A 72,089-nucleotide genomic window follows, 5' to 3' on the forward strand; every position below is an offset into this window, starting at 1 on the left:
ATTTCAAACACTAGTTTTAACATGACGATCTGTACGATCAATTTTGTAATCACAAAACTCTTCTTCATAAATATCTCTACCTTAAATGTAAAAACAGAGCAAATAAGTCTATTACAGGGCAATGAAACATTCCTATACTTTGATCTATAATTACTAAATGGATTTCTAGTACGAGCATTCATCTTGGTTTCCATCAAATTAAGCAGAATTAAACATGCATTTAGTATAAATCTTATTGAAAAATGGTATACTTACAGATATGAGGGTAATTTAAATTGCATTGCGTACCAGAAAAAATCATCAAAGAAAATACAAACTGTTTTACGTCTTCAATTTCATGTATCATTTAATATATGAATATATATAAGATAAGCATTTTTTTCAGCCAATTACATAGCTGTAATGACTTGTTAGTATGTTCATTTAATATTCAACTCAAAAAAGGAATATTTTAAAAGGCAATGCCACACCGAAGCAAAGCAATACAGGGGGCAACTATGCTAATGGCACTCACTCATGTTCCTTGTTAAATGCACTTATATGTATGACGATATGAAGTGTTGGGCATGACCCGAAAGTTCATTAAAATCGAGAATCTTAAAATGATTTAAAATCTCTTACTTGTTGTTATTTGTAAGTATCTAATCTATTGTGCTCATTCCGTTTTTAATGCAGAACCTAAATCTGCCAAATTTGTCTCCATTATTCCTACCATTGACTATCAATAAGCCTGTACATACAGCTATACAATCATATTTTGATGCAATTTCGATATCAGAGAGGAGAATAATGATTAAATAAGAATTTCCAGTTGCATTGCCGGGTAGACTCCTTTTGGTCCAAAACATGAGCGAGTCCCTTTTACACATTTTACAATGGACCATTCTGTTAGAAAAATTAAAATAGTACACAAGTCCAATGTGCTCATCCAGGATTTGAAAAGGGAAGGCACATTTGCTGCGCATTGAATGAGCCTTAATCTTAATGGGGGTACTTGCAAGGGTCAATGTTCAATTGATATTGATACATATATCTGAAAATTATATAAATAAATCATATTCATCAAAGAGGGCTCTGTAAAACAAAATGGCACCTTGGGTCACAGTAAAAGACAGCAGGGAGTCGGAAAAGGGCAGGCCCGTCTGCTATTAAGGCCTAGCTAGAACACTGAATGAGCTATACATTTGTTCAAATAGTTTGATATTGTTATGTCCTTTGTGATACCACAGTATATCTTCCAGAATATATTCAGCAACTTCATTGGGCCTATTGTTTAGGACTTTGTTAAAAGTTTACAACGTTGCTAACAGTTTCGTTTTAAACTTTATGATGTGAACTATTTTAAGATCAAACATGTGCATCTGAATCAGGAGTCTTGTACCTTTGTAGGAAAACTGCAAAAACAAAGGTGTTCATTGTAGTTCAATTGTAATAAAGATTTGAAAGTAAACAAGCATGACGTTAATATCGTCGTTTTCTTTAAAAAAAGTTCTAAACAATCGGCCAAATATTGATGCCAACTGAAATTATAGTAAGGGTTTTACTTGTAGCAACACAATATTTTATCTACATGGTTTGCTGGCAAATTAAATAAACGCTTTACTTTTTACTGGTGTGAATTTTGGCACCATTCAACAACTTTTTACGTTTATTCAAAGAACTCGTTTCATATAAACGTAACTATAATGGGACTATGTCAAAGAAAAAAAGCCTGCAATTTCCAAAATAAACGAAGCAAATATTACGAGTAAAAATCTTAATATGAACGTATATGTGCCTCGTTTTCGTAATTAACACCCTCCTTTTATACGGCCTTAAACCTTTATCAAAATGTATTTCTTCTCCAGGGACAGAGCAGGAAGAAATCACACATTCCACCAGTAAACTGGTACGTCAACTACGGGCATGACAGTAATAGGCGAAAGAGCAATCCACTCTTTGCAGACAACGCGTCAGGCAAAGGTGAACAAGAGTCACAGAGGCGAAGAAGCTGTGCTAAAATTATTGAGGAACACAGAGCTACTGACACTGAGTTAGAAGTAACGAGCAATGGCGTGAACAGGGTGTCATCTCCCAACGGTGAAAACACTGAATCCAAAGGTTACAGTGCCCATAGGCGACTGAGTGAGATATACATCGATATTGAGCCAAATAAGAGTTTTTCGTCAGCCTCAAGTCCATCTCTTTCAGAAAACAGACTTAAGACACAATTGTGATCGTTTTTTGAGTGTCTGTTTGTTTTGACAGTTCCTCTTCCGTGATAAATTATATTGGTGCAGAACTAAAACAAATCGTTTGTAAAACGTAGTGCAAACATGAATGATGAAGATGATGCATGCTTACTTGTATCAATGCTGTGATGTCATTACGTCACATCTACAAAGTTATCGTAGCAGATAGCACTGTAAACATAGCTCTGAAACTCTATGTTAGTTTGACATGTGCATCAATTCATTCAACTGTGATATATAGTGTTCCCGTTTCGTTTCATAGAGTATTTAAGTGTGTTTTAGATAATCATGCTGTTGATAGGATTGATTTGTGCGCTTATATTGTTTTGGGGGTACTTTAAGTGCTATACTATGTATTTTACAAGGTATTTTTATAGAGAAAATTACGTTCATTTTGCATGAACTAGTTAAGGTTATGACGTCATTGTTGATTTTATTCCTGTAGTTTGATTTTTCAAGCTTTATCAACTCAAGATTATTAAATTATGTTTTGCGGTACTAGCATGTATACTTTGTACGCGTACACAAAACATAATTATGTGCATGCAGCTTAAGACCTAGGTGGTCGACAAAGACAGTTATAAAATGTTCATCTTATTATCCGGTTCAGTAAAAACATGTTATTGAATGTAGGCTAGCAAATATATGCTGCTCCCAAATCATTATTTGTATTTCTTTTTTAATCAACAGATATTTCATTTTCAAAGTGTATAAACTCCTTTAAAATTTATAAAGGTTTACCTTACTTTGCCTTTATACTAAGTGCATTATGAACGTATGTATGTTGACTGCTATGACATGTTCATAGACATGTTCTCAATTCATCTCAAATGTTATGTTTCATGTTAGAATCTACAAAAAAATAAAAGGCAAATAAATTTCGAAGTGTATGTCATTGTGTGTTGCCAATGGTATAGGCTTAGGCTTCGAATGATAGATAAACCGTCGCAAGGGAAACAAACCCAAGGCGTCTAAAAATAGACATCACTACTGGCTCAACCAAGGAACGAGAGCGCGATTCTTTACGCTGCAGCTTCGGCCAAAATCGAGCATAAAGAAATTAGTATAAACTAAAGAAGGTCCCTTAATTCGTCAGTCAAGTAGAAAGTAGTTTGGGTATTTCACAATTGGTTGCTTGTGTCTGATGTTCCGTTCAATGAAGAAAATGGAAAAAAGAAACAGATTAAAAAAGCAATTTGATATCATAAAACACATCACCCACTTTATCTCAGATGTGATCCTATGCGAATTATGTTTGTATCAACTTTGACCAGGCCTTAGTATTTCTCAAGCTTCAGGTTTACGAGACATTTCAGAAAATTGATTGACAGGCTGCATCGCTCACAAAAGGCAGCACTTTTGAGGACTATGTCTTTGTTATGATTTGTCTCGGTTATCAAACTAATCACCATTGAACATAACATCGAACATCCCTCATAAGAATGAACTTCTTTAATGAATTTCAAATGGCAATGCGATAAAAACTTACACAAGAAAAACGTAATGTTCGCATCTTGATCGCTCCTCGTAAGTGCAATGTTTTGTGTTAACGGAGAAAAACAAAGGTTACATTGTCCTTTCATCATGGAATCGTACTTCGGAGAGAACATTGAAAACCCACGGATGACGAGTACGTAATATGTAAAAGAACTGCATTGCATTTCAAGATACTAAAAGCATGTGATGGTTATGAAGAGATCATCATGTACTATTACTACATTAATTTATTTGCGGTGAGAATTAACACAAAAGATGAAACACTGATATGAAAGTTGCGGTTAACTTCAAACTATGCTGAGAATCATTTGTCTACTTAATGTTTGCATTTATATCAATTGATTAATTATGTGGTAAAGAAGAATTATTTCTTTCGTCATTTCCTTGTTAGAGGGCCATTTTATCAGCAGCCAATTGTATACAGCTGGTTAAATCTTTGGTTTAGTAAAAATTGGCCGAAATATTTATTAATTGGTCAATATGTATCCAACAAGTATTGTTGACTAATAAAATTACTTTTATGAGTAAACTAGCCGAAAAACATGTGTACAACTTTTATACAATTAAGCGCTGAACTTTAACTTACAAAATATTAGGGTACACAGTTGATTAAATTTTTAATTTAATAGGAAGTTCAAGTGTATTTTCACGCAACATATGATTTATAGGAGATATATAGTTTAAAACACAGCACTGTTATAACCAAATGATAAATATAGGACATGAATTAATGTATTTACATTGTGATAACTATAATAAAATATATTAACAGAATGAGAAACTAGAAACAACTCCTAATCTTGTTATAAAAATCAATAACAACAAGAAAATTAACTACAAATAGTTACTTTCATATTCATAATAACAGGATTTACACACGGGACAGTTCCAAACAAAATAAAGACGCAGGATACGCAGAGATAAAGGCGCAAAATATAGTTTGATTCGAAAAACACATTTTTTATTATTTTAATGCATTATCTTGTTAAACTCAATTGACTTAAATGGTATAAACAAAAAGAAGCATATGATTTAGGTAAAGATAAAAAATAAAGCCTGAATAAACGTTTTTCATAATTGATAGCTTCGTGGTCACAAATTCTTCATTTAAAATATAGTCATAATATCGCTTACATCTCTTTTATCTGTACCTAATCATACGCATATTTATTTATTTTTTGGATCGTAAGTCAACTGAGTTAAACACGATAAAGCATTAAAAATGTTTCGCATCTATATCGCGCGCCTTTAAGTAAGATGTGCTGTAACTTTGATGTTTGTTAAAACCACATTAGAATAAAACGTTGGATTAATGTCAAATGAATTAAACGCGAAATTGAATTAAAATTAAAAACAAAACAATTGCTCAACCTATATTGTGCGCCTTTATGGAAGATGTGCTGAAACTTTAATGTTTGCTTTAATCGAATTCGGATATGACGTTGAATTATTAAGATGAATCCTAGGTGAATGTTCAAGGTTTTCATGTTTCGGGATGATAATCGGATAAACAAGGTTGAAATTCAAAGATAAAAGAAGAAACGCTGAAGTCAAGGTTGCAGTTTTCTTAAAGCATTGCTGAAAAATATTCGTCTATTTACTGTAAGCATCATATACTTATTGATTTTATTCGGAAACACACATTCCAGTGCCATTTCCTTGTAAGAAGGGCATTTTTCATTTGTCTTTAACCAACACGATACTATGTTACAATACATCAGAACTAAGTAGAAATGTACATGCCGCGACATATTGGCACAACCTAATTGTGTGACAAACGAAGCAATATTCTGTCAATCATATTAATTCAAGTGTTATGCACCAGTCAATTGTAACCACACACCCCCAGGTCCGGGGGTATACAGGGGATAGCCGGGGAAATGGGGCGTGTTTTTACCTTTCAGGTGGCCCCGCAGTGCCGGGTGAATGCGGTGGTTTTGTCTTCGCGCAAAATATAGCGGGGAATTTGCCTTACCTAGGCTCCCTTGGGTGCGGGGACATTTGGCGGGGATTTGACCATCAGTTCGTCCCCGTAGGGCGGAGATTTTACCCGGGGTTGGTTGGACCGAAAGTCAAAGTCCCCGCTATTCCCCGGACCTGGGGGGGGGGGGGGGTGCGTGGTTACAATTGACTGGTGCATTACAACACTGGCCCCCATGTCTACCCACAATAACATTGGTTTATCAGACATAGCGCAGATATTAATTTATACAAGCGTATCTCAAACAAACATATATTTTAACGCTAATCCAATTATGGATACTAGTCGTTTCATTCATAATGAATAAAACGTGACAGCAATGAAAAAAAATACAGACAGACGCAGATATGATCGATAGTCCTTAAAATGATTGTACCTGATTTCGGTGTCTGCATTTTTGTGTGGGCCAATGACAATCCAGGATTTTTCAAATTTTCTATTCTTTGATATTGCGTAGATCGGTCGAATGCACCAACAAATAGTTTCATAGAGTATTTGTGAGTCAGACTATTTTACCATCATGGCTTACTCGTTAAACAAGTGTCAGTTATAAAAGGTAGCAACTACTGGGTTTTGCACTTTCGTTCGGACCAATGGCAATCGAGAACTATTTAATTTTCTGTTCTTTAATTTTCCGTAGATCGATTCTGACGAAGTGCTGCAAATAAAGCGTGCGGCCAAAGAACACCTGCTCTAATTTCTTCAGGACGCCAAAATAGAGCTCTTACATATGCATAATGCTGGACCTGCGTTTCGTTTTTGGTTACGTTTATTAAAATCCGTTTGTTTATCTGATTGATTGTTTCTAGCAAAGTTAATATCTATCTAAATCAATCCTGACAAACGCACCAAAAAGAGTCCCATAGGGTATATTTCAGTAAGTCTATTTTCACACCATTGCTTACCTGTTTAACTAGCATCAGTAGTAGGCACCATAAACTAGCTGTTTAACTAGCGTCAGTAGTAGGCACCATTGCTTACTTGTTTAACTAGCGTCAGTAGTAGGCACCATAAACTAGCTGTTTGCTTTTTTGTGCGGGCCAATGGCAATCAAGTATTTCTCAATTTTTCTGCTCTTAAATTTAACGTAGATCGATTCTGACGAATGCTGTAAATTAGGCATGCGGCCGAATTACACCTGCTCTATTTTCTGTAGATAGCCATAATTGATCTTTTACAAATCAATAGTGCTCGTCCTGCGTTACGTTTTTCATTACGTACATTAAAATCCGTTTGATTATCTGATTGATTGTTTATTTCCGAGTCAATAGATAATGTGTATTTGTTTATATTCAACCAGTTAACATATAAAGAAACGGTTTAAACTACGCAAACTATTTTGTAAACACCTATAAGTACATCGAAAGTGATTAATCCATTTAAAATTGAGAGCTTGCAATTGGAAACAATTCCCTTACACAAAAATATGAAACGACCGATAGCTTCGTTTTAACAAAAATGGTTCAGGTTTAATGTTGAATGAAAACAACAGGCAATTAATCTCACCAATACAATAAAAACTATAGTGACAAGCGTTGTTCAATTATTGATCGGAACCAAATTTTATTGAAAGGTCATCGCGACATTGAACTTTGACCTACTGATCACTAAATCTATAGGGGTCATCTACTAGTCATGGCCAATTGGCTAAGCAAATATGATGTTCCTGGAATAAAAGGATCTTCAGTTATTGAGCAGAAACTCAGGAAACTGATTTTTTCACCTTTAGGTCATCACTACTTGACCGTTGACCAATTGATCTCAAATCAATAGGAGTCATCCAGTCATGACCAACTGACAAACCACGTATGAAGTTTTTGGAGGTCTTAAGTCATTGAGCGGAAACCATTTTCAGCTCAAAATCACCACAAACGAACGTTTACGCCTAAAGGTCAACGTGACATTAACATTTGACCTACTGAATTCGAAATGAAAACGGGTCATCTAATAGTCGAGACCAACTCGAATACCAAGTATGAAGGTCTTGGACTTGAAGGAACGGACGGATGGACTGACGAACAGGGCATGGCGGGGAAATAAATAGTTGGCTTTCTGTTCCTGTATTTTAGTCTCGTTATCGTTGAAAGAGTCCTTCGATGTCTGAGGGTGTTCTTTGGTTACTTAATAAAAAAGTATACCGTTAAACGTTTGCACTCTGATTAATTCACAGGGAAACATTTTATTTCCGTGGCCGTTTATATCTAACGAGTTGTTTTAATTTCGGTTCACTTTTTGTTTTCTTGCGTGTTTCTGGTTTTACAGTTTATTCGTGTCACTTTCAACGCGACCAAAACAGGTTTAAAGATGTTTTCATTTTCCCTCTGACCCTATAGATTTAATTGTTTTTGCTTAGAAATGTATTCTTGAAGAACTTGTGCATTCTATTTGGACGTTATCAGTGCACTACAGTTTACCGGAACATAAAGACTATAAGGTTGACTATAACATCGTTTTACATTGAAAAATTGCATTTGAACCTGTTGTTGTACTCGTTGACCTCCAAATGTTGCAATAACCATTGAGCGTACATGCATGTTTGACATTCTGTTGTGATGCATGTGTGGATTGTCTGTATTGTTTTGTATACTGTGTTTCTATTGCTTAGTTTCGGGTGAGCTTTGACCGTTTGCCTTTATACAAGGTCATCATTAAATGATTGGCTACTGAACTTGTCCCCCATTATATTCACTCTCGCTTTATTAACCTAAGTCCTGTGCATGACGCACAGTTCCAATTTGTAGGCACTTTTGTCAAGATGATACAAGATGAGGCACACCAACTCGCGAAGAACGCCACCGCCGACGACGTCTAATATACTTGTAATCAGTAAATAATTCCAACTAGATGAAGACAAATTTGCGCAATTCACCAATAGGATTTATCAGTTGACGGGTTTGCGCAACTATTCTTGTGTTGTGACATAGCAAATGTTTCACATTTTTGTAAGACGAACAACTCGCAAAAAAAGTATGTACCATAATGTTTAAATAATATTTTGACTTCAACCCTGAATGTAAACTTACACATAACTGACTTAGACCTACGTCGTCGACAAATTATATAATATTAAAATCAAATCAGTTCGCACATAAAAGTGCACAACCGAATATTTCTAGCTTAACAACGTTAATGAAGGACATGGATGATAAACAGAATACTTGTTCCAATGACACGCATGATCAAAATGAAATTTGTCATATGTCTATAGTTTGTTCAACTATTGGCCCAAAACCACCTGGCAACAGGAATATTTTATTGACTTTGGTATTGGATTGAATGATTGATTGATTGATCACTTACAAGCAATAATCTTTATTTAAAGCCGGGTATATATTGAAATAAAACATTTTAAAAAGGTTTAAAATGGCATGTAGACCAATATTTCAGAGGACATTTATTCGAGTTTTCATAAGCGACTTCAGGATTCAACTGCAGGGCCCTCACGTATACATGTACCAGGGGCGTAGCCAGGCTTTACTGAATGTTACGCACGAATGTGGGAGGGTATGGGAAGAGGGGTTTATCGCTGTAGCCGTAGGAGGTTCGGGGGGGGGGGGTCTCCAGGGAAAACATGGAAAATGGAACTAACATGTTGAGCACTGATGTGTATTTGGAGGGATTTATAGGTTCGAGGCCGCCGACTGTAGTTACCAAGTGATTTATTTAGGCTAAGTAAGCTATCTAGCGCAGAGAAACAATGCTTTCTTTAGCTGATCTTCCTTTTATTCTGATGTCAATATTTAGCTTAGCCTTCGACTTTGATGCCATTTTTGGCCATGTATCGGCTTCGGCAAAGAAGGGTTAAAAGGTCCTATATTACGATTGTACGAAATTGTTGTTAACGTAAGCATTTTGAAAAAAAGTGATTTTTAAAAATCTTTAATTTTGAGACCAAATAATGTTAAATGACTGAACGAGTCAAATTCCAGTGGTACTGTGATGGTAAACCAGCCACAAATGCAATATTTTTGCAGATCACTGGTGAATTAAGCAATGCTGTTAATGATCATGAACTTTATAGTGAAGTTCACTTACCTATGGTACTAAAATCAATAAAATAGGTTGATAAACGGGTCTGTCATTGCGAAGCAGAATTTTAAAGCAAATGGCAAATTTACAACTAGGGGAGGTAACTCAGATATTTAAATGTGGTTGTTAGCTTAGCTACTTAAAGTTAAACAACATCTATTCATTTAGATAAATAAATTATTTTTTTCTATACGATAATCTATGTAAACAAACTACTATTGAATAGTAGTTTAATACTTGATAGATAATTATATTTTGAAATTCTAAGTTATTGCGTTATAAGTCAGTTGTATAAATACAAAATAACTTGTAAATGACCGACATTCCGTGGACTTTTGAAATTGGTTTCTTGCATGCATATATAGCTCAGTTTCATAATTCTGCAATGGTTTAAATCTTAATCAATCAGGAAACACATTTGTTGCATAATTATCTTTTAATAGCTTTTTTATAATCTACACAATCACATATAGAGAACCGAACAATTATTGCCATCATAAAGAAATGATTTCATGATATTCTTTAAACGATTTGGAGCCCAGTGTAAAAGAAATTTCAAATCCCATCTGAAAATCATTAAACGTTGATTATTCAAGTTTAAGAACTAAGGTTGTAAGAAATCAATTAATGAAATTGGGTGCATTAACTTCTTTTAATAAATCGCAGAAAAATGTGTCAACATGTTTCATGAACTATTGATGAACTATTAAAATAAATAATGAACCTGTTCACAAACAGTGAAGGGCAGTTCATAATTGTGAATTCACCATTATTTCATTACTACATTTTCAAAAGAGAGTGCTCGCAGATTAGGACCAACAGTTCTGTTTATCCCGTTCATGTCAGTGTTGTATTGTAATATAAATTGTAACTATACTGCGCAAATCATTATTTAATCATTAATTCCTAAATCTTGAAAGAACTATGATTTGTTTCAACTTAAGTACTTATGCAAAGAACTTAAGTAATACTTTAAATCATTCAAAAACTGTCCCGAAGTCTTGAACCCAGATTTCAAATTAAAGACTTGGGAGGTTAGTTCTATTACACTTTTTCAAGTTCTAGAACTGATTATCATATCTTTGGATGTTACTGCATTGAAAGTTCTGGTAAAATCTGCTTTGCGCCTTTTGTAAAAGTACGTATCTATGAAATTCAATGGTCGCTGCAAAAGATGACCCCAACATGTTTTGGGCCAAGTCAAATGTCAAGGTTAAGATGACATTTTAGAATAAAAATGTTGGATTTCCGACAGGCGACACGTCCGAAATTTAGAGCCTTTGTTTTATGTTGTTTTGCTAATGGCACCTCAATTAAAATGATAGTAGGGCATATTTTCCATGTTTGTTGAATAGTTTTAAATTTATTTTACTTTTAGCAAAAAATATTCATTATATATTCCAAGGCGGTACCTAAAATCCTTGATTAACATACCTAGTTTGTTTTATATAGTATGTATGCACTGTGCTATTTGTGGAGTTTTGTGCTGTTATTTTCTTGTTTGTGATTTTTTGTTTTCGTGTTCTATGTCTTTGGCGTTTACCCTGTGCCATTTAACCGGGTTTATGTTTAAACTTTTGGCTACTGAGTTTATTTCTGTAGTTTTTCACACAAGTATTCGTATTCACAGGGACATGCAACTATTATAATACAAACGAGTTTTAAAAACCAGAACGATTTTCATACGGGATGCACGTCAATTTTGTTATTACAGAACAATTCTTGGTTTATTTTTCTACTCCAGATGTAAGACAGTGCAAAAAATCTACCAAAAAAGAAACAACTAAACATTTCGATACTTTGATCGCAAATTTGTAAATGGGATTTATAAGTAGTGCATTTTACTTGGTTTCCATTAAATTAAGCAAGTTAATCATGCATTTGATACAAATACTGTTGAAAAGATATATACTTACAGATATGCGGGTAATTTAAATTGCATTGCGTACAAGATAAATTGATCAAAGAATATACAAACTATATTGCGTCTCTATTTTCATGTATCATTCAACAGATGAATATATGTGTAAAAATTGTGACAAGCAATTTTTCACCCAATTGCTGTGAAGTAATGACTTTTCAAATCCGTATATTCAGTTTTACTTAACATTCAATTTAGCTGAAAAAAAGCTTTTAGAAGTCATTGCCCCACCAAAGCAAAGGCGAACGTAAGGTTCGGCATTCATTAATTATGTTAAACATGTGAACCTATTATGCAATGGAAAGAACTATAAACAAATTTAAAATTGTGGACCAAATGCCACTGAAGATAATTAGATGTAAATGTATGGCAATAGTTTGATATTTTATGCCTTAATCGATTCCAAATGATCTCTTCTTTATATTGGTCATCGACATTATTGATATCAATTTAACTCATTGCCAAGATAATGGTTTGCCACAAGACTATATAAAGACTTAAGTTTTCATAGTGTTAGTTTTGGTACCCATACACTAGTTTAAGCCCACATTGAACTGGTTTCCTGATCCACTGACAGTTCTAAAAAGGTAACCCAAACAAGTGTTGATAAATATATTTAATTACATAACCTTATAGGTTGATGCGAAATATTTTGTGTATGTACATACTAACACCTTTGGTGGTCTACAATAAATTGTTTAAACTATACACTCACTGGCTAACCATTGTTTATTTCTACCGCTTCACCTGATTAAAATCAATTACGGCTGACACGTGATTTACTGAAATAAATGTATGGAAATCTGGAGAAATACTGCCTTCTTATTGGACAAATATATATTGTTGACCGCTAAGTATCTGGGTAGCATTAAACATTGTGCCTTTAAACAGGGTTATCGTGTTTATGTGCATAAAACAAGACAAAGAATTAACTTAAAGTTTTCAAAAATTTGTTCCTGATGGTATGACCTAATGGGTAAAGGCAGAAAAACAGGAATGCATTCAACAATGGGTATAACATTGCTTAATATGAACGTCGCATTGCTCATTTTCGGAACGAACGCCTTTTTAAAGCCACCTTCCACATTTATCAGACTGTTATTCTTTTTTGGGGTCAAAGCAGAAAGAAATCACAGATGCCATCAGTAAACTGGTATGTCAACTGTTGGAAAGACAGAAATAGACGAAAGAGTCAATACGTCAAACCAAGCTGAACAAAAGTCACAGAGACGAAGAAGCTTTGCTTAAAGTTACACTCTTAATGATAAACCTTTAACTTCTTACAGTGTATTTAAGAACAGAAAGCGCAAAAATATTAAATGATTGGTGAATGCTAAAATATTTACTGTGGTCTGCTATAGTCTCATAAGGTAGAAATATCGTGTTTTATTCTCATTTCTTTCAAATTAAACTCGTTATCCTTCATAAGAACCTTTGTTTTCGACATTTATTTATCCTTTTTGGAACATTAAAACAATATTATTAAATGTGAAATATCGTATGTGGGAGTAAGAGGCATCTTTGAATTATGGAGATGGAGGAATACAGAGCTACATATACTGAGTCGACTGAGTGAGATATTAAAAATTTACGGGGTTAGTAGGTGATCCCATATTGAATATACGGGACAAAGGAAACCATATCCGATGAGAGTGAGTGTAAATGTAAGGATTCATTTGTGTTTTTTGTAGTGTTATGGACAAATGTCTCCTTTTGTTCAATAACTTGTGAATTTTGTCTAATATCGTTTCTAAACGAAACGAATGTAAAATCTTCAAACAATAACATAATAATAAATTTAGATATAACAATAGCATTATAACAAATATAGACCACCAATCGGGTTCTTTGTTGCGTGGACGGTAAAACTGAAAACATGTTAAAAGTGCAATGTGTAAGCCTATTTAACATCAGAAAACACATTAATTAAAGCCTATTAATGCTCAAAATCAATATTCTCAAATCAGGATAACGAGACTTTTTCGGAAAATTGATTGACAGGCTGAAGAAAAATTTAATACTCATATAACGTAATACTTTAGGGTGGGGGGGGGGGCATTTTAATATAGTTTCTCGGTTATTCAACTATTTACCAACGAACATTGCATTTCGAACATCCCTCGTAACAATGCATCACTGAAATGAATTTCAAATGGCAATGCGATAAAAAGAAACACAAGACTTAATAGTGGTCGTCAGTATTTGTTAGTTTGAATTATACGGCATTACGTCAATGAAACATTTAAGAAACCAAGATTTATGAGTAGGTTATATGTAAACAATCTCCATTGCATTTAAAGATACTACCAAAACCAATATTAGAGATTATTCGGTACTGTACTACAATATTTATTTGCAGTAAGTTCGCAAATTAAAGACCAAAGTTACGGTTAACTTCAAAATATACTGAAAAAACAACATCTGTCTATTTAATGTGAACGTTTATACTTTGTTGATTTATCATGTGGAAAAGAAGAAACTTGTTTGTCATTTCTTCGTTTAAGGGGCAATTGTCAGATCTTTAACCAAAACAAAAATAGGGAACATAGTTTATTTAATTCTCACCAATGCAATAGTTCAAGTACACGGCCTCTAAACGCCAGCTCCACCACTTTACGGTGGTGCAAAGAAAAAGAGCTGTCGACACTTCCGTGGTGGAGCTGTGCCCTTTGTTTACATGAACAAACTTGAGATGATTTATATTTTATTTGATAATTTCATTTAACGGACATATTTCGAAAATCGGAGAATGTGGTACCGTGTAAGAACACTTCTACTGTAGGCTGGTTACTATTTCGTTTCAATATTGTGCAAACTGTGGTGTCAGGAGCTTTTCTCCCGAATCGGACTTGTGCATATTTTGAGATCTGATTGCATAGCAAGTACATTTCGGTGCTTACACACCCCGTAAGACAATCTCACGCATGCAAACATAACTGTTATGTGTAGTACCTATGCCGGAACACAACAAAACTGATAAGCACTTCTTAAAAAGGAAAAATTCACATATTCATAAAAGTGGTGGCGCTGTTGCCCTAGTGGTGGCGCTATCGAGTATGTTTTGCGCTTGAAGTAATATAAAAAGTTAACGCTTTAGGAATGAATACAACAGTTGCTATGTCTATCATTCATTGAACATTATGCTGGTTATGCATACTACTTGCGGAAACAAAACGCTACGCGAACTACCTTAACCTTACTGAAAACTATTTCGAAAACAAACGGCCAGGTGCTGTTAATTTTACCATATCTAGAAAGTTGATTAAACCGTCATAGTTCGGCTATGTCCGTGTTTAATCGGAAATTAACAATTGTATATATTGTCACATGACTTAATTGAGCCAATTGGGTATCGATATTTTTCACGTGACACAACGATTCAGCATCCTCCTCCATCTTTTTGCGGGGAAAGAAAACGCAAAAAATCACTCTGGTAAGAGATGTTTTAGGACATTTTCACCAAGGGCAAACTTTGTTTTCTCCATACAATGGCATGCAATGTACCGCTATGGCTCTGGTTGCATTATTGGCTTTTTTTAATTACGAACACAACCACATGACCTCTTTAACGGTTGTCGATGTAGACTGTATACTGAATGAGGGAAATGCTTTGTATTCTACCATAGTCGAAAGTATAAACGAGGCTCAATATGTATCGCATAATGATTTGACAACATCCGTTAGGTTTAGAAATGATTTATTTTGTCCGCAATTTATGCTTGATGTCTACTATGGTAAACGGTGATAATTACGTCCATTTGGGTCAATCCCCATTCAGCCGCGTCTTTGATGCCTAACATCAACATTCGTCTTGTTATATTCAGGGTAAACAGAGTATATTCCTTCTGACGAGGGTCAGTCATAAAACTCGTATGCAATAGAAAAGTGACAACGAGTGTTTTCTTTTGATATATTTCACGTTCAGGTGACCATGACCAGTAACTATTTCTAACACATTAAAATAAACAAATTACATGTAGTGGAAAGGAAGTAATTAAGATAAATAATTGACAATAATTTACTTATTTATTTTTCTATTGAGAGACTCAACATCTGTTATCTTGTGTTAACCTCTGATCAAATAAATTTCAATGAGTTAAAATAATCGATTCCAAACAATAAATAAATAAATCTGTTCAAAATCAAACTGAAGGAATGTAAAACCAATTTGAAAACAAAAAATAAATCAACTCTTAATGATGATTGAGTTGCTGGTTGAAGCGATTGAGCGATATTTAGCTGCATAAGGACAAATAATTCGTATCAATTTATATGCTTTTTTGGCAATTTGCACGTTGGACCTCCTGTGTTTAACACAGACTCAAATTCGGCCAATCCTAATATCAGCTGATTGCTTAATAATTGTTAAAGATGCACTATTACTCCCAAAAAACACATTTAATACCTAAAAAGATGAACAAATGTCGAAAACAATGTTTCTTATAAAGGATACCGAGTTTAATTTAAAAGAAATGTGCAAAAAACACGGTATTTCCACCTTATGAGACCATAGTAAATCGCATTAAATCTTTAAGCATTCACCAATCATTTAATATTTTGCGCTTTCAGCTATTGAATAAACAGTTATAATATTGGTAATGGTAATTAATATTTTCCATAAGTGCATTATTTAGTAAGTAGTTGAGGGAGTATCACTCAAAATGTATGTTTGTGTTACATGTATATGTATTGATTTTGAATAAGAGTGCCCACATACGCTTATATAAAAGAATAGCAGATAATTGTAACGTCGAATGCTATTGGTTAAATGGCGTTGCGCTAATCAAATCGGAGCGCAATATTGAAACTTGAAATGACGCCATAGCCCCTTGCTATGAATGTCCAGTTTTGTCTACACATGAACCAACTAGAGACTAGTTTGAAGTTATTGGGCCAATCGTGCAAAACTTTATTAAGATTATTCACGTTGTCAACGTTAAAGTTGTAAATTATCAAATCGTTTCATGCATACACATGTGATGTACAGTATTCGTTACAAGATTCAGGCAATGTTGCATCTGTACTTATTAATATGAATATATTTGAGCTCATCATCAAATAGTTCATTTTTAAATTAAGCAAATGTGTCGTTAATTGCGTTGTGTACTTTAACATAGTTCTGAACATTCGGCTAATTGTTTATGTTTTATTTACTTAAGCATTAAATCCGCAGAAGCTGGCGAAATTGTTTAGTTAAAGGAATAAATGAATCATCTTTCGTAGTGTTGGAGATATGACTTTATAGTAGCCAGCACGCATGCGCAAACCGCTAAGAAACCCACTAAATAAAACTAATAACTGACCTATTGGAACGTTAACAGTCGTCTTCGTAGAAACCTTTCTAAATATTTAAATCAGAATCCATCTAGCACTATCATTGGTGGATACATGGGCGTTCACGCTAAATTACATATAAGCGAAAACCCTATAAACCATATTAACCACATACATACAAACAGTTCAATGATAACAAATAGTAACCACACAAAAAAAGCGCATACATGTCAATTATGTGTTTATCAATGTTTTGCAATTACATCCTATAACCATGGGCGGAGCTTCTGCTACTTTGCACGTCCACGATCCAGTATATTCATGAAGGTACTTAAATTATAGGGCTAAAATTACGATACGTTAGACTTTCTGTGATTCAAGAAACATTTATTTATTAATATTTTCAACGGTTTTAAATCTGCACAGTTTAAAATGAATTTAAACACCAGTTTTAATTTGAATATCATCACGATCAATTTTGTATCAACAAAAAAATTGTTTATTTATTCTTCTACTCAAGATGTAAAAACAGTGGAAACAATGAAATATTTCATACTTTGATCTCTTATTTCTAATTGGATTTCTAGATTCAACTTAGTTTCCATCAAATAGAAGAGTAAAATGTGCATGTAATACTAATCTTATTGAACAGTTTATCATTATAATAATGAGAGTAATTTAAGTTGTAGCGCGTGCTACATGAATTGATCAAAGAATAAACAAACTGTATGACGTCTCTAATTTCATGTCTCATTTAATTCTTCTATGTGTAAAAAATGTGATTAGCATTTTCTTCACCCAATTGCTTTGAAGCAATGACTTGCAAGTATTTTCAAAATCCGATTATTCAGTTTCACTTAACATTCAATTTAGCTGAAAATACGCTTTTGTAAGTCAATGCCACACAGAAGCAAAGACGGACGTGCGTAAGGATCGACACTCATCGATTATGTAAAACATGTGAACCTTTTATACAAGGGAACGTACTGTCAAACATTTAAAATTTAGTACCAAATGCCATTCCAGATAATGAGCTGTAAATGTATGGCAAAAGTTTGATATTTTTATGCCTTAAGCAATTCCAAATGATCACTCTTCGAGAGTAGTTTCAGCGTCGCCATCGACATTATTGATATTAATTGAAATCATAGACAGGCTTTAAAGCTGCACTCTCACAGATTGAACGTTTTGACAACTTTTTTATTTTTTTGTTTTGGAACGAGACAATTTTTGTGAGAATCCATGAAAACCAGTTATAAAAGACTGCTGACAAAAATTTAGATCGCAGATTTTAATATTAAAGTTAAAAAATGATGTTTTATGCACTTTTGTTAAACCGTTAGTAACGGTTTAAGCCATAAAACATTTATTTTCGAATGGAAATATGAAAATCTACGATGTGATTTTTTGTCAGCAACCTTATATCATTGGTTTACAGATATTTACGCAAAAATTTGCTCTTTCCAAGACAAAAAATAAAAAAAGTAGTAAAAATGGTATATCTGTGAGAGTGCAGCTTTAAATTGTAACAAAAATACTTTAACTAAATGGTTTGCCACAAGACTTGTTTTACTTTGCACTAGTGTTAGTTTTGATACCCATAAACTAATTCGTACGTGTTGTACCAAGGTGATCAAGGGTCACAGGGACAAAGAAACGTTTCTAAAGTAACCAAGGACGACAGAGCTACAGATACTGATTCGGAAGTAGCAAACAGTGGCCTGAACAGGGTGTCACACCCCAAGGGTGAAAACTCTAAATCCAAAAATGACGGTGTCTTAAGGCGAATGAGTGATCCATAAATTGATATTGAACAAACAAACAAAGAGTTGTTCGTAAGTTCAAGTACATCTCTTTCAGTTACTAGACTTCATCGTATAGTATAAATGCACTGTGTTGTTTGTGGAGTTCTGTGCTGTTGTTCCATGTTTCTTGTTTGTGCTTTTGTGTACTTGTGTTCTATGTCTTTGGCGTTTACCCTGTGACATTAAACGGGGTCCGTGTTTAAGCGTTTGGCTATTGACCTTGTTTCTGTAGTTTTTCATATAAATATTCAGACAGAATTGTGATTGTTGTTTTGTGTGTGTTTGTTTTGACAATGTCTACCCCGTGATTTATGATATTGGTACAGACCTTAAACAAATCGTTGTGAAAAAGTAGCCCACATTATTAATGAATGAGATGGATGTTGACTTGTATCAATGCGTTGACGTTATAAAGTTGGATCTACAAACTTCATTTCGCCATTTCTTTGTTCAATGGGCATTTTGTCAACAGCCAACGGTATACAATTGGTATTAAACTTTAGTTAGTTAAAAGCTGGCCAAAATATTTATTGATTGGTCAATATTTATCCAAAACTTACTGTTCACCAATCACATCGCTTATATGACCAAACTAGCCGAAAATTAACATGTGGATAACTTTTTCAGTTTTACACAATTGGCTGCTGACCTTACAGAGGCGTAGCCAGGCTTTACCGAATGTTACGCACGAAAGGGGGAGTGTGTGGGATGGGAATATCCCTATAGCCGATTGGGAGTTCGAGGGGCCTCCCAAGAGTAAAGTATGGAAAATGGAACTAACATGTTGAGCTCTGAGGTCTATTTGGGATTTATAGGTTCGAGGCCGCCGACTTTTTTGCTACAAAGTTATTGATTTCGACTCAGAAAGCTCTTTAGCACAGAGAAGCTACGTTTCTTTTGGCTGATCTTCCTTATATTCAGATATCAATATATACCTTAGCCCTCGACATTGATGCCATTTTGACCAGATTTTTTTTGGTCATTTTTCAAATTCATGTTACGCACATGCGTAAGTGCGTAACGCTGGCTACGCCCCTACCTTATACCTTTAAATAATAGATGTTGGAGAATCTATTTAGAAAAATCCTAGGTAAATGTTTTCGCGTTTCGGGGTGATAATCTGATAAACAAGAACATTTCAAAAATAAAAGAAGAAATATTGGTATAAAAGTTGCAGTTTACTTAAAACTATGCTAAAAAATGATTGTCTGTTTACTGTAAGCATTTTATACGTATTGATTAATAAGGAAACGCATATCCCTGCGTTTTCCCCGTACGAATGGGTTTTGTCATTTGTGTTTAACCAACACAATAATATGTAACAATACATCCGGATTAAGTATAAATACTTATCTTACCATATCTGAAAGACTATTGTTTAGTCAAAAGACGGATAATGAAAATATATCCTCCTGTGGTTGCAGATTTAAATGCAAATTAAAATCCGTTTGATTTTCTGATTGATCCTTTCCCATTTCATATCGATTGCTTATTTGTTTATGGTGTCTTTAACCAGTAAACATAAAGAAACGATTTGAACTACGTAAACTGTTTTGTAAAACCACCTATAATTGCACGGAAATAAGGTTTAATCAATATTTTTTTAAGGATTTGCCATTCGCAACTATTATTCGCAAATATAAGAACATAAAACAGCCGATAGCTTTGTTGTAACGAAAATAGTTGTGGTCCAAAAGTTAAATGGAAATATCTGGCAAATAAATCTTTAGGACTGAAATGGGGAAATGAGTTTAGGGACAAATGCATTATACCTATTTTGGAAAAATACTAACAAATAATCTGATTTAAAAAAAAAAAAAAAAAACGCTACATAGAAAAACGTCTATATTTTTCTTGCAAAAATGAAATTGTCATGTTCCCTATGGATGTATTTATTTCATGTTTCTGGTACACGCACAAAAAATCACGCTCCAATACACATCACTGGTGTCATGTGTCGATCAGCGCACGTTTTGCACGTGCTACTTATGCAACTAAACCATGCGGTTTTGATCGCTAAAATAACACATGTTTACCCGGACAAAGATTTACAAAACGATTTTTAGACAAAAGTTGCGCTTCTGTCATTAATTTACGATGCTTATGAAAACCGTGTTAGGATTTTGACAATACTATAATGTTGACGTTCACAAAAATCCATCGTTGGACGTTTTAACGTGTCTCGTTCGACAATTTTCTGCTTAATACAGCGGATAAATGAAACAGGGAGTGTGTAAGACAGGCCAAGATCAGGTGCACCATGTGTGGCATCAGCACGTCAGTACAATATCATACGTACACGTTATCGCCGCGATACGCATTCAACGTCGAATCTTATCACAGGCTGTAGAGGAAGGATAATCAACCGCCAAACTGTGAGGAATCGGTTTCTAGAGTGGGACAACGCTGCATGAAACCTATCGTGATATGATTCTGGCGTGGTTTCATCGTCAAGTTTGACGTCAGTGGGCGGTCGAGAATCGTGCTCGCCAATGGCGGTTCGTGATATTTAGAGATGAATCACGATTTAATATAGCCAATGCTGACAATTAAAAGACTGCGTGTATACAGACGTGAAAACAAAGCCGCATCGTGAACGCAACGCACGTAACTGCATATTGCAATATAACCATTTCGGTGGCGGCAATCAATAGATATTAAATTTCACCTTACACCATTATGATTTATTTGTGAATTCTGCATAATTTGATTACCACGTGATTGTTGATTAATATAATATCTATATAAGTACATTTTATGTGTTTTGTTATTAAATACAGCTTAATAAAACCATTGTAGCGTGTGTTTTTTTTATTTGCATCATTTTAAAATAACAAATTTGAAACTTCAAGCAGCTCGAATGGACTTTTCCACAAACTATAAAATGACAATTTGAAATTTACTGTTTGTCTTTTAAATGCGTTTACTTATAAATAACATTAATGTAATCAATATGTCTTGCCTGAAAGTTGTAGGACAAGTGGTTGGCCTTTTGGAAAATATTTTAATTCTTGAATTGGTGATTCTTAAACAAATCCATATCAAGCAACGCCAATAGCAGCTTTCGGCAAGTATTGGTGTCCCTTGAATGAAACATTTTCCCCGAATACAGTGTGTGTATACAACGTGATAACTTGCGTCATAAATGCTACGTCGGAAGGCAATATTTTAATTTAAAAAACACCAACTTTAAACAAAGTTAACTTCACTATTTCTTCACCATTTTAAATGAAACACAGCGCAGTCTACGCCGCTTATTGAGCCCTGCCTTCGGTCTTTACCAAAAATTGATTGAGAGTTTAGTTTCTTTAAACACTTCGACAATACGGCCGTCTGACAGGAGCACTGTCAAAACATGATTTTGGAAACAGGTTTATCGAAGTGTTTGATGAAACTAATGACTTTATCAAATTTCGGTAACAAAACAAATGCGGGTCTCTTAAAGCGGCATAGACTGCCCTTTGTTTCATTTAAAATTGTGTTGTAAAGGAAAAGTTGTCTTTGTTTTAAGTCTTCATTTTAAGCATAATGTAGCCTTCCGACGTAGCATATATGACGTAATTTATCACGTGGTATACACACACTGAAATACCTTTCAGGAAATAGTTGACTTTCTTTTGTTTCTGTTCAGTGTCGTTGAAAGTGCCATAAGATGTCTGCAGCGTTCTCTTAGGTTATTTGAAAAATATTGGAACACGTACGTTTGTGAACGGTTAAACCTCAGACACCGGTAAACTCCAAGGGATTGATTTTATTGTTCTGGTGTTTATATTTAGTGATTTTTTTCATGTTTAAGATCGTTTTGTATGTTTCTTATGTGTTTCTGGTTTGACGTTTGATTCGTGTGTCGCTGAACACGACAGTAGCCGAGTTTTTCCCTCTAGTTTTAAGTGTATTATTTTACTTAGAAACGTGTTATACGAACACTTGTGTTGACTACGTTAGACGTTGTCACCTATACTACTGTATGCATGACCATGATGACTACACGTGTGGCTCCAGCATTTGATGTATATCATTCATTGCAGCTGGACACCTCCTTAAGTAATGCCAAATAAGTGATCGAACATAGTGTGCGCAACTGTTTTGCATATTAGATGACCTCCAAATTTGACCTTGAACATAGAACTTCCATTTATGTTTGACTTCAGGTTTTGTGTATGTGTGGTATGTATATGACTTTTTTACTGAGTGCCACTTGTCTACCTTCGGCTAGGCTTTGATCATATGCCTTTTAACAAGGTCATCGTTAAATGATTGGCTTCTGAGCCTGTCCCTGTTATATTCCATTATTGGCTCTGGCTGTGTGGACCTAAATGTTATGCACAACACGCAGTCCCATTTGTAATAGTAGTTTTGTAAGGAGGCTGACCAAATGCGAAGAACGCCATTTCTCCCACCTCAGATAAGTAGATCAAGAAATTCAGCCATGCCAGAAATTCTAATCTTGCCCATGGGTAAAGATAAAACAAGTACCCGTATGGAACTCCTTTTTAATGTTCATCACATTGCAATTACCTCCCTTGTTGAAGATTTTCGTCTGTAGCATCATAGAAACCTTGTCTTGTGGCAATATTTAGAATGCTAATTAATTACTTCTCCTTTTAAATGTCACCATAAAAACGTTTTCATGCACCTTTCAAGAAATAATGCTTTACTCTCCTCAGGACTATTTAAAGACCGATTTGACTATTATCATAATCTGAATCACTGCGTTCATATCCATGACAACCGTGAATTATCACACAACAATACGCATTTATTTTCATTACGCACAAAAGAGTTCCAGCAAAAAATACATTTTTACTTAATTTTGTTAAACTGAGGTGGGAGAAAAAGCATCTACCATAGCCGCTCGTGTAAGATAGGTTCATCCCGACCCTCCCGCAGGGTGTTTTCGGAAACTCGTTAAACCTCGTTTCCGCAAAACACCCTACGCTCGGGTCGGGATAAACCTATTGTACACTCTCGGCCATGGAAGATACTTATAAGCCTACGACATTCCCCTGCTGTGTTTAGAAGCAATCAATAATATGAAGTAGAAGGGTTTGAGGTGGTGGTCTGTAAGCTTATTTATACTTGCACTCGGGCCTTGCCAATTTTGCGAGTGCTCCGGTAAGATTGTTAGTCATTTTAAAATTTTTTTTTAGCATAGCATGAATACAGAATGTATCCCTGGTAAGAGCTACCCTGGTTCTTTAACGTGCATCAGTGTATAGCTCTGTCACACGGGACCCCCATTTAACGTCCCTCCCGAAAGACGATTAGTATTTTTATTGGAGCTGCGGGGAATCGATCCTTGGATTGACAGTCAAGTAAGTTACCACAAGTCCACAGATCTGCAAAAAAGGGCTTGAGCAATGAACAACTTGGATTTATCCTTTGACGTTTCTGCACCTTTATTTAGGTATTGACATGACAAATACATTGTATTTCACCATTTTGTCAGACAAACATCTCGCAATAAAGATATACATTTTAATGCTTGAATATTGTTTTGATTTCAAACATGAATGTAAACTTGCACATAACTGACGTAGACCTACGTCGTCGACAAATTATATAATATTAAATTTACATTAGAATTCACATAAAAGCCCACAACCGAATGTTTCTAGCTTGGCAACGTTTACGTATGACATAATTATAAACCGAATACCTATTTCAATGATACGCATGATCAAAATGAAATTGATCGTTCAACTTATGCATACTTATAACTAATCGGACCGAACCACCTGGCAGTAAGAATACATTACTGAAAAAAAGATAATTTAATTATAATTAACGGACGATAAATAAGACTTAAGTTTACAAAAACGTTAATTTAAGTATTCCAATGAGTTTGTCTGTTGTTTTTTCTAGTAAGCCAGGTGCATATCTTTTAAAATGTATTTTTTTTTTTTCTGTTTTGGTATTTGATTGATTGAATGATTGACTGATCATTGATTGACAAGATACAAGACAAACAAGATGCAATAATGTTTAGTTTGGGCAAAAACATGTAGTTTTATATAACTTAGGATGCACTCTTACTCCCAAATAAGATTTGAAACAATTAACCTTTTTTTTAATATTCCAAAAAGGATGAATAAATGTTGAAAATAATAGTTCTTATGAAGGACACCGAGTTTAATTTGAAAGAAATGAGCATAACACACAGTATTTCCACCTGATAAGACTATAGTAGACCACAGTAAATCTTTTAGCTCTCACCAATCATTTAATATTTTTGCGTTTTCAGCTATTAAATATTCCCTTACAATCTTGTATCAGTAATTAATATTTCCATAAATGCATTATTTAGTAAGTAGTTAAAGGTGTATCATTCAAAATGTATGTGTGTTATACATGTGTATGTACTGATTTTGAAAACGAGTATCACTTTAAGTTCGATGAGCTTGTTTTCGACGTTGGTAAAACAAATTCATAACAAAACTTGTTGAACTTTAAAGGGACTCGCTCATGATTTTTAAAAATGCCCTGTTTTTGTACGAAATAAAGTGAGGAATATCATTAGGAGTGTTGAAACTAAAATACTGAGAGCTGGAACCCTTCAGCAATAGTTGATATATGTTCAAATATCTTCTTTGAATTCCAAAATTATAAATCGCCGTATTAACGGTATTGAGCGATTTCACTGTTGTGTGATTGGCTGATTGACATTATCACGTGATATTATCAATGTATTGTTAAAACTTCAAATTATCATCCATGCATTACCCTTTCGGCCTAATGAATAGGCATCGGCTATTACCACTTTACCGACGTGGGTTCGCATCCCACACAATCCATAATATTTTCTGTATACTTTAATTGATTTTATTCTGCAATTTCGTTATCAAAGAGTGTTATAATGATAAAATAAGTGTTTTCAGATGCGCTACCGGGAACACTTATTTTTGGTCCAAACACATGAGTGAATTCCTTTTAATCAAAGCAAACACGATCAGCATGCAACCTTGACGTATTTTAATCCTTAAATTATAAGTTTATTAAGACAATGTGATCTTATTCCACGAGTTTAATCCCAAAACTTCAGATTAATGTAAAGTAATACAAATTACAAATAATGTTTGCTGTTTCATTCTGTTGACGAGAATGCTTTTTTTTTTAAATATTATACATATATAATTAGTTTAATGCCACCGTTTTTTAAGCTTTAAAGAATTGTTTAAGTAAAAACTTTAGTGGGAATTTTTGTCAAAGTTACATGTTCTGTTAAGACAGTCGTATTGTGCTGAAACTTAGTTGTATAGCCCCTACTGTGCATACTATTCTGACTTATTAAATAATTCCTGTTTTGAATAGAAATCCTTAAGTTAGGGTAGAAGGCGGTGGGGATTCGAGACGGGCGGATTGGGAAGAAGGTTGAGAAGATAGGGAGACGGGGGAGATAGGGAGGAGCTGGTAGGAGATCGGGAAGGTGAGATAGGCAGACGGAGGAGATAGGGAAAGGATAGTAGAATATCAAGAGAGGATGGGTAGATTGGGTGGAGAAGATAGGGAGACCGGGATATAGGGAGAGGCTGGTAGGAGATCTGATATGGAAGATCAGGAAAGGGTAGGGGGAAAAGGAAGAGGGTGGAGAAAATACGGAGACGGGGAGATGGGGAGGAGACGATAGGAATATGGGGGGGGGGGGGGGATAGGAAGATGATGGTAGGAGAACGGGAGTGGGTGTGGAAGATAGGGTGTAGACAGGGACAGGGTGGGTTAGGGTGGGGGAGATAGGGAAAGGGTGGGGGATATGGTGGGAAGGGGAGAAAGGAACGAGGCGATAAAAGGAGAGAGCCGGAGAAAGAGGGTGATATGAGGGAAATGTAGGTAGAAAGTGAGTGGAGATAGTGAGAAAGATGGAGAGGGCAATATAGAGATAAAGGGTTGAGGGATAGGGTGAGGAAAAGACATTTAAGTGAATGAAAAGAGGGAAGGCGGACATACGGGATAGGAGCGAAAGAAGGAAGTGATACATAAAGAATAGTAGAGAGCGAGTTATGAGAAATAATGTGGATAGATGTAATGGAGAGAAGAGTGGAGTAAAGCTGGAAGATAAGTGGAGGATGGATAGAGAAAGAGAGAGTGAATGAATAAGAGTAAGTCGATTAGACAGTTTTCGAAACATGCGCGACCACATACGCATGTACGATGGGAAAGACAGAAGAGAAGACAGATCTCGTACCATGCACGACCACACGTACGAGCGGTGGCTCAGTGAGCCAGGATCGAAAACCAGCACCGCCAGTTCCCGTACAAATTAGTCTAGGTATTGAAACCCAGATAGATTGTTGGTCATAGTACATAAATTGGAGGTTTAAATTACAGGTTTTCAAATCTCTTTCCGTGGAAATAGTGTTTGTATAAATTAAAGCAGTGGTAGACAAAAAACCTTCAGGTTATAATACCTTATTTTCGGAGCATTGTTCAGCAAAAACAAAATCATTTGAATTGTGTAAATTGTCATATTTTAGGGATTTATTAAAAAAAGTATACCTTCCGGTTTTCCATCAGTCAATTTACATTATAAATAAATATTCTATAAATAAATGTATCATGGCCATAACAATGCTTTATTAAAGCGCGTTAAGCCATTTCTATAAAAGGTGCGAAAAAGTGTCCTTGAATGAACAAACGTTTGAAAGTTTAGTAGCATACTGACAGTACATACATGTACAATTGAACAGGCTATTCAAATTTCCAAGTATTACTTTTAATACATGAAATGCATGATGCATGGTAAATAAGTCATCACAAAATTAGAAATTGACATGACAATTTGATATGGTTATGCTTTTTTTCTTTCTTTCGTTTTGAAAAAAAAAGATACTTATAAGTATTCCCCGTATTTTATCAACATTTTTTTCTCAAAAGGAGCATATTTCTTCCCCAAATGCTGAAATCTTGGCGTATTCATATCAGTGAGCAAAATATAGGACTAAACCTCCTACGGGAAAACATTATATGGACAAAACCTCCTATGGACAAAACATTCTATGGACAAAACCTCCTATGGACAAAACCTCCTATGGACAAAATATCCTATGGACAAAACATCCTATGGACAAAACATTCTATGGACAAAACATTATATGGACAAAACCTCCTATGGACAAAATATTCTATGGACAAAACATTCTATGGACAAAACATTCTATGGACAAAACATTCTATGGACAAAACCTCCTATGGACAAAATATTCTATGGACAAAACATTCTATGGACAAAACATTCTATGGACAAAACCTCCTATGGACAGAACATTCTACGGACAAAACATTCTATGGGCAGAACATTCTATGGACAAAACCTCCTATGGACAAAACCTCCTATGGACAAAACATTCTATGGACAAAACATTCTATGGACAAAACATTCTATGGGCAGAACATTCAATGGACAAAACATTCTATGGACAAAACATTCTATGACAAAACCTCCTATGGACAAAACCTCCTTTGGACAAAACATCCTATTGGCAAAACATCCTATGGACAAAACATTCTATGGACAAAACATTCTATGGACAAAACATTCTATGGACAAAACCTCCTATGGACAATATATTCTATGGACAAAACATTCTTTGGACAAAACATTCTATGGACAAAACATTATATGGACAAAACCTCCTATGGACAGAACATTCTACGGACAAAACATTCTATGGGCAGAACATTCTATGGACAAAACCTCCTATGGACAAAACCTCCTATGGACAAAACATTCTATGGACAAAACATTCTATGGACAAAACATTCTATGGGCAGAACATTCAATGGACAAAACATTCTATGGACAAAACATTCTATGACAAAACCTCCTATGGACAAAACCTCCTTTGGACAAAACATCCTATTGGCAAAACATCCTATGGACAAAACATTCTATGGACAAAACATTCTATGGACAAAACATTCCATGTACAAAACATTCTACGGACAAAATATCCTATGGACAAAACCGCCTATGGACAAAACATTCTATGTACGAAACCTCCTATGACAAAACCTCCTATGACAAAACCTCCTATGACAAAACATTCTATGGACAAAACCTCCTATGGACAAAACATTCCATGCACAAATCATTATACGGACAAAACCTCCTATGGACAAAATATTCCATGTACAAAATATTCTACGGACAAAACATTCTATGGACAAAACCTCCTATGGACAAAACATTCCATGCACAAAACATTCTACGGACAAAACATTCTATGGACAAAACATTCTATGTACAAAACATTCTACGGACAAAACATCCTATGGACAAAACATTCTATGGACAAAACATTCTACGGACAAAACATCCTATGGACAAAACCGCCTATGGACAAAACATTCTATGTACGAAACCGCCTATGGTCAAAACCTCCTATGACAAAACATTCTATGGACAAAACATTCTATGGACAAAACATTCTATGGACAAAACATTCTATGGACAAAACATTCAATGGACAAAACATTCTATGGACAAAACATTCTATGACAAAACCTCCTATGGACAAAACCTCCTTTGGACAAAACATCCTATTGGCAAAACATCCTATGGACAAAACATTCTATGGACAAAACCTCCTATGGACAAAACATCCTATTGGCAAAACATCCTATGGACAAAACATTCTATGGACAAAACATTCTATGGACAAAACATCCTATGGACAAAACATTCTATGGACAAAACATTCTATGGACAAAACATTCTATGGACAAAACATTCAATGGACAAAACATTCTATGACAAAACCTCCTATGAACAAAACCTCCTTTGGACAAAACATCCTATTGGCAAAACATCCTATGGACAAAACATTCTATGGACAAAACCTCCTATGGACAAAACATCCTATTGGCAAAACATCCTATGGAAAAAACATTCTATGGACAAAACATTCTATGGACAAAACATCCTATGGACAAAACATTATATTGGCAAAACATCCTATGGACAAAACATTCTATGTACAAAACATTCTACGGACAAAACATCCTATGGACAAAACATTCTATGGACAAAACATTCTACGGACAAAACATCCTATGGACAAAACCGCCTATGGACAAAACATTCTATGTACGCAACCGCCTATGGTCATAACCTCCTATGACAAAACATTCTATGGACAAAACATTCTATGGACAAAACATTCTATGGACAAAACATTCTATGGACAAAACATTCAATGGACAAAACATTCTATGGACAAAACATTCTATGACAAAACCTCCTATGGACAAAACCTCCTTTGGACAAAACATCCTATTGGCAAAACATCCTATGGACAAAACATTCTATGGACAAAACCTCCTATGGACAAAACATCCTATTGGCAAAACATCCTATGGACAAAACATTCTATGGACAAAACATTCTATGGACAAAACATCCTATGGACAAAACATTCTATGGACAAAACATTCTATGGACAAAACATTCTATGGACAAAACATTCAATGGACAAAACATTCTATGACAAAACCTCCTATGAACAAAACCTCCTTTGGACAAAACATCCTATTGGCAAAACATCCTATGGACAAAACATTCTATGGACAAAACCTCCTATGGACAAAACATCCTATTGGCAAAACATCCTATGGAAAAAACATTCTATGGACAAAACATTCTATGGACAAAACATCCTATGGACAAAACATTATATTGGCAAAACATCCTATGGACAAAACATTCTATGGACAAAACATTCTATGGACAAAACCTCCTATGGACAAAACCTCCTATGGACAGAACATTCTACGGACAAAACATTCTATGGGCAGAACATTCTATGGACAAAACCTCCTATGGACAAAACCTCCTATGGACAGAACATTCTACGGACAAAACATTCTATGGGCAGAACATTCTATGGACAAAACCTCCTATGGACAAAACCTCCTATGGACAAAACATTCTATGGACAAAACATTCTATGGACAAAACCTCCTATGGACAAAATATTCTATGGACAAAACATTCTTTGGACAAAACATTCTATGGACAAAACATTATATGGACAAAACCTCCTATGGACAGAACATTCTACGGACAAAACATTCTATGGGCAGAACATTCTATGGACAAAACCTCCTATGGACAAAACCTCCTATGGACAAAACATTCTATGGACAAAACATTCCATGGACAAAACATTCAATGGACAAAACATGCTATGGACAAAACATCTATGGACAAAACATTCTATGGACAAAACATTCTATGGACAAAACATTCTATGGACAAAACATTCAATGGACAAAACATTCTATGACAAAACCTCCTATGGACAAAACCTCCTTTGGACAAAACATCCTATTGGCAAAACATCCTATGGACAAAACATTCTATGGACAAAACCTCCTATGGACAAAACATCCTATTGGCAAAACATCCTATGGACAAAACATTCTTTGGACAAAACATTCTATGGACAAAACATCCTATGGACAAAACATTATATTGGCAAAACATCCTATGGACAAAACATTCTATGGACAAAACATTCTATGGACAAAACCTCCTATGGACAAAACCTCCTATGGACAAAACATTCTATGGACAAAACATTCTATGGACAAAACATTCAATGGACAAAACATCCTATGGACAAAACATCCTATGGACAAAACATTTTATGGACAAAACATCCTATGGACAAAACATTCTATGGACAAAACATTCTATGGACAAAACATCATATTGGCAAAACATCCTATTGGCAAAACATCCTATGGACAAAACATTCTATGGACAAAACCTCCTATGGACAAAACATTCTATGGACAAAACATTCTATGGACAAAACATCCTATGGACAAAACATCCTATTGACAAAACATCCTATGGACAAAACCTCCTATGGACAAAACATTCTTTGGACAAAACCTCCTATGGACAAAACAATCTATGGACAAAACCTCCTATGGACAAAACCTCCTATGGACAAAACCTCCTATGGATAAAACATCCTATGGACAAAACCTCCTATGGACAAAACATTCTATGGACAAAACCTCCTATGGACAAAACCTCCTATGGACAAAACATTCTATGGACAAAACATCCTATTGGCAAAACATTCTATGGACAAAATATCCTATTGGCAAAACAATCTATGGACAAAACCTCCTATGGACAAAACATCCTATTGGCAAAACATTCTATGGGCAAAACATCCAATAGACGAGACATCTTATGCACAAATCCTCCCATGTCATTTTTGACTAGGTGAACAAAGGCGCCAACATCATTTTGACAGGGAGGACAAAAATATCTCAGATCATTTTGACATGGTGAAGAGAATATTCCAGATCAATTTGACACTAAATTCCTATTATTAGTTAGTTGACAATCGTTTTCATTTAGAAATAATTTTATAATTTGTGAAAAATCTTTGTTGTGGTGATAAATGTATGTCCATACTGATACACATTTATGAAATCTATTGTCCAGAATGGGATGTTTTGTCCACCATTTCAAACTGATCTGGGATATTTTGTCCACCTTTAGAAAATAATGTGTTTGGTCCACCTAGTCAAAAATGACATGGAAGGTTTTGTCCATTGGATGTTTTGTCCATGGAAAGTTGTCTTTGTGGGATTTTTTTGCCCATGGAATGTTTTCTTTGTGGGATGTTTTGTCCATGGAAGGTTTTGTCCATGGGATGTTTTGTCCACGGGATGTGACGTCGATTTTATTCCAGCATCCACTTGGATAAGTAATTCTCATTTATGTTAAGTTTCCTGTTTAATGCTGCACTCTCACAGATTGAACGTTTTGACAACTTTTTTATTTTTTGTCTTGGAACAAGCCAATTTTTGCTGAATTGCATGGAAACCAGTAATATTAGACTGCTGACAAAAAAAATAGATTAGTTTTTTGCATTTAAGTTCAAAAATTGATGATTTATGCATTTTTCTTAAACCGTTGGTTACGGTTTTAGCCATAAAAAATAATTTTGGAACGGAAATCTGCGATCTGATCATTTGTCAGCAATCTTTTTTCATTGGTTTGCAGATATGTATGCAAAAAATGCACATTCCAACACAAAAAAGTTGTAAAAACAATAAATCTGTGAGAGCGCAGCTTTAAAAGCGCTGTAAAATTACATAAATGTGCAGTGCACTAGTTGTATATTAGCGTCATGTTCTAGTTTGAAATTATCATATAAATGTTCCGCTTAGTTGACATTTTTTTAACGGTCAACCACCAAGTGCAAAAATTGGAACGATGTTATCTCAGTTTGCAGTACTTAATATGCACATATGCTACTACTTACAAAAATGGACTGCATGATTGATGTTATTTGCAATTGTTCTATTGAGAACAGGTTGTATACTAAGAAAGTTAGATGACCTGAAATAACATTTTATTGATTAAGAAGGGCTACACTCACTCCCCCAATTCTTAATCATTATAATGTTGCTTCATGTCATTTAGCTATTATGCACCAGTCAATTGCAACCACGCCCTCTCTCCCAGGTCCGGGGGTATACCGGGGATAGCCGGGGAAATGGGCCGTGTTTTTACCTTCCAGGTGGCCACGCAGTGCCAGGTGCATGCGGAGGTTTTGTCTTCGCGTAAAAATTAGCGTGGGGTGGGCCTTATCTAGGGTCCAGCAGTTCGTCCCCGCAGGGTGGTGATTTTACCCGGGCTTGGCTAGACCGCATTTCAAAGTCCCCGCTTTTCCCCGACCTGAAGGGTGGGGAGGGGGCGTGGTTACAATTGACTGGTGCATTACTTGGTACTGTTGTCTATTATTCATAGATCGCCCTGCCCTTTGTGTGGACTGAGGAACTGCGAAAATGCGCAACTGCGGAAATGCGGACCATACATTTGTATATGCGCGAAGAAATTATGATTGAAATTTAAGGGTGCCTTTTTTGGAGGCATTTGAAGCTTACAACATGAGCTAGATTTTAAAATAGATATGTTATGGCCTTTCAAATCGCAGTGCGCAATTAAAATATATATGAGACAATTTCTAAATACAAATTCCCATTTACGTTTCTTCCCTTAATATGCTGTGTATGATATACAAACAATAATATACTACCAATAATATACGACTTATAATATACGACCAATAGTATACGACCAATAGTATACTACCGATAATATACGACCTAGTATATACGACCTATAATATACGACCAATAATATACTACCTATAATATACGACCAATAATATACGACCAATAGTATACGACCAATAATATACGACCAATAATATACGACCAATAATATACTGCCAATAATATACGACCAATAATATACTGCCAATAATATACGACCAATAATATACTGCCAATAATATACGACTTATAATATACGACCAATAATATACGACCAATAATATACTGCCAATAATATACGACCAATAATTTACGGCCAATAATATACGACCAATAATATACGACCAATAATATACTACCAATAATTTACGACCAATAATATGCTGCCAATAATATACGACCAATAATATACTACCAATAATTTACGACCAATAATATGCTGCCAATAATATACGACCAATAATATACTGCCAATAATATACGACTTATAATATACGACCAATTAAGCAAATTCAGTAACAAAATTTGCAATACTTTATTAATCATTCGGACTAAAAATAATGAAATCATCCCAGTAATGTTCTGTACAATGCAATTATATACCTAGGAAAATCTAAATATCAAAATAACAACAATGTTAAATCATTATTTTGCGCATTTTTTATGAATGATTATATCATGTTGTTATAATTATGTCAAAAGGCCCCACATCGCGCGATGCGGCTCATTTATAAGATTTATAAGTGTATTCGACATGATGGTTGTGGTGTAGTTTTCTAAATACTGTCATTATTTATATTTTGTATCATCTTTAAAGCTGCTCTCTCACAGATTTACCGTTTTAACAACTTTTTATTTTTTGTCTTGGAAAGATCAAATTTTTGCGTAAATATCAGCAAACCAACGAAAAAATATTGCTGACAAAAGATTAGAGCGCAAATTTTCATATTTTAAAGAATGGAATCATGACAGCTTTTTGCCATTTCGGTTCACGCGCAGATTATGAGACATTTCGGCATGGCTGTCTAGACTGTTCCTTCATTAAGACACACAAAGTGATAAAAATCACGCATTTACGTAGTGTCAACAGCGGGTTAAAGGAACCCGACAACAGATGATACATTTGCAAGAAAAAAAGGAAACGTACATAAAATTGACTTCGCTGTGTACAGCACATTGAATTTTATTTACTAATGTATCACATCGCTTACGACACATGTATCATTTGCAGTTTTGGGGCATTTTTCCAATTCAACATTTACTGGGATTGTCTACCACGTTAATTCCTGTAAGTTTAAAAAAGCGTCGGTATATTTATCTTTATTTATAAACAGATATGATTTAAACTTGGAATTTATTTTTCGCTATTCTTAATCGGCCTTCAACAAGCTCGCGTTGACAATTCTAGGAAATAATTTGTTTTCCAAGTTACGGACCATCTGGTGTCAAGCCCCTTTTAAGTTTCACGTGGTGATTCCTATAAAGCATTAACGTGTATCCTTGTTTCGTGTTACTTTTGAATGCTTGCATTCATTTTATGACCAAGTTTTGCATATCCTGTGTAATAAAAAGATTTCAAACCGTCATTTAATGGCTTAATTTTGATTTGCAGGGCATTGAGTTCCCTTTGGTCCATTTTCGAGATTATAAGTATCTTCCATGGCCGAGAGTGTAAGATAGGTTCATTCCGACCCGAGCGTAGGGTGTTTTGCGGAAACGAGGTTTACCGAGTTTCCGCAAAACACCCTGCGCGAGGGTCGGGATGAACCTATCTTACACGAGCGGCTATGGTAGATGCTTTTTCTCCCACCTCAGTTAAACAAAATTAAGTAAAAATGTATTTTTTGCCGGAACTCTTTTGTGCTTAGTGAAAATAATTGCGTACGGATATGCACTAATTCGTGGTTGTCATGGATATTCGCGCAGTGATTCAGAGAATGTAAATGGTCTGATCGGTCTTTAAATAGTTCTAAGAAAAGTGAGGCATTATTTCTTGAAAGCTGCGTTAAAACTGTTTTCTGGTGACATTTGAAGCGAGAAATAATTAACTCGCGTTCTAAATATTGCCACCAGACAAGGTTTCCATGATGCGCTACAGACGACAGTCTTCAACAAGGGAGGTAATTACAATGTGGTGACTATTAAAAGAAGTTCCATACGGGCATTTTATCTTCGCCCGTGGGCAAGATAAGAATTTCTAGCATGGTTAAATTAATGGATCTACTTATCTGAGGTGGGAGAAAGAACCATCTTGTTGTTGATTATTCTTCTCGCTGGGATATTTTGCTGATATCTAAACGAAATCAATATTCTGTTTAGTCAAAATATTATCTATGACAACACACAGTTTGGTGTACCTTTAAACTCTGCAAACAATTATTCCTGCCGGCCATCCCCATTACTATATTTTAGACTATCTGCCTGCAAAGATTAGTTTTATGCCGTGTTTTATGAGTAAGATAACTTTCTATTGACATACACCACAGTGTAAAATTCTCACAATCGAGGAACACCACGACTGGAATAAAAAGATGAACGTTTTGGCATTTATAAGCTTCGTGTGTTGCTCCGCTGTTTTCGGGTTACCGTACTATCGGGATAGGATTCCGAATGGGCATCATGTACCCAATCCATGCGATGGTGGTGCTACTATATGGGAAGCTGTGGGACACTACAATCCACATTATTACACAGTCGATAAAAACCCATTTGCACAGGTATTTAAAGCGTACTAGTGTTATTTATACGTACTGCGGCATTCGGTTGAGGAAATAATTGCCGGAGGGTTCACGCTTACATGGACAAGGGCATTCCATTGATGAAATAATTGCCCGAGGGTTCACGCTTATATGGACAAGGGCATTCCGTTGATGAAATAATTGCCCGAGGGTTCCCGCTTATATGGACAAGGGCATTCCGTTGATGAAATAATTGCCCGAGGGTTCTCGCTTATATGGACAAGGGCATTCCGTTGATGAAATAATTGCCCGAGGGTTCACGCTTATATGGACAAGGGCATTCCGTTGATGAAATAATTGCCCGAGGGTTCACGCTTAAATGGACAAGGGCATTCCGTTGATGAAATAATTGCCCGGGGGTTCACGCTTATATGGACAAGGGCATTCCGTTGATGAAATAATTGCCCGAGGGTTCTCGCTTATATGGACAAGGGCATTCCGTTGATGAAATAATTGCCCGAGGGTTCACGCTTATATGGACAAGGGCATTCCGTTGATGAAATAATTGCCCGAGGGTTCACACTTATATGGACTAGGGAACTCGGTTGATGAAATAATTGCCCGAAGGTTCTCGCTTATATGGACTAGGGTATTATGTTGATTAAATTACTGCCCGAGGGTTCGTTCTAACATTTTTCGAGGGCTTTCGGTTAATGAATATTTGCCGGAAAATTCACGCACATATGGATTAAGTCATTCGGTTGATGTAATAATTGCCCGAGGATTCACGCTTATATGGACAAGGGCATTCGGTTGATGTAATTATTAACCGAGGGTTCACGTTTATATGGACTAGGGCATTCGGTTGATGTAATTATTGGCCGAGGGTTCACGTTTATATGGACAAGGGCATTCCGTTGATGTAATTATTGGCCGAGGGTTCACGCTTATATGAACTAGGGCATTCGGTTGATGTTATAATTGCCCGAGGGTTCACATTTATATGGACTAGGGCATTCGGTTGATGAAATAATTGCCCGAGGGTTCTCGCTTATATGGACAAGGGCATTCCGTTGATGAAATAATTGCCCGAGGGTTCACGCTTATATGGACAAGGGCATTCCGTTGATGAAATAATTGCCCGAGGGTTCACACTTATATGGACTAGGGAACTCGGTTGATGAAATAATTGCCCGAAGGTTCTCGCTTATATGGACTAGGGTATTATGTTGATTAAATTACTGCCCGAGGGTTCGTTCTAACATTTTTCGAGGGCTTTCGGTTAATGAATATTTGCCGGAAGATTCACGCATATATGGATTAAGTCATTCGGTTGATGTAATAATTGCCCGAGGATTCACGCTTATATGGACAAGGGCATTCGGTTGATGTAATTATTAACCGAGGGTTCACGTTTATATGGACTAGGGCATTCGGTTGATGTAATTATTGGCCGAGGGTTCACGTTTATAAGGACAAGGGCATTCCGTTGATGTAATTATTGGCCGAGGGTTCACGTTTATATGAACTAGGGCATTCGGTTGATGTTATAATTGCCCGAGGGTTCACGTTTATATGGACTAGGGCATTCGGTTGATGTAATAATTGCCCGAGGGTTCACGTTTATATGAACTAGGGCATTCGGTTGATGTAATAATTGCCCGAGGATTCACGCTTATATGAACTAGGGCATTCGGTTGATGTAATTATTGCCCGAGGGTTCACGTTTATATGGACAAGGACATTCGGTTGATGTAATAATTGCCCGAGGGTTCACGTTTATATGGACTAGGGCATTCGGTTGATGTAATTATTGCCCGAGGGTTCACGTTTATATGGACAAGGACATTCGGTTGATGTAATAATTGCCCGAGGGTTCACGTTTATATGGACTAGGGCATTCGGTTGATGTAATAATTGCCCGAGGATTCACGCTTATATATGGACAATGGCATTAGGTTGATGTAATTAGTGCCCGAGGGTTCACGTTTATATGGACAAGGACATTCGGTTGATGTAATGATTGCCCGAGGGTTCACGTTTATATGGACTAGGGCATTCGGCTGATGTAATAATTGCCCGAGGATTCACGCTTATATGGACAATGGCATTAGGTTGATGTAATTAGTGCCCGAGGGTTCACGTTTATATGGACTAGGGCATTTGGTTGATGCAATGATTTCCCGAGGATTCACGCTTTTATGGACAAGGGCATTCGGTTGATGTAATGATTGCCCGAGGATTCACGTTTATATGGACTAGGGCATTCGGTTGATGTAATTATTGCCCGAGGGTTCACGTTCATATGGACAAGGACATTCGGTTGATGTAATAATTGCCCGAGGGTTCACGTTTATATGGACTAGGGCATTCGGTTGATGTAATAATTGCCCGAGGATTCACGCTTATATGGACAATGGCATTAGGTTGATGTAATTAGTGCCCAAGGGTTCACGTTTATATGGACAAGGACATTCGGTTGATGTAATAATTGCCCGAGGGTTCACGTTTATATGGACTAGGGCATTCGGTTGATGTAATAATTGCCCGAGGATTCACGCTTATATGGACAATGGCATTAGGTTGATGTAATTAGTGCCCGAGGGTTCACGTTTATATGGACAAGGACATTCCGTTGATGTAATAATTGCCCGAGGGTTCACGTTTATATGGACTAGGGCATTTGGTTGATGCAATGATTTCCCGAGGATTCACGCTTTTATGGACAAGGGCATTCGGTTGATGTAATGATTGCCCGAGGATTCACGTTTATGTGGACTAGGGCATTCGGTTGATGTATTAATTGCCCGAGGGTTCACGCTTATGTGGACTAGGGCATTTGGTTGATGTGATAATTGCCCGCGAGTTCACCCTTACATAGATTAAGACATTCGATTGATCTAATTATCGCCCAAGGGTTCACGCTTCTGTGGACTAAGGCATTTGGTTGATGTAATAACTACCCGAGGGTTCACGTTTACATGGATTAAGGCACTCGATTGATCTAATGATTGCCCGAAGGTTCACGCTTATATGGACAATGGCATTCGATTGATGTAATAATTGCCCGAGTGTTCTCGCTTATATGGATTAAGGCATTAGGTTCATGTAATGATTGCCCGATAGTTCAGGCAATCATTTGGCAGAGTAGTATTCATACGCAAAAATCTAGTTTTACTGCTAACATAAAGTCGTCTTATTTGAATAACCACATATTATGTCTTTTTCGTGTTTTGAAAAAATCAAATTAAAGTTCCATAGAATAATTTAGTTGAGTGAGCTACGGTGTTTTGGAATAGGTAGTTTAACCATATACATGAATACACCATTCAAAAACAGTTACGGAAATAGCGCGACGGTTAATTTAGTTATTTCATTTTAGTTTAACCATGATAAAATGTGAAAGGAAAATCTCGAATAACTGACAAACGTTGTACATAAAATATAGCTGATGATAATTAGCTATCTTGGAAAATAAGGTTTTTTTTTGGTATTAATCCATCTTTTTTTTGCTTGAATTATTAAATAAATTTGCACCAAAAATATTAATTTGTGCGGCCAATTCGAAGGCTTTTGATTATGATTATAATTTTGATTTTTAATATGTAATTCGAAAATTAAACTAAAATACCTCCAATCTCTCATATTAATTAAAGCATGTTTTTGAGTCTTATCAAATGAGTGTACTTACATTTCATTTATTGTGTACAAGCGGTATACTAAGACGATATTTATATGGAAAATAGAAAACTGTTAAATATGTTAGTTTATATTGAATCAGACGTGACATGACCTATTCTGCAATCTCTCAAGACCAATAAAGCTAGTTGCTATATATTGTTTTAGTTTGTTTTAATATTTATCTTCTCACAAAACCCTTTCTAATGATACCAAAAGAATATTGGGGCACATGGCTATCACATAACTGAAAATGCCTAAATAGCAGGGTGGGACACCTTGCTGCCCTTTTCAAGAACCCAGCTGCCTTTTTTACTTCACCCTGATGGGCTCTTTTGTTTGACAGAGTCAATTGTCAGTAATAAATATAAAACAATGACTACAGTTGTACCCATAATTTTGACACTAAAGCAAAGATAAAAGCTTGGGTAGTTAAAAGTAGTTACAACACATACTCAGTAAGACTTGAACACTGACCCTTGCAAATGCCCTATCAAGGCTGATTCAATGCTCATCAGAAGCAACCTTCCAGACCTAGCACCTTGCCCTTCTAATCCTGACTGGAGCTCTAAAAAGTGTACTTCGCATACCGTAAAGAGTGTAACAATCGTTGTTCCAGGACTTTGCAGCTGCTGGGCACGTTTGGACAGTAGCGCTGTGCCAGAAGGACAGTGACGGTGACGGGGCGACAAATGGTGTCGAACTTGGTGACCCAACATGCGTTTGGACTGCGGGGGCCACGCCAACCGGAAGTGCTACTGGACACCCAGGTGAGGTGTTCAATTTTATCGGACACTTAGTAGAGTGTGGCCACAACTTAGTAAATTGTGGCCACAACTTAGTAACTTGTGGCCACAACTTGATAATTTGTGGCCACAACTTATTAAGTTTTGGCAACAATTTACTAAGTTGTGGTCACGACTTAGTTCAGCTAATCAAAACCGCCGTTTAATCTTTGCCGCTTTATGGTTATAACGAAGTTAGCACCCCTGATACTAAAGCAATTTGTACCCAGCAAAAGTGAATAATAATTATAGACGAAGACAAGGAAAGTCTTGTATTCGATTACTTTCAGGAAGGCCTTTCTAATGCTAATTTTGTAACCGTTTTGAGTGAAAGTCATATAATTCAAATAAGTTTACGTCATATGCACAGAGTACGTAGATCGGTAACGTAAAGACGAAGAGAGTACAGTGACGCTCGTTCTGTTTGTGACTTTGTTGACAACCTGATCGAGCATTCTGGACGTAATCATGGTTACAGAATTATGCGACAACGGTGCTTTACGAATAAATTGTCCGTTAGGTTTGAGTTCACCATCCGTGTCCAAAACCATTACTCACCACCTGGACAGTGTTCCATCCTTATTCTTCTTCCTATTGCTTCCATCAGGACTAAATAAGGCTGGTTTGTACAGGCGAAATATACGGGGTATCCATAGTACCGTACTATCACCGATAAAAGCCATAAAGAGTCAAAGATGACACAGCTGTTTTGATTGGCTAAACTAAGTTGTGGCAACAAATTACTAAATTGAGGCCACGATTTAGTAACTTATGGCCACAAGTTAGTAAGTTGTGGCCTCAAATTACTAAGTTGTGGCCACAATTTACTTAGTTGTTGCCACAAGTTCCTAAGTTGTGGCCACAATTTACTAAGTCGTGGCCTCAAGTTACTAAGTTGTGGCCACAATTTACTGAGTTGTGGCCATAATATAAATTAAGTGTTGCGGATGTCACCTCTGTGCCACCGTAAACACGATAATGCATTAAAAATATAGTAAAAAGTTTTGCAATTACCAAGTGTAACCTATATTGTGCCCCCTTCATAGTATGTATAACACGTGATAAATTACGTCATAAATGCTACATCGGAAGGCAACATTTTGCTTCGAATGAAGACTTTAAACATTTCTGACGTAATTTATTACGTGAAATACACACACAGCCTTTGAATGGGTGTACTTTTAAATTTACGACATATCTCTAATATTGTCCATGCTATTATTTAAAGCAAATAAAAACAATGTCTTAAATTGACAACTTTTAAGGGAGGGGTAGGAATTTCGCTTTAATGAAATATATGTTTTCTTCTTTACCTTATATTAAGAGGTTGGTCATCTTTTCTTTCTACATTCAGGTATTTGCAATCCTGTTGGCTCATGCGCAGGTCAGGCGTATACTTGCGACTGCGTTGGCCACAACTGTGTTGGAAAATAAATGACCTTGTTATGTTATGTGTTCTTGATTTTCATATGCCACTGAAATACGATTAAAAGTAAATACATGTACAATTTATAGATCACTGTTTTGAAGCTTTTATATACTCCACATTGACACATCAATTGACTTCCCTCTACAATTTAGCCACATGGATGACTTCCCTCTACAATTCAGCCACATTGATTGACATCCCTCTACAATTGAGCCACATCGATTGACTTCCCTCTACAATTGAGCCAGATGGATTGACTTCCCTCTACAATTGAGCCACATCGATTGACTTCCCTCTACAATTGAGCCACATCGATTGACTTCCCTCTACAATTGAGCCATATCGATTGACTTCCCTCTACAATTGAGCCACATCGATTGATTTCCCTCTGCAATTGAGCCACATCGATTGACTTTCCTCCCTCCACAATTGAGCCACATGGATTGACTTCCCTCAGCAATTGAGCCGCATCGATTTTCTTCCCTCTACAGATGTTTCGCATCGATTGACTTCCCTCTACAGTTGAGCCACATCGATTGATTTCCCTCTACAATTGAGCCATATCGATTGACTTCCCTCCCTCCACAATTGAGCCACATGGATTGACTTCCCTCTGCAATTGAGCCGCATCGATTGTCCTCCCTCTACAGATGTTTCGCATCGATTGACTTCCCTCTACAATTGAGCCACATCGATTGATCTCCCTCTACAAATGAGCCACATCGATTGACTTCCCTCCCTCCACATTTGAGCCACATTGATTGACTTCCCTCTACAATTGAACCAGATCAATTGACATCCCTCTACAGCTGTGTCACACCAATTGACTTTCTTCTCCATTTGTGTCACATTATTTGTCTTCCTTGAGGAGACAATGTATTTGCCGGTGTTTGGACCATCTGGTGTCTAGTCCCTTTTAAAGTTCACTTGATGGTTCCTTTAAACTATGAATGTGTATTGTAGTATTCTATTAAACGTTTCCAATACTCATTAAATGGCTTTAGATTAGTCTGCATGGCATTGAGAACCCTTTAGTCCATTTTCCAGATGGAACCATAGTGTTGTTGATTATTCTTCTCACTTGGAAAGTTGGCTGATATCTAAACGAAATCAGTATTCAATTTAGTGAAAATATTACCTATGACAACACACAGTTTGGTGTACCTTTAAACTCTGCAAACAACTATTCCTGTCGACCATTCCCATTATTATAATCTGGCTGCAGAGATTAGAGAGTGTTGCCGTGCTTCATATATAAGATAACTTGTGTAAAATTCTAACAATCGATTAACACCAGAGTGAAATAAGGTGATGAACGTTTTGGCAATTATTAGCTTCGTGTGCTGCTCCGCTGTTCTGGGGTACCTCTACTATCGGGATAGAATTCCGAATGGGTATAATGTACCTAATCCATGCAATCGTGGTGCTACTATATGGGAAGCAGTGGGACTTCAACCCACTTCATCACCCAGTCGATAAAAAACAAATTCGCACAGGTACTTAAAGTATGCATTGGCTTCTTATATGTACTAGGGCATTCGGTTGATGTAATAATTGCCCGATGGTTCACGTTTATAATGACTAGGTCATTTGACTGGTGAAATAGTTGCCCGAGGGTTTACGCTTATATGGGCCCGGGCATTCGGTTGATGAAATAAATGCCCGAGGGTTCATGCTTATATGAACTAAGGAACTCTGTTATTAAAATAATTGCCGGAGGGTTCACGCTTACGTGGACAAGGGCATTCCATTGATGAAATTATTGCCCTAGGGTTCACGATTATATGGGCTAGGGAACTCGGTTGATGAAATAAATGCACGAGTGTTCACGCTTTTATGGACTAGGGAACTTGGTTGACCAAAGTTCAAAGTTTAATCAAAGAACCCAGTTCATGATAACATGACAGCATGAGTATATGAGACAAAGAAATACATAATAAGAAACGAGGCTATTTTAAAAGGGAAGAAAATCCCCAAAACATGCAATATACACATATACAAAGCAAAGTTTAATGGTAGAGACATAAGTTTAACAATGCATTAAACAAACATTTGTGATATCAATAGGATTACAGTAACTCTTCATGCTGTTTGCATGTAAGAATATATGTATTGACAGCCCTAAAACGTATTTAATATTTATTTTACAAATTGGCATAACTTTCTATATTTGCTTAATTGATTGTTACCTAAACACATACAGATTTAAATTTGATTACATTGGGATTGACATAGTATTTCTTATCGATAAATCGCTTTCTGCTATCATATCACATAGGGGTGAGAGTGGTCTAGTGGTATAGGTGTCCGCCTCTCACCCAGGAGGTTGTGGGTTCGATCCCCACTCATGACCTCTCAAAAAGGACACAGTCCTGGTTTCTGCCCAGGAAACGGACTTGAGAGTGATCTTATAAGCTTTCAGGTTTCGTCATAATCGAGCTTAAATAAATTAGTATAAACCAAGGCAGTATATAGCCCTAAGTGCTTGTTTTGATATTTCAACCTTGGCTTTATAGAAAGAGCCACTATTACTAAATACTAATCCTAGATACTTAAAACTATCAGCTATTTCCAATGGATTGCCTTTATAGGAAAATTCATAATTACATCTTCTGCCTTTTGTATTACTAAGATTTTTGTTTTAGTAGTATTGACAGTGAGTTTCCATTGGTCACAATATTGTTCGTAAAGATTAATAGCGTTTTGCAGGTCATCGGCTGTTTCAGATAGAATGACAGTATAATTTCAGATAGGCGACCACATTATTATCTATTAAAACTAACGCCACGCAAAATAGTGCTATTTTGGAAACATTGGTGCAGATCATTTAAATGGTAAGAAAACAATAATGGCGATAAATTTTCGCCTTGACGAACACCAATGGAACACGAAAAGTAGTTTGAACTTTTGCCATTAGCAGAAACACACGATTTTGCCTGATTATACATAGATTTTATAATATCTACAAATCAACCCTTAATAGTGTATGGCATCAGCTTAGACCATAGCAAGGGTCTATTTATACTATCAAACCCAGTGAGCATGGCCATATCGGATAGATGTCGGTATCTGGTCGGAATATCGGCAAATCGGTCCGATGATGGTCCGATGTCTAACCGATATAAATATTTAATCTATAAATCTGTAGTGGTTTAATATTTTCAACATAAAAAATGTTCTCTTATTATTTAAAAATGCTTTCCGGTGTCACTTAAATAACGTATGGGTGATAAGTGAATAATCAGAAAACAATAGCGGACCTATAGCGGTCCAAAAAACATCGAAAATGCATTAAATTTAAGTATTGGAATATGAAGTTAAAAAATATATTATTGTATTGAACAATTATTTTAACCAAGATTATTTGTATAACGCCAACGGTAAACATAACAGAAATTCCAAATGAACAGTAGGCTTAATAAATGCAATTTTTGATAATCGTTATACATTTATATTAATAGACAACATATTATTCTTTAAACAAAGTTTGTTTTTTTAAAAGTAAAAAAATCAGGGTTTAATGAGAGTTCCGACTACTTGAATTAAGTGTCACCAGTTTTCGCGACTGTTTGTTCTGATCTCTGTTATTTTTCACATAATTTAAAGTTTGCAGTGACTTTTGTTTTGTTTTTGATTTGCATATGCAAATGCGTTTACATATTGATTTACAAGAAAAGAATCTACTTCAACATTCACAGACCAACAATGAGATCCTTATTTTAGAGAAATATTCCCACCTTTCATTGATTCATAATTACTAATCATTCATACATATTCATTCATTTATTCAGTTTTATTCATTGAAAAACTTCTCAAGGCAAAAGAAGTTAAAAGTGTGTTGGTTTCATTAAGATTAGAGCCTTTTCCCTTCATGCATTAAAAAAATACCCTAAATACACTTAAAATGCCTTAACAACACTAATGTATTGTTTATTTCTATAGCCAGCCTGGTTGCTGAAACCACGGAGATAAGAACAAAAACCTGTTCTTGTCAAAACGTTGTCTTGTATGGTATTCCGAGAAAGGAATACCGTTTCAAAGTAAGAAAAAATTCTAACCATAACTTGTTTTAACGCTTTCAAAATAAACTGATAGCAAAATGTCACATGATAACTAATTTTCAAGGAAAACTTTACTTGATCAGGTTATTCCTATGCACAAGGAAATAATGGCTCTTCAAAGGTTTGCGACTTACCATTTGACAGAAATGGCTATTTTTGCTATATATGAAAATACCACAGGTGCTTATACTTGTCTCATTCTTTAAGTGTTCAATATATCATTGCCAAACTTTCAGTATGTGTTGCATATAGCCTGAAATTGAACTATAGGAGTTTTTGAAGTCTGTTTTGGCAAAAAAGTAGGGTGAAGACTACAGTTTTCTGGACCTCAGGGTTACTACTCAATTTTGTGAGACACTGCATGGGTCAATCTTATGTTTTCTTGTGATTACCGGTAAATTTTGTGTCTTGGATTGTTCTACAGCAGGCAGTTACTTGTTTGTTTTTAATTGGGACTTTTTTAAAGTGAAAAGCGAGGTTAGTGTCTATATGAAACATATAGTAAAATGAACTGTGGTCTTAAGCCATCAGCCTAATTACTCGTTATGAGCCGTTTTTGTTTGACAGTTCACAATGCAAACCCAGTCAGCGGCAATGAGAACAGACTCACCTTAAACTAAACAGCAGCAGGCAGGAACTAAGCAGATCTTTCAGAGTATATGGAAGTTCAAAGAACACTTAAGATTTCTCCATTAGTAGGATTTTAGGTCATGCGTAATGGAGGGGTGCTGCACTCATGCATTTATGGTTGCATCCTTCTGCCCTCAAGGAGGCCAGCATGTGCATCCTTCTGCCTTCGTAGAATTTAAGGATTAAGAATTTTTGTTTTGATTAATACTTCTAATTTGATTATGAATACATACAACTTGGATATTGAGCAGTTGAAACTTAATATTACTTCAATAAAAATCATTTTCTGTCAAATTCGTTATAAACAAGCTCTTCACAGCCTGATACAATGTGCCCTTTCCCCCTTTAGCACCCTGTCCCGTTTTAAAACCCTTATTAGGATACATTTAGTTTTACTGAATATGACAAATTTTTGCTAATAAAACATGCTAATGCAGTTCTCATCAGATTCTCTTAGACCACTGGTGTATGGTTCTAATTTGTTATTTCAGTAGGCATATGTTTGTTCTTCAGATCCACTGGGATCACAACAATTTCTGCAGCTGCAGCGACCACCAGTGTCTAGACAGATTTATCAGTGACAGGAAACAAAGTCTGATAAAAGGTCTGTGGATGTACTTGGGAGAGGGGGCTGTTTTGAATAGGTTAGGGTTTAAAGTTTAATCTTGAAATGGTTCGGAGTAATGAAAAAATGAAAACCATTCTTCCAAATTAAAAAAAATAAATGGATGGAGTGAAACAATAATGATAATTTTTTCACTTTCAGTGACAATATGCTTTAAAACTACCTTTGTTAAATTTTATTTCAATTTCGTTTGCCTTTTGATAAGTTTTTAACAGAAATAAGTTACAATCTGTCATGTATTTTTTATTCATTCCAGCTGCTACCCATTTCAGTGGAGACCAGACAATCAGGGAAGCACCTCTTGGCAAACTATGCAGCAAGTGGTGGCAGTACGGACTCGTTAAATAAAAAAGTTAAGTTTATCAGTTAAATCATTCTTCCGTGATGGTTTGGCCTTGGTTTTAGAGGAAATATTTCAAATGAGACACAAATATTGCTTAAAACATTTATGCAGTATTGTGCTGCTCCAAATGGGTATTTCCTAAACCTAACCAAATACAAATAAGTAATAAAATTCTAGTACCGTGCATTTGATAACATGATCATTGTTAAAGTTGAAAGAAAATTGAAAAATAATTTTACAACAATTACAACAATGAAATGCAAAATGCCCAGTTCGATTGTTTAGGATGGAAATACAACATAAGCTGTATGCACTAGTACCAAGAACATCTAGTAACAGTAAGTTCGTTTTAAACAGAAATAAAAAACATTTCGTTACATGTTGTACTATACACATTTCAATTGTTAATTAGCAGCGGGATTCAGACAATTGCGTCAGGCAAGGTAGCATATGCATGTATCTATTGCAGGTTTAAATTTACTTAATGCTTTGAAAGTGAACAGCCTATCTTCACTGCGACTCCAGCTGACAACATTATCATCCTTTACAGCAGTCATTATGGCCTTCAGCTGATGGTCAGCACAAGTAAGCCCTTATGTGGAGATTTGCCTACTACACGGCAAAATGTGCGAATATGGAGATGGGAGGAAAACGCAGCCAGGGTGATAAGATCTGCCACATAATGTATGGGGACACATCTATCGACAACACAAACATGTACAGTCATTTGGGTATCTTACAGCCGCCCACTTGAAAACTACCATATACTTTTGATGATGTCTGACAATGTGTTGGATGAATGTTATTTTAAATGCCCTTTTCATGCGTTACCTTACCATGTGTATCTTTTATCATTTTACTGGGTTATATACTTACATATTGTGTCTTATACAAATATTCAGTGAATGTAGGCAATGTAAAATGTAATAAAATGTTTGTATTAAATGGTAACAAGACTTTATTCATTTGGTTTTATTGTTTGATGCAACAAAATATAAATCAGTAGTAGAATATGAACTACGAGGAAATGAGGAGGTCAGTTACAACTGTGGTTGTTCAGTCAATTGGCCAGTGTCAACTATGGTTAGTCAGTCAATTGGTCAGTGTCAACTGTGGTTGGTCAGTTTGACCTGTGGTAGGTCAGCCCATTGCAATCTTGTTCGGATCATAATTTAAAAACTGCTGGTTAGAGTGTATTTAAACTTCATTCATTCAACATAAGACATGGAGTGCAGTGTTCATGTACCATAAATCTATTTCAGCAAACTGCATAGTACATTCTCTTGATAGGAATTGACCAAATAAGTCATGTCAGTAGAGCATAGGCCCTCGTTGGCCTCTTGCGCGGATGGGCCTTTTGTTAAATGTATGCTTTTGAGGGTCTTAAAGATTAACACATTTTAAAGTTTTAAAAATTACCACATTGTTATTTTGTAAACATGTTTTTAAAGATAAACATAGTCTATACATATAACATTTGGTAATTTTAAATATAACCACACATCATTTTATGTTATTTTAAGATAAACATATGTATTTAAACGATAAGCATACACAGGGGATGGAATAACATGATATTACATAGAGTTTGGGATGCAGCCAAAGCCTGTATTAGGTGCACACCCCAAGTACCATTTATTATTTATAAGCGTTTAGGAGAGTTTTATTCCCAATGATGTCTGGAGGTTGGTTTTGTATCAAGAATTTGTCATTAAATCTAATCATGCATGCCATATTTTTTAAAGGCTCCCCAGGGGATTTTGTTCAGAATTCCAGCGGATTTGTGTCCCATACCAGGGGAGTTTCATTATCGCCATTTACATAATCTTTAATTCTGGAGGATATTCATCCCCCCACCGGGAAACCGGGGGGAAGGATCGAAATTCAGGGTGATTTCCCCCCGCCGGGAGATAAAGCATATGTGATGAATGAATAAGTTCTCTTACTCATCATTATTTTTAGCTAATTAGTCAGCATGCTACATGCTGGGAGGAGAGTTGCGATTTCTTCTTTACATTTTTAAATACAAAAAAATGTACATCTAAACTGCTTTAGTAATTTAGTGGAATGACAACGTATGATCAGATTGATGCAAATGACCAAAAACTTGCAACACAGTGAACCCTTAATTATGTCCACGCGCACCGCCACAACCAGAAGACGTACGCTTCAATATAACCGTCTAGTACTTTCAGTGCTGGAGGCGTGCGTCGAGCAGACGCATTAAACGTTGTGGTGCCAGCGTCTACGCGTTCATTGAAAAAATATTTTAAAGTGATTCACGGTTCACTCGACGATCATTTAATAATTCAATTCCTTTTCCACGCTTTGAAATTGCTGTTTTAAGGTGTTTTATTATAAGTGTTATTTTTCAATCTACTACTAGACTCGTATGTGAACTGATGCAAATTGCTTCCAATAAAGGCAACCTTCAACCAGCTTACAAACAGAAACCATGAAACTGACTTAAACAACAGAATGGCATAATTCGTAATGTTGATACTTATTAGTAATCAGTCAATAAAAAGTGTTCTTCGTTTAGCATAACTCTTACTCTCACGATTTCGTTAAAGTTCGTCCCGAAAATCATAACATGGGGACAATGACCATCTCGATTTATTGCACAGCCTTTAAGGCTTACCATTACGTTTCTTCAAGCGCTAAATGACGTTTGTATACGCCGTTGCCACCTACGACGATGTCCGAAACTTTGCTAAAGAAATAACCAAGGATGGACACTCTTGGTTTCTAAATTGTATGCGTGTGGTGCATCTTGCTGCAATCTTCAGTATCGTAGTGTATTCATAAAGGTAGCCTAAGATAACCGTACCGTAAAATGTAACATGAATCGTGAAAAAAATCTTTAAAAAATCAGACATTTTGTTCTGACATATGATTCTTCTCCTTTTTAGTATGTATGTATATTAGGGATATAAAATGATGGTTAATTGTAGTTTCTAGCTCTAATGGCCAAAGTCAAGTATTGTTATCGTTATCACGCCAATCTGTTTTATTTGCATTGCCTTTACTAAAATGGTACCATTGGCACTGTTCGACTTTTTGCAAAATATTTATTACCTTTATTGCAAAGATAGTCTGTAGATATAAGGGTTAACGTATCGATGTTACATGCATCATTGATTTCTGCAGTTATACGACTATACCCCCAGAGCTATTGAAAACGTGTCTTCTTGTAAGCGGATCGTGCACGAGAATTTCGAGTAATCCCACTAGCCGATACATTGTATTTAAAAAGGCTATAATAAATAATATTATGCTTATCTTTTGGAAAAATATTTCTCTTTATCGATTTATATCTCTGTATTTATTCATTAATGCATTAATTTTCTCACTAATAAATGCAATACACTTATCGCCGTATAAGTCAGATACAGTTACTCGTTTGTTCGTTATTTCGTGGAGAAAAACTCATACTGCATCTATTACTTAGACCTCTTTCGAGACGAGGTAGATCACAAATTATGTCCACCGAATTCTTTTGAGTCAGAATTTCAGTTTCTACTATGTTGTTCCACTAAGAGTGATATTATTAGAAAACATGATAATAAATCAAACTGGCCTAGCTTAGTTAAATAAAATAAATGTTAGACAACAACTACCTCCAGCCGGCCAATCATAGGCCTGCAAAAGTGTTTGATAAATCTCACACACAACTGTTTTTCTGTCGGATATTTCAACTGGAAAATCTCGTGCAAATCGTGCACCTACTTATGTTACAAGGACGTTCTTAATACTACAGAAATGTTTGTTTCTCGCTAGGCTCGCTGATAAATTCCGTTTAATAAAACATTTACACAATAAATTAGATAAAATGTTTAGAATCGTCTTAATTTTAGTTGACAGTAACTCCACAAATTTAAACATGCGTGGTCGAATCCTATCTTGGGGGAATAAACCTTAGTCTAAGTTCATTGTATGCTTCACACTCGATAACGAAATGGTATTCATCCTCGATCACACAAAGTACACAGTCTATTTCTTCTTTCAATTCCTCTATGGCGCCCATATTCAATTTCTAAACAGTCGGATGATAGTCTTAATTTTGCTAATGCATGTCTATGCTTCTTGTTTTCTATAATTGATAAGTGTGGAGATAACTCAAATACAAGTTTAACTTCCTTATATAATGCGAGAGTTGGTGAGTTATTTACAGCTAATCTCCAAGAGGTAATGTATTGATCCAACAGTCTTTGCTTTAACAAAACCATAAATACGTTTACATTCACAGATTGCGGACAATACCAAACATCATTAAAGCCGTTATAACACAGTAAATGTTTCACTTTAAAAACCCAATTTTCAACGCCATGTTCACACTGCCTACGTGCTTCATTATACAAAGAGATAAGAATGCAATTCCCGTTATAATTTGTAACAAGCTTAAACCAGTACTTAATAATTTTGCATTGCCTAGTAATGATTAGCGGGTAGCGTCCGGTCTCTCCATAAACCGCTGCGTTAATTGTTGACATCTTGACACCAAGAATTCGTTTGAGGAACTTCCTGTGCACCATTTCCGCCTTTTCGGCTGCTGAGAACCCCCATACTTCGCCACAGTAGCACAAAATTGATGTTATATATGAATCAAACAGATTTATCATAATGTTTAACGGCACTTCAATCCCCTTTGTTATGTCAAACAACGATCGCAAAGATTTTTTCGCTTTAGACGCTAAGGCATCTATCCCTTTTTTTAAAAGACCTGTTCGAACAGAACATGAACCCAAGATAAATAAATTCGTCCGCAAACAAAATAAATGCATATTTTAACTTCGCCCCACACGCTATATTAACATAATTCATCTAATCAGTGCCAGGACAGAAACCACTCTAAATTTTAACTATTTAAACAAAATAGACGGTGGAAGGATTATATTGTTTTCAAACAATGTACTCTAGCCCCTGGCCATGTGCACAATTAGGTTTGAGTGAACGGAGTCATATGTGGTCAAGCTTGGATATCGATACGTGTGTTAGAAAAACCTTGGTCAGTTGAAGCGGGAAAGCAAATAAAGAAGGAATTCTTATAGTGGCTGCCATGAGGAAAATCTTGTCTGTTTCCAGGTATTTCTGTTTGGGTTGTGCTTAGATTTAATATTGTGTTGACTATGACGAAGTGTTTCTATTGAGTTTTCGCGTTTCTTTTACTTGCTTGTTGTGAAACAAATCGTTCAGGACATTGGATCATTCAAAAGGTACCAGCTATATTTTAGTTATGGCACTATCTGCGCTTTTAGGATCATTTCCCATGAAAAGTCAAGCTTAAACTGTTTTCTCTAAATAGGTCACTTACTATTTCAAAAGCTTATCATTTATGAACTACAGTAAAATACGAACAAATGAATTAAGTACTCTAATGTTCATAATGAAATCAATTATTTTTAAGAGAAAAAATAGCATTCGTATAAATAATAAATAAAATATAGAATTTTAGAAAGACATTAATTGCAAACAGGCTTTTTCTGTTGGTTTAAGAAATACATCAAGAAAAAAATATCATTATACCATTTGTTTAAGTAAACGTTTTATTGAATAAGTGACTGCATCAGTTCAATGGTTAAGCACTTTCAGCGTCTATGGTACCGGAACTGTCCAATCACCCAACCGGAAGTGATGCCCCCTGCAGTGGAGTTGGCTACGTGACCAGATGACTATGGGCGACAACTCACTGATGATGACAGGGCTGTACAAGGTAAGCAGTGTATCATCGAAGACGTCCAACAATCGTTTAAAATATTCACATAGAATTTGCACATTGTTTTATTTTTTGTATCTTGACCATTCATTATGGTCTGTACATTTGCATCTGTTGTTTAAGAAAGACACTTGTAATTGTTGATTTTATTTCTTTGGTTGAATGTAGGAGCCTTTATTTCCGCGTTTTAATAAAATATAATAAATAAAATAGCATTCTAGAAAAAGAACTTACTAACTAACGTTCTAGATGTAGTTGATCAATCCACAAACTCACTTGTGACTTGTTTCGATTTCTTTGCATTGCACTACATATACACATTCTTAGGACCTAAACACTTTTTCTATGTCGTTGGCCTTATTTTAATTACCTTACAACTTTGTGCATGTGTCATCAGTGACAATGTTCACATGAATAGCAAGGCTAATTAACTTGATTGTAAATTATATTTGGTTTCGATTATTAAAATAATTAACTGCATCTGTTCAATGTTATAGCGTCCACGTTTCCTGAAGTGGCCAAGCATCCAACCGGGAGAGATGCCCTTTGCAGCGGAGTTGGCGAAGAGGCGCAATGCAGCTACAGTTGCAGTCAGGTTTGCGTAAGCTTATGCGGACAACTTCATCGACAAAGATATGTATTATTTTGCTCCCTTTCTTGAATAATTTGTGTTTTCACAATTTGGATCAGCATTTTTTTAAACAATCAATCTTAAAAGAATGTTTGCACTAAGTAGGTAAGTAAGAACTTAATATTTCATAGCCTTATAATGAATTAATTAGAAATATGGGCAACATTTTGAAAGGTTCTTATTAAATCAATTATTTTATTAAATATATCAATGATTCTTCGAATTAATGATTCCTTTTTTCCAAATACATGAAAATTCAAAAGGCATTTTCTGTTGGTTTTAGAAATCTTACTGTGAAAATGCTAAAAGGTGCCAGCATCCTTTCCGAAGATTTCTTTAACCGAACCCAAGTAGCAGAAAATGTTTATATTATTTTCGTGTATGTCAAAATATAATATTTTTTAACTAAATGTTTCACATTGGTGGGAATTCAATTTTATAAGTCTAAACGTGGTTTATAATAACTGGTAGGAAATGCTCATGAAATGAGAGTGCAAAGCAATGTGAATAAATTTGTTTAATGAACATAAATTAATTGATTTCGAATTATATTTGTTTATTACTACTTTTATTCACATGTTTAACAATTGTTTATTTAAGTATGATACTTGCTTCTTTTATATATAAACTTCTTATTGAAATAAGTTACTGTATCGGGTTTTCATATAAATATCAATGTTACAGCGTCTGCGGTACCTGAAGCGTGGCCAACCATCCAACCGGAAGAGATGCCCTTTGCAGTTGAGTTGGTGAAGAGGCGTAATGCAGCTACAGTAGCAGTCAGGTTTGCGTAAGGTTATGTGGACAACGTCATCAACAAAGATATGTATTATTTTGCTCACATTTTTGTATAAGTTTTGTTTGCACTGTTTGGCTCAGCATTGTTTTTTTAACGATTCATCTTGAAAGAATGGTTTTGCTTATTATGTCACTTTATATTTCATGGTCTTATGATGAATTTATTGAAATATATGGACAACTTTATAAATGTTCTTATTAAATCAGTTAATTTATAAAATATATCAACGATTCTTCGATTTAATGATGCTTTCTTTCCAAATACACGAAAATTGAGAAGGCATTTTCTGTTGGTTTTTTAAATCTTACAGTGAAAATGCTATTAGGTGCCAGCATCCTTTCCCAAGATTTCTTTAACCGAACACAGGTAGCAGAAAATGTTTATTTCATTTTCGTTTATGTCAAAATATAATATTTTTAAACAAAAAGTTTCACATTGGAGGGGTATCATTTGTACAAGTCTAAACGTGGTTTATAATAAATGGTAGGAAAGGCTCATGAAATGAGAGTGCAAAACAATATACAACTGATTTAATTCATGTGATTATACTTGTTACTGTATCGGGTTTTCATATAAATATCAATGTTACAGCGTCCACGGTACCTGAAGCGTGGCCAACCATCCAACCGGAAGAGATGGCCTTTGCAGAGGAGTTGGCGAAGAGGCGTAATGCAGCTTCAGTAGCAGTCAGGTTTGCGTAATGTTATGTGGACAACTTCATCGACAAAGATATGTATTATTTTGCTCACATATTTGTATAAGTTTTGTTTGCACTATTTGGCTCAGCATTGGTTTTTTTAACATTCATCTTGAAAGAATGGTTTTACTTATTATGTCACTTTATATTTCATGGCCTTATGATGAATTTATTGAAATATATGGTCAACTTTTTAAACGTTCTTATTAAATCAGTTATTTTATTAAAAATATCAATGATTCTTCGACTCAATGATGCTTTCTTTCCAAATACACGAAAATTGAAAAGCCATTTTCTGTTGTTTTTTTAAATCTTACAGTGAAAATGCTAAAAGGTGCCAGCATCCTTTCCCAAGATTTCTTTAACCGAACACAGGTAGCAGAAAATGTTTATTTCATTTTCGTGTAACTGTCAAAATACAATATGTTTAAACAAAAAGTTTCACATTGGAGGGGTATCATTTGTACAAGTCTTAACGTGGTATGTAATAAATGGTAGGAAAGGCTAATGAAATGAGAGTGCAAAACAATATAAAACTGATTTAATTCACATTATTATTCTTGTTACTGTATCGGGTTTTCATATAAATCTCAATGTTACAGCGTCAACGGTACCTGAAGCGTGGCCAACCATCCAACCGGAAGAAATGACCTCTGCAGTTGATTTGGCGAAGAGGCGTAATGCATCTACAGTAGCAGTCAGGTTTGCGTAAGGTTATGTGGACAACTTCATCGACAAAGATATGTATTATTTTGCTCACATTTTTGTATAAGTTTTGTTTGCACTATTTGACTCAGTATTGGTTTTTTTAAACCATTCATCTTGAAAGAATGGTTTCACTAAGTAGGTCACTTTATATTTCATGGCCTTATGATGAATTAATTAAAATAGATTGACAAAATTTTGAAAGGTTCTTATTAAATCAATTATTTTATTAAACATATCAATGATTCTTCGAATTAATGATTCTTTCCTTCCAAATACATGAAAATTTAAAAGGCATTTTCTGTTGGTTTTAGAAATCTTACAGTGAAAATGCTAAAAGGTGCCAGCATCCTTTCCGAAGATTTCTTTAACCGAACTCGAGTAGCAGAAAATGTTTATTTCATTTTCGTGTATGTCAAAATACAATATGTTTAAATAAAATGTTACACATTGGAGGGGTATCCTTTGTACAAGTCCAAACGTGGTTAATAATAAATGGTGGGAAAGGCTCATGAAATGAGAGTGCAAAACAATATAAAACCAATTTAATTCATATGGCTATACTTGTTACTGCATCGGTTTTTCATTTAAAAAAACAATATTACAGCGTCTACGGTATCTGATGCGTGGCCAACCATCCAACCGCAAGAGATGCCCTTTGCAGTGGAGTTGGCGAAGAGACGTAATGCAGCTTCAGTAGCAGTCAGGTTTGCGTAAGGTTATGTGGACAACTTCATCGACAAAGATATGTATTATTTTGCTCACATGTTTGTATAAGTTTTGTTTGCACTATTTGGCTCAGCATTTGTTTTTTTTAAACGATTCATCTTGAAAGAATGTATTTACTTATTATGTCACTTTATATTTCATGGCCTTATGATGAATTAATTGAAATATATATGGACAACTTTTTAAACGTTCTTATTAACTCAGTTATTTTATGAAACTTATCAATGATTCTTCGAATTAATGTTGCTTTCTTTAAATCGAAGAATCATTGATATTTTTAATAAAACAACTGATTTAATAAGAACCTTTAAAAAGCCAAATACATGAAAAATGAAAAGGCATTTTATGTTGGTCTTAGAAATCTTACTGTGAAAATGCTTTAAGGTGCCAGCATCCTTTCCCAAGATTTCTTTAACCGAACTCGAGTAGCAGAAAATGTTTGTTTCATTTTCGTGTATGTCAAAATATAATATGTTTAAATAAAATGTTACACATTGGAGGGGTATCATTTGTACAAGTTCAAACGTGGTTAATAATAAATGGTAGGAAAGGCTCATGAAATGAGAGTGCAAAACAATATAAAAATGATTTAATTTATATGGCTATACTTGTTACTGCATCGGTTTTTCATTTAAAAATCAATATTACAGCGTCTGCGGTACCTGAAGCGTGGCCAACCATCAAACCGCAAGAGATGCCCTTTGCAGTGGAGTTGGCGAAGAGACGTAATGCAGCTTCAGTAGCAGTCAGGTTTGCGTAAGGTTATGTGGACAACTTCATCGACAAAGATATGTATTATTTTGCTCACATTTTTGTATAAGTTTTGTTTGCACAATATGGCTCAGCATTTTTTTTAAATGATTCATCTTAAAAGAATTTATTCACTTATTATGTCACTTTATATTTCATGGCCTTATTATGAATTAATTGAAATATATATGGACAACTTTTTAAACGTTCTTATTAATTAACTCAGTTATTTTATTAAACATATCAATGAGTCTTCGAATTAATGATGCTTTCTTTCCAAATACACGAAAAATGAAAAGGCATTTTCTGTTGGTTTTAGAAATCTTACAGTGAATATGCTATTAGGTGCCAGCATCCTTTCCCAAGATTTCTTTAACCGAACACAGGTAGCAAAAAATGTTTATTTCATTTTCGTTTATGTCAAAATATAATATTTTTAAACAAAAAGTTTCACATCGGAGGGGTATCATTTGTACAAGTCTAAACGTCTTTTATTATACTTGTTACTGTATCGGGTTTTCATATAAATAACAATGTCACAGTGTCCACGGCACCTGAATCGTGGCCAACCATCCAACCGAAAGAGACGACCTTTGCAGAGGAGTTGGCGAAGAGGCGTAATGCAGCTTCAGTAGCAGTCAGGTTTGCGTAAGGTTATGTGGACAACTTCATCGACAAAGATATGTATTATTTTGCTCACATATTTGTATAAGTTTTGTTTGCACTATTTGGCTCTGCGTTATTTTTTTTAACGATTCATCTTGAAAGAATGGTTTTACTTATTATGTCACTTTATATTTCATGGCCTTATGATGAATTTATTGAAATATATGGTCAACTTTTAAAAGGTTCTTATTAAATAAGTTATTTTATTAAACATATCAATGATTCTTCGACTTAATGATGCTTTCTTTCCAAATACACGAAACTGAAAAGCCATTTTCTGTTGGGTTTTTTAATCTTACAGTGAAAATGCTAAAAGGTGCCAGCATCCTTTCCTAAGATTTCTTTAACCGAACACAGGTAGCAGAAAATGTTTATTTCATTTTCGTGTAACTGTCAAAATATAATATGTTTAAACAAAAAGTTTCACATTGGAGGGGTATCATTTGTACAAGTATTAACGTGGTATGTAATAAATGGTAGAAAAAGGCTCACGAAATGAGAGTGCAAAACAATATAAAACTGATTTAATTCATATGATTATTCTTGTTACTGTATCGGGTTTTCATATAAATCTCAATGTTACAGCGTCAACGGTACCTGAAGCGTGGCCAACCATCCAACCGGATGAGATGACCTTTGCAGTTGAGTTGGCGAAGAGGCGTAATGCATCTACAGTAGCAGTCAGGTTTGGGTAAGGTTATGTGGACAACTTCATCGACAAAGATATGTATTATTTTGCTCACATTTTTGTATAAGTTTTTGTTTGCACTATTTGACTCAGTATTGTTTTTTTAAACCATTCATCTTGAAAGAATGGTTTCACTAAGTAGGTCACTTTATATTTCATGGCCTTATGATGAATTAATTAAAATAGATTGACAAAAGTTTGAAAGGTTCTTATTAAATCAATTATTTTATTAAACATATCAATGATTCTTTCCTTCCAAAAACATGAAAATTTAAAAGGCATTTTTTGTTGGTTTTAGAAATCTAACAGTGAAAATGCTAAAAGGTGCCAGCATCCTTTCCCAAGATTTCTTTAACCGAACTCGAGTAGCAGAAAATGTTTATTTCATTTTCGTGTATGTCAAAATATAATATGTTTAAAAAAAATGTTACACATTGGAGGGGTATCCTTTGTACAAGTCCAAACGTGGTTTATAATAAACGGTAGGAAAGGCTCATGAAATGAGAGTGCAAAACAATATAAAACCAATTTAATTCATATGGCTATACATGTACTTGTAACTGCATCGGTTTTTCATTTAAAAACAATATTACAGCGTCTACGGTACCTGAAGCGTGGCCAACCATCAAACCGCAAGAGATGCCCTTTGCAGTGGAGTTGGCGAAGAGACGTAATGCAGCTTCAGTAGCAGTCAGGTTTGCGTAAGGTTATGTGGACGATTTCATCGACAAAGATATGTATTATTTTGCTCACATTTTTGTATAAGTTTTGTTTGCACTATATGGCTCAGCATTGTTTTTTAAACGATTCATCTTGAAAGAATGTATTTGCTTATTATGTCACTTTATATTTCATGGCCTTATGATGAATTAATTGAAATATATATGGACAAGTTTTTAAACGTTCTTATTAATAAACTCAGTTATTTTATGAAACATATCAATGAGTCTTCGAATTAATGATGCTTTCTTTCCAAATACACGAAAAATGAAAAGGCATTTTTTGTTGGTTTTAGAAATCTTACAGTGAAAATGCTATTAGGTGCCAGCATCCTTTCCCAAGATTTCTTTAACCGAACACAGGTAGCAGAAAATGTTTATTTCATTTTCGTTTATGTCAAAATATAATATTTTTAAACAAAAAGTTTCACATTGGAGGGGTATCATTTGTACAAGTCTAAACGTGGTTTATAATAAATGGTAGGAAAGGCTCATGAAATGAGAGTGCAAAACAATATAAAACTGATTTAATTCATATGATTATACTTGTTACTGTATCGGGTTTTCATATAAATAACAATGTTACAGCGTCCACGGTACCTGAAGCGTGGCCAACCATCCAACCGGAAGAGATGACCTTTGCAGAGGAGTTGGCGAAGAGGCGTAATGCAGCTTCAGTAGCAGTCAGGTTTGCGTAAGGTTATGTGGACAACTTCATCGACAAAGATATGTATTATTTTGCTCACATATTTGTATAAGTTTTGTTTGCACTATTTGGCTCAGCATTGGGTTTTTTAACGATTCATCTTGAAAGAATGGTTTTACTTATTATGTCACTTTATATTTCATGGCCTTATGATGAATTTATTGAAGTATATGGTCAACTTTTTAAAGGTTCTTATTAAATCAGTTATTTTATTAAACATATCAATGATTCTTCGACTTAATGATGCTTTCTTTCCAAATACACGAAAATTGAAAAGGCATTTTCTGTTGGTTTTTTAAATCTTACAGTGAAAATGCTAAAAGGTGCCAGCATCCTTTCCCAAGATTTCTTTAACCGAACACAGGTAGCAGAAAATGTTTATTTCATTTTCGTGTAACTGTCAAAATATAATATGTTTAAACAAAAAGTTTCACATTGGAGGGGTATCATTTGTACAAGTCTAAACGTGGTATGTAATAAATGGTAGGAAAGGCTCACGAAATGAGAGTGCAAAACAATATAAAACTGATTTAATTTATATGATTATTCTTGTTACTGTATCGGGTTTTCATATGAATCTCAAAGTTACAGCGTCAACGGTACCTGAAGCGTGGCCAACCATCCAACCGGAAGAGATGACCTTTGCAGTTGAGTTGGCGAAGAGGGGTAATGCATCTACAGTAGCAGTCAGGTTTGCGTAAGGTTATGTGGACAACTTCATCGACAAAGATATGTATTATTTTGCTCACATTTTTGTATAAGTTTTTGTTTGCACTATTTGACTCAGTATTGTTTTTTTTAAACCATTCATCTTGAAAGAATGGTTTCACTAAGTAGGTCACTTTATATTTCATGGCCTTATGATGAATTAATTAAATTAGATTGACAAAAGTTTGTAAGGTTCTTATTAAATCAATTATTTTATTAAACATATCAATGATTCTTCGAACTAATGATTCTTTCCTTCCAAATGCATGAAAATTTAAAAGGCATTTTCTGTTGGTTTTAGAAATCTTACAGTGAAAATGCTAAAAAGTGCCAGCATCCTTTCCGAAGATTTCTTTAACCGAACTCGAGTAGCAGAAAATGTTTATTTCATTTTCGTGTATGTCAAAATATAATATGTTTAAATAAAATGTTACACATTGGAGGGGTATCCTTTGTTCAAGTCCAAACGTGGTTAATAATAAACGGTAGGAAAGGCTCATGAAATGAGAGTGCAAAACAATATAAAACCAATTTAATTCATATGGCTATACATGTACTTGTTACTGCATCGGTTTTTCATTTAAAAAACAATATTACAGCGTCTACGGTACCTGAAGCGTGGCCAACCATCCAACCGCAAGAGATGCCCTTTGCAGTGGAGTTGGCGAAGAGACGTAATGCAGCTTCAGTAGCAGTCAGGTTTGCGTAAGGTTATGTGGACGATTTCATCGACAAAGATATGTATTATTTTGCTCACAGTTTTGTATAAGTTTTGTTTGCACTATATGGCTCAGCATTGTTTTTTTTTAAACGATTCATCTTGAAAGAATATATTTGCTTATTATGTCACTTTATATTTCATGGCCTTATGATGAATTAATTGAAATATATATGGACAACTTTTTAAACGTTCTTATTAACTCAGTTATTTTATGAAACTTATCAATGATTCTTCGAATTAAAGATGCTTTCTTTCCAAATGCACGAAAATTGAAAAGGCATTTTCTGTTGGTTTTAGAAATCTTACAGTGAAAATGCTATAAGGTGCCAGCATCCTTTCCGAAGATTTCTTTAACCGAACTCGAGTAGCAGAAAATGCCCTTTTTATATTCTCGTGTTTATATATATTAATCTAATATTGCACATCCGATGGGCTTAGTTTGTATTATTTTGATTGTGGTTTATTATAGACTTGTAGGAAATGCTCATGAAATGGAAGTGAAAAGCAATTTAAAAAATATTACGATAATAAATTATGAATAAAATTGTTAAATGAGATTTTTTTAATTGAATTGGAAAGTTATTTGTTAAGTATCTCTTCAATTCATATGATTAACATTTGTTTATTTGATGATGAAACTTTATTTAGTTATATATTTAACTTTTTTTATATAAGTGACTGCGTTCGTTCAATTTTTCAGCGTGGGTTCCACCATCCGGTTTAGAATTGATGCCCCGCGCATTGAGCTTTGGATGACATATCACGTATGATACTTGAACAGGAGCAGGTGAGCATTGTGTATAAAACTTGAGTTTGAAATATATGATATAACAATGATTCGGTTATACATGGTCGATTTTAATATTGATGAAAATTGATTGCAGTCTGTACAGGGGATACTAGTGTTTTTGATTGTCAATTCGGTCTTGCAAAATGATCGTATTGTTTCTAGTCTGACCTTTCGAAGAATAAGGAGGGCTATACTTTTTGTTTAAGCATTGTTGTCAGCGTTCAAATTTTTCAACGTTGTTTAGAACCATCACACAATTAGGTTACATACCACCATATCCTACTAAATACAAATTATGACCCCTGATAGACTTAAGAACCTTGGGTTTTGGGGTACAGAGTTTGTTAATCTTTAGGTGAAGCTGGGATTTTAACAAATAACTTTTATACTCTTCATTCAGTTAACTGTATGCAATTGTTTACGGCCGTTAAACAATAACGCTACATACCTCCATGTTACTACCATGAAACTTTGGATTTTTACTCAGATATGAAATGACGTTCATGAAATGGATTTCATTCTAAACAATTGTACACGGCCACCTAACAATACGATTTCATAATTCCATAGTATCCTAAATACAAATTATTACCCTTGATCGACTTTGTTTTTAATCATGATGATGATTTTTAACTTTACCCTCACTTGACCAATATGTGGTTCAATATTTCAGTGTCCAGGAAACCGGAAGTGTCACACCTTGCAACCCGGAGTGATACCTCTTGCATCCTGAACGATACTCCATCAGTGGCATTTGCAATGGTACGAATTGATCAAAACATTGCTTGATTGAATTTTAGAACTTAAATAAAGTTAATATTTAATGGAAATATCATAATTGAAATATCCCTCTTGTTCGTTCGAATGGCATTCGTACAAAAAAGATATAAACTTTAATTGATATTAATCTTAATGATTAAAATTGTAATGAAGATGGTTAAAACGATGATGATGCTGATCTTGTTATGTTAAAGGATAATGATTTTCTCATCAAGATATCTAAACATGATTGATATTTTGTTGTTTAATACAATTTCAGCCCGAAGGCCGCACATACCTGTCTTGTGGCCATGGGTGACAACTTAGTGATGACACAATGGGTAACACCTCACTGATAACACAATCGCTTGATTGCTAAACTGGACCATGCCTTTTCACAGAAAACACAATGGAAAATGAAATATTCAATACATTGACACTCTATTTTTGGGCCTTGTGTTGATCGATAAGATTTTAACATGTATGTGACAACCTTATACTGATGGGACATTATAATGGTTATGTTACATTCTTATACTGAAGTGACTTTCATATGTTGATTTGACATTCTTATGTTGATGTGACATTCTAATGTTTTATGAATTTTTATATTGTTGTGACATTTCAATATTTATGTGAAATTAGTATATTGATGTGATATGTGTTTATACAAACATTCATGTCCGGATGGATTCCGTAGTTCCTATATTCTGAGGAATGAATTAGGGGTTATCTGTTTTAGTTAAGCCCTACGTGCATCGCTACGGTAACACGTTTCATCCACCGGGTGTTTTTCGTGGGCGGCTGTCATTCCTATGAAGGATATATGATCAAATCTGTATCACCGTTAGAAGAAATAAGACTCTTTGAAACTTTGCAATTATTTATTATTGACAAATGGTAATATACAGGTTTGATCAGGGCATGTGTCGGAGGGGCCGGCAACATTTAGATAGAATGGAACAGTATATTCGAGCTTTTCAGTGTTGTTAAAATATTTATGTAGATCATTTGCTTTAACAGAAAATTGTTTGTATGCGTCTGTATGTCCCACACTGCTCCAACATGTGCTAAAATAAATATCGAAGTCTAGCCCCATGCAAACATATATTGATTTTGTTTGAACTTAATAAATATTAAAATTATTTTTTCGTTATGCTTAATTCTTCGATGAACTAATATTTCAGTTTTTTGGGAATACCCAGTAAAGGTATTAAGATCCAATAAGATCCAAATGTGAATTGGTTACCCTACAGGAGAGGTGTTTGCGTGCATCCACTATCTAGCAACGAAGGTTACCTCAATTTAAGAACATTTAAAGACCTTGTAGTGGCACTCTTATTCTGAATCAATACATACACATGTATAACCATCACTTTTGGTTGATAAACATTTTAACTTCTTACAAAATAATGAATTCATGGAAACAATAACTGATAACAAGATTGTAACCGTGCATTTAATAGGTGAAACGCCAAAAAAAATGATTGAGTGCTAAAAGCTCCTGTGATCTACTGTGGTCTCATAAGGTAGAAAGACTGTGTTTCATGCACCTTTCTTAACCATTATTTTCGACATTTATTCATCGTTTTTGTTATATTAAAACAATTGTATTAATTGTGGTAAATCTTATTTGGTATTAAGAGCGCATCTTTAAAGTAATTGGGTCTACCACAAAAAACATACAAGAGATTACACTTATCAACGTTTTACCCAATACGAGAAGCGTGGACATATGGGGGACTTAAGACAGTAATAAATGCATTCATAAATAAATAAATAAATACATATTTATAAATATAGAAATATTTTTCCGAAAGATAAACATTAGATTAAGAAAGAAATAGGATTCATAAGTGACGTACATCAGGGATTCTAAATACTTAAACAAACTCCATGGCCTCACATTTGCTTTAAACCCAAACGAGCTCTTCGCCTAGTACGCGCACTAGACGGGATTTATTGATACATATTAGAAGGTTGTGGAAAAAGCAAAATCGATTAGCTGTCAAATTCGAAAGAGTTTTTTGTGTCACAGGCAGCAGTTACGTTGACAGGACCCACCGTATGGCCACCCCCCTCTAAAAAAAAAAATTCAAGACCAAAAATGATTGGAACATGATTATTTATCATAAAAGCATCAATATCAACCAAAAATTCCACTAAAAATTGTTTCCCAATATTTACTATTATTATATAGTAAAGGCTGACATTTGAAGGCCCTCGTACGTAGGGTGGTGCTTTTGAAAAGCACGTAACTAACTTATTTTTCAACCAATTTCAGCTATAAAACATCAATTTTCAAACGTTAATATAAGAATCTGCGATCTGATCTTTTGTCAGCAGTCTTATATCATTGGTTTCAAGACATTTACACTAAAATTGGCTCATTCCAAGACAAAGAATTAAAAAGTTGACAAAATGGTCAAACTGTGAGAAAACAGCTTTAAAGCCTGTGAGTGTCAAATTAATTTTGAAAATTTCAAAAACATTCGTTGCATTAACAAAATGTTAACTATTTGAAGATGTAGTAACACCGAAAAAATCAAATTTTACCCACACAACAATGAAAAAATATATTTTTCTGGCTATTCTGATATTTATGATATATCTGGTACTAATGGGTGTGGTTAATGTACATTGTAGCCTTTCCATTTCAAAATTTAATTGGGCATTCCATATAGAGTTAACTTTTTATGATTATGTAGTTTTTGAGGTCCTTTTTTATATGCCACTGGTAAGGTTATGTGATGTACAGTCAAAGAAGTGTATCACTTTAATAAATATGTGCTTTAATCATTATATAAAGACGCATTTGAGCTTGACGGTCTTCAATATGATTTACATGTTGTTACATATATTTAGGAACATCAGGAAACTGGTGTTGAGATACGATATACATACATGTATATATATATTTTCCAAACACTCCGGATGTAGTGACTTACTAAAACTTCCTTAAGTTTGTAATTTGTACAGGAGCTGTTCATCGCAACTTTCAGCAGATGCCAAACAGTGAAAACAACAGTACAACAAGGACTGGCTGAGAAATGCAGGAGACCGAGATGGGGGCAGAAAGAAAAGAATGACAACGATGGACGTGGACAATATGGACATGAAAGATGATGACTTATACATAAATAAATAGTGGATATCATGACGCTTTGATCTGTATCATGTTGAGTTTTGTGTGTAAACACGTATCTGTCGAGGCCACAGGTTGCGTTTTTACCCACCCAACGAGACGTGATACAGGTCATCAGAAAAGCGTCGTATCATAACATTCCATTTATTGTATACTTTCAACTTCTTGGTTTCTCGATTTTTCGCAATAATTTACCGCCCAGTTGCGTCATGTTACAATATGAATAGACACGCTACTGTGCTGATACGGATTTGTCAATACGGCGTCCAGTATTTTAGTCATGTAACATGTATGAACTATTTGATAAGATTATTTTTTGATTTGGGGACGGACAGGGTTTTCAATAAGTTTCGGTTGAACTGTTTAATATTTGCGTCTTATATCTATTATTTCATACCTGCAAAAAGAGTTTAGCAGGGTTAAGTAGTGAACTTGTTACCTCAATTGGAATGGATCAATCCAAATAACCAAGATGTCGTGTGTTTAGCTCACATGAGCACAAAGTGCTCCAGGTGAGCTATTGTGATCGGTCTATGTCCGGCGTCTGTCGTCCGGCGTCTGTCGTCCGGCGTCAACAATTGGTTATAATCATCTCTTCTCCTAAACCGCTTTGACAATTTTGATGAAACTTCACAGGAATGATCATTGGTTGGTGCTTTTTCAAAATTGTTAAAGAAATGAATTCCATGCAGAACTCTGGTTACCATGGCAACCTAAAGGAAAATGTCAACACTTGGTTATAATCTGCAACAATTGGTCATAATCACCATCTTCTCCTAAACCCCTTGGACAATTTTAATGAAACTTTATAGGAATGATCCTTGATTGGTGCTTTTTCAAAATTGTTCAATGAATTGAATTCCATGCAGAACTCTGGTTGCCATGGCAACCTAAAGGAACAATTACAATTTTTTTGTTGGCAAATACTATGAAGCCTAGTGCTTATATATTTGGTGTGTAACATTGTCGATTGGTTATCTACCATGTTTATTTAAATTATGCCCCTGGAGAAAAATTGGCCTCACCCTGTGGGTAACAAGTTCATTATAAATACATTTTGTTAAAATCTGATAGTTAAGTAAAGTTTACTCTTGAAGTAAGGGCAGCAAGTCTTGCTATATGCTTTTTGTTGGAGATTCCACTACTTTCTATTTTTAGTAACAAGGGAATATTTTAAATTTTATTAAGTCTTCAAAATAGTCACATCTGAGGTAATTATTGTTCTTTTTTTAGGTTCATAGATTCAAATAATTATTACACACTTTATTCTTTAGAAGACATTTAATTTTTACTTAATAATAAATTTAATAATCAGACTTTTCCATTGAACTTGATGTAGATTATTGTTCATGCAGATGCTACAATTATATCATCTGCGTGGATAGTGTTATTCACTTATAACTTATATAAAGATTTTTATTAATAATAACTTAAGATGGATTACAATGTTGTCCTCGGTGGGAAAATATGATAATATTAGTTGAAGGTGTTGAATGTGATCTGATATTTGATTTTTAGAGCTCAAGGCAGTATATTGATTTTATTGGATGGTGCACTGTTTGTTGTTTGTGTATCTATACTAAAAGGTCTTTCAGTGTGCAAGCAATTTAACATAGTTTTGTCAGTGTGCAGACAATTGAACAGAGTCCTGTCAGTGTGCAGGCAATTGAACAAAGTCCTGTCAGTGTGCAGGCAACTGAAAAAAAGTCCTGTCAGTGTGCAGGTATCTGTACTAAGTGCTGTCAGTGTGCAGTCAACTATCAAGTCCTGTCAGTGTGGTGCGCAGGCAACTGAACAAAGTCCTGTCAGTGTGCAGGTGAGAATCAAATTCTGTCAGTGTGCAGTCAATCATCAAGTCCTCTCAGTGTGCAGGCAACTGAACAAAATCCTGTCAGTGTGCAGTCAATCACCAAGTCCTGTCAGTGTGCAGGATACTGTGACAAGTCCTGTCAGTGTGCAGGCAACATGTTTGACCAGTATGTTTTTATGCCCCCGAAGGTGGGCATATTAAAATCGCACCGTCCGTCCGTCCGTCCGTCCGTCCGTCCGTGTGTCCGGCTCAATAACTCGTGTCCGTGCTGTACCTTTCTCTTGTATGGACAGATACTAATATGACTTGCCACATCTTTTCGACATACCAAGACGACGTGTCGTGTGCAAGACACGTGTCCTTACCTCTACGGTCAAGGTCACACTTAGTGTTTATTCACAATGGAATGCTGTATATAAATACATAGAGTATAGGTTGTTGTGTCCGGGCTGTAACTTTCCCTTGTACAGATTTTAAAATAACTTGCCACATCTGTTCCACAAACCAAGACATGTCGCCTGCAAGACCCGTTTTCCTACTTTTAAGCCAAGGTCACACTTAATGTTTATTCACAATGGAATGCTGCATATAAGGACATAGAGTACAGGTTGTCATGTCGGGCTATAGCTTTCTCTTGTATGGACAGATTTTAAAATAACTTGCCACATGTGTTCAACATACCAAGACGACGTGTCACCTGCAAGACCCGTCTCCTTACCTCTAAGTTGAAGTTCACACTTAGTGTTTATTCACAAAGGAATGCTGCATATAAGTACATAGAGTATAGGCTGTTGTGTCAGGGCTGTAACTCAAGTCAAAAAGCCCCTTAGTTGAGCTCCCTCTAATGCCAAATTCTGGATCCGTTCCAGCATATATATAGCAAAAAAGGCAACTTATAAAACTAAAAACGACTATTCGAGATCAGAAAGATGCACTCTTTCTCCGAAATAAGATTTACCACAATTAATAAAATTGTTTAAGTTTACCAAAAAATATTAATGTATGTCGACGTCAATAGGTTTCTTGAAAGATACCAGTTTAATTTGAAAGTAAGGTGCTGTAACACAGAATTTATACCTAATGAGACGATAGTAGATCGCAGTAAATCTTTTAAAACTCACCAATCATTTGATATTGTCGCGTATTCAGCTATTAAATACACGGTTACAATCTTGTCATCAGTAATTAAAATGTTCCATTAATGTAATATTTAGGAAGTCGTTTATCAGGGGTTTATCACTGAAAATTGTTCTGTATACATGTGTATGTACTGATTTTGAATAAGAGTGTCATTTTTTAAGAAAAGAACTATTATCATAATATCAGGGGTACAGTAAAGGTTGCTGCCCAAAACTATTTTTTATTTGAATGCTTTATTATGTTTAACTGATTAGAATTTAATGTTCGAAACAAACAACATGTGCTTTGTGTACAGTAAAATTATATTAGCTTTTAATAAATGAATTAAAAAACAACAACACCAGCTACATGGCAACATAGTCAACAGTTAAAGTAGCGCCAACACATCGTATTTTTTGTTCTTCATCTGAACACATATTGTTTGCTTATTTATCATTTATGTCTAATCATGTAAACACGATATTGGTTAGCGACCCCTTTTCGGCCGGAAATGGAGGTTTTTCCTATGATACTTTTGACACATGATAGCTATTACGATAAAAATAACACTCAGATAGGTTGGCTCTTCCGACAAAAAACTGTGTAATTTTTTTCAAAATAGCTAGGGATTCCGTCCTACGTGAAAAGTACCCCTATAATTTCGCTAAAATAAGCACCCTACTGTACCAACTAATTCGCTGTTCTTACGATGTTTGTCATATCTTTTTCTCTAAACTATATCTTCAAACATTTTTATTTTATTTGACCAGTCTAGCGACCGTTTTAAATGACAACTGATCAATAAATATAATAAGTTAACTACTACATACTGTTTATGTATGTTTAAAATGATACAACACCTACTCGGTAAGTCTTCTCTTTGCAGAAAATTAAAAAAGCTACTGGGATTATTTCTTGAAACAAGACCTATATTATGTATGCATTTTTATAGACTTCAGAAGAAGGACAACGCATGTCCGTACAAGAATGTAATGATTAATTCAAATTTGAGGTGCTTCCCTTAGACGAAAAATTCGGCGATTAGGTTTTACCATTTGCTTTTTCAAGAATTGAACATAAAATACAGCAATTTATGGTATTTGTATAATTTATCATTATGCTATATAATGACAAATCAATAATGTCGTCTGATAGTGCAAGGTATATGGAAAATTAAGAATTCCTTACAGGGCCTCATGCAAATGAGCGCGCGTGTGATGACGTCATCCCCGTGTGCAACTTACAGTGTCAGTAATGCAATTAAATTATAGTAAAAAGTTTTGTAATTACCAAGTGTAACCTATATTTAGCCCCTTTCGGAGTATGTAAAACACGTGATAACTTACGTCATAAATGCTACGTCGGAAGGCAACATTTTGCAAACACACAGCCTTTGAATGGGTGTACTTTTAAATTTACGACATATCTGTAATATTGTCCATGCTATTATTTAAAGCAAATAAAAACAATGTCTTAAATTGACAACTTAAAAGAAAGGAGTAGGAATTTCGTCTAAATGAAATATAATTAGATTTTCTTTTTTCTCTTAAATAGAGTTTGGTAAACTTTTCATTCTACATTCATGTTTTTGCTATCCTGTTGGCTCCTGTGCAGGTCAGTAGTATACTTGCAATTGCCATAGCCACAACTATGTTGGAAATGACCATGCTCTGTTATGTTTTCTTGATTTTCACATGCCTTGAAATACGATTAAAACAATTTATCGATCATTGTTTTGAATATTTTATATTCTCCACTTGTGACACATCAATTGACTTCCCTCTACAATTGAGCCATATCGATTGACTTCCCTCTTCAATTGAGTTACATCGATTGATTTTCCTCTACAAGTTCGTCTCATCGATTGACCTCCCTCCACAATTTAGCCACATCGATTGTCTTCCCTCTACAAATGAGCCACATCGATTGACTTCCCTCCACATTTGAGCCACATTGATTTACTTCCCTCTACAATTGAACCAGATCAAATGACATCCCTCTACAGGTGTGTCACACTTATTGACTTCCTTCTCCATGTGTCACATTAATTGTCTTCCTTTGGAAAACATTGTATTTGCCGGTGTTTTGACCATCTGGCAACTCTACCAACAACATATCCCCCGTATACGTCGCCCTATCTACTCTGTCTACCCCGTCTCACTATCTCTCCGGTCTCTGTC

At 35.2% G+C, this 72,089-nt stretch overlaps 2 protein-coding genes and 1 long non-coding RNA gene across 5 annotated transcripts in view; all 3 read left to right on the forward strand.

The window, feature by feature from the left end:
* LOC128234777 (dual oxidase maturation factor 1-like) overlaps nt 1–3,112 on the forward strand; it is a 40,374-nt gene extending 37,262 nt beyond the window's left edge. For all 3 annotated transcript variants that reach the window (XM_052949290.1, XM_052949291.1, XM_052949289.1), the window contains exon 9: nt 1,848–3,112. In XM_052949290.1, the coding sequence (XP_052805250.1) occupies nt 1,848–2,216 (369 nt within the window). In that variant the 3' untranslated portion in view covers nt 2,217–3,112. The remainder of the gene's footprint in view (nt 1–1,847) is intronic.
* Nucleotides 3,113–36,273: 33,161 nt separating this feature from the next.
* Nucleotides 36,274–42,477, forward strand: LOC128234928 (temptin-like). The gene is made up of 3 exons (XM_052949553.1): nt 36,274–36,539; nt 40,798–40,948; nt 42,318–42,477. Exons 1-3 carry the CDS (start codon nt 36,354–36,356, stop codon nt 42,395–42,397), a joined length of 417 nt encoding a protein of 138 aa, XP_052805513.1. The 5' UTR covers nt 36,274–36,353; the 3' UTR covers nt 42,398–42,477.
* Nucleotides 42,478–62,751: 20,274 nt separating this feature from the next.
* Nucleotides 62,752–64,875, forward strand: LOC128234929 (uncharacterized). Its single transcript, XR_008261069.1, has 3 exons — nt 62,752–63,073; nt 63,750–63,838; nt 64,116–64,875. It is a non-coding gene; the product is annotated as an uncharacterized LOC128234929 (long non-coding RNA).
* Nucleotides 64,876–72,089: the final 7,214 nt, after the last annotated feature.

This window comes from Mya arenaria, chromosome 5, assembly GCF_026914265.1.
Source record: "Mya arenaria isolate MELC-2E11 chromosome 5, ASM2691426v1".
NCBI classification, from domain to species: Eukaryota; Metazoa; Mollusca; class Bivalvia; order Myida; family Myidae; genus Mya; species Mya arenaria.

Excerpts from the sequence above, each read along its gene's own strand:
- LOC128234928 (XM_052949553.1), top strand. The coding sequence starts at position 36,354 with ATGAACGTTTTGGCATTTATAAGCTTCGTGTGTTGCTCCGCTGTTTTC. Across the intron at positions 36,540-40,797 it reads ATAAAAACCCATTTGCACAG|GACTTTGCAGCTGCTGGGCA; the intron begins GTATTTAAAGCG and ends TCGTTGTTCCAG. Across the intron at positions 40,949-42,317 it reads AAGTGCTACTGGACACCCAG|GTATTTGCAATCCTGTTGGC; the intron begins GTGAGGTGTTCA and ends TTCTACATTCAG.